Source organism: Melanerpes formicivorus, unplaced genomic scaffold (assembly GCF_026170545.1).
Source record: "Melanerpes formicivorus ecotype bairdi unplaced genomic scaffold, bMelFor1.0.p_v2 SCAF_34, whole genome shotgun sequence".
Classification (NCBI taxonomy): domain Eukaryota; kingdom Metazoa; phylum Chordata; class Aves; order Piciformes; family Picidae; genus Melanerpes; species Melanerpes formicivorus.
Window position 1 is genome coordinate 3,696,058 of NW_027142386.1, and position 60,948 is coordinate 3,757,005.

General features: G+C 59.3%; 4 protein-coding genes across 4 annotated transcripts in view; 2 read left to right on the forward strand and 2 right to left on the reverse strand.

Moving 5' to 3' along the window:
* ARHGAP25 (Rho GTPase activating protein 25) overlaps positions 1-2,166 on the reverse strand; it is a 34,351-nt gene extending 32,185 nt beyond the window's left edge. Inside the window, exon 1 of the mRNA XM_068156487.1 lies at positions 1,746-2,166. Within this exon, the coding sequence (XP_068012588.1) occupies positions 1,746-1,806 (61 nt within the window). The 5' untranslated portion in view covers positions 1,807-2,166. The remainder of the gene's footprint in view (positions 1-1,745) is intronic.
* Positions 2,167-9,525: 7,359 nt separating this feature from the next.
* Positions 9,526-41,896, reverse strand: CDS2 (CDP-diacylglycerol synthase 2). Its single transcript, XM_068156499.1, has 13 exons — positions 41,784-41,896; positions 22,366-22,508; positions 21,404-21,500; positions 20,901-20,998; positions 19,465-19,604; positions 18,538-18,596; positions 17,046-17,128; positions 16,520-16,607; positions 16,067-16,135; positions 15,008-15,160; positions 13,977-14,096; positions 12,971-13,074; positions 9,526-11,121 (listed from the first exon to the last, which is right to left on the reverse strand). The coding sequence occupies exons 1-13, from the start codon at positions 41,844-41,846 to the stop codon at positions 10,992-10,994; spliced, it is 1,347 nt and encodes a 448-aa protein (XP_068012600.1). The 5' UTR covers positions 41,847-41,896; the 3' UTR covers positions 9,526-10,991.
* A 1,772-nt stretch (positions 41,897-43,668) lies between these two features.
* Positions 43,669-48,277, forward strand: PCNA (proliferating cell nuclear antigen). The gene is made up of 6 exons (XM_068156458.1): positions 43,669-43,951; positions 44,477-44,574; positions 45,436-45,503; positions 46,328-46,522; positions 47,483-47,606; positions 47,721-48,277. The coding sequence occupies exons 1-6, from the start codon at positions 43,731-43,733 to the stop codon at positions 47,801-47,803; spliced, it is 789 nt and encodes a 262-aa protein (XP_068012559.1). The 5' UTR covers positions 43,669-43,730; the 3' UTR covers positions 47,804-48,277.
* Positions 48,278-50,268: 1,991 nt separating this feature from the next.
* On the forward strand, positions 50,269-58,830 carry TMEM230 (transmembrane protein 230). Its single transcript, XM_068156460.1, has 4 exons — positions 50,269-50,410; positions 53,272-53,399; positions 54,903-55,025; positions 57,648-58,830. Exons 2-4 carry the CDS (start codon positions 53,301-53,303, stop codon positions 57,786-57,788), a joined length of 363 nt encoding a protein of 120 aa, XP_068012561.1. The 5' UTR covers positions 50,269-50,410; positions 53,272-53,300; the 3' UTR covers positions 57,789-58,830.
* The last annotated feature ends 2,118 nt before the right edge of the window (positions 58,831-60,948 follow it).

Sequence of the window (60,948 nt, forward strand, 5' to 3'; positions counted from 1 at the left end):
CCTGCAAGCTGATGAGAGCAGGGCATGGCACAGTGACCTCTGCCTCCCTGCAAGCTGATGAGAGCAAGGGATGGCACAGTGACCTCTGCCTCCCTGCAAGCTTCTGGACCACCTGAGGTCTCATCCTGCACATGGCTGTGCATTGCAGGGCCCAGCCCCAGCAGTGGCCACCAGAGACCAGCAGTGCTTCATCTGGGGCCCTGTGTGGAGGGAATGGTTTGGCCACCCCCCGGTGCAAGCAGCTTCAGAGGAGAGTCCAAGCTGCCTTTGAGAGGAACTCAGCCAGGACAAGCTTCAGGCTGACGTAAGGTGCAGGGAGGAGGAGCTCAGCACTACAGAGAGCAGCTTGGCCAAACCTCTGCTGCAGGGAGAAATCGAGCTGCCAGTGGTGCCCTGACCCTGTGCTGGCAGCAGTGCCAGGACCAGGGAGGGCTTTCACCCTCAGTGCCTGCACAAGGCCAGGCTCCTGCACCCTTCCTGGACCACAGCATCCTCCCCCCTCAAAGCCCCTCCTGGCTGCTTGAGCCAAAGGCAGGCATGGGCTCTGCCATGGCCTTTTGGCCCCTCTGCAGTGATCCCTGACTCCTTCCCAGGGCTGCTCTCGGGTGGTTTCCCTGCTGGAGATGGATCCCATGGCAGAGGAGAGCTGTGCAGAGCTGGGCAGAGGCAGGAGCTAAGTCAGGAAACCAAACAGCAAAGCTGTTCCCACAGCACAGAGCCCAGCATGGGTGTCAGGAGGCTCTCCAGCAGTGCTGAGAGGAAGGCAGTGACACTGGGGTGGGCAAAGGGGCCTCAGCAAGAGCAAGAGTGCTTCCTGCAGCCTGCACTGCTCTGCTCCAGCCACCTCTTGGCCTGCACTTCACCTCCTGCAAGGCTGGCACCAGCAGAACGAGCTCTTGGCCTTTAAATCCCCCCAGAGCTGGATTCAGGCTGAGCAGCAGCCCCAGGCTGCCAGGTCCCCCCCAGGCTGCCAGGTGCCCCCCAGGCTGTCAGGTCCCCCCCATTCCCCACCCCACTCTGTGGCTGCTCAGCCACAGAGCTGCAGCTCAGCCCCTGCTGCTCCCAGTGTCCCCCCCTGCCCCTGGCAGCCTCACAAACCTCTCTTGCAAACCATTTGCAAACCATCTGACAGCTGCAAGCAGAACCTGGGGTCCCCCCAGGTGCCCCCACCGAGGCCAGGAGCAGGTTTGGGGCTGGGCTGTAGCTGAAAGCAGAGCTGGGCTCAGCAGGGCCGGGCTCAGCAGGGCAGAGCTGGGCTCAGCAGGGCTGGGCTCAGCAGAGCCGGGTTCAGCAGATCCAGGCTCAGCAGGGCAGAGCTGGGCTCAGCAGAGCTGGGCTCAGCAGATCCAGGCTCAGCAGGGCAGAGCTGGGCTCAGCAGAGCTGGGCTCAGCAGATCCAGGCTCAGCAGGGCAGAGCTGGGCTCAGCAGGGCAGAGCTGGGCTCAGCAGAGCTGGGTTCAGCAGATCCAGGCTCAGCAGGGCAGAGCTGGGCTCAGCAGAGCTGGGCTCAGCAGATCCAGGCTCAGCAGGGCAGAGCTGGGCTCAGCAGAGCTGGGTTCAGCGGAGCCAGGCTCAGCAGGGCAGAGCTGGGCTCAGCAGAGCTGGGTTCAGCGGAGCCAGGCTCAGCAGGGCAGAGCTGGGCTCAGCAGGGCAGAGCTGGGCTCAGCAGGGCCAGGTTCAGCAGATCCAGGCTCAGCAGGGCCGGCCCGCAGCTGGCAGGCTGCGGCAGGGGGAGGTCACGGTACCTATTTTTGCAGCATCCATTCTCAGGTTGAAGTCCCAGTTCCGGGGCAGCTTGAGGGACATTGTGGCTGAGGAAGGGCTGTGGTGTCTGTGTTCCAAGCAGGCCGTGCTCAGGAGCTGAGCTGTCACCAAGCTCCGGTGGTCCCGCGGGGCTCCCACGCCCGGGGCGCGATCCCCCCGGCGCAGAGCGGCGGCTCGGGCAGGGCTGATTTGCCAACCTACTTCCTCCTCCTCCTCCTCCTCCTCTGAGAGCAGCTGTGTACAACCCCATAAAAGTACTTTCCTGCCCTGCTTTGCTGCAAAGCTCTCCTCCTGCTTCCCCCGGCACAGCCAGGTGATGCTGCCTGCTTTGCCCCCCTCCGGCTACCCCCTGGGGGGGACGAGCGGCCGCAGCAGCCTGGCCCCAGCCTGCAGCAGGGGCAGGGCTGCTCCCCACGCACTGCTCCTTGCATTTGAGGAAGTGGGAGCCTGCCCTTGGGGCCCTTGGGTGCTAGGAAATCACTCGCTGAGGGCCACAGCCCAGCACTCAGTTCCGGGAAACGTTCTGCTGAGCAGCAGAGCTCTGCTGGCTGTGGGCAGGGGCTGCAGGGGGCTGCCCCCTGCATGGGCCAGGGGGGGCAGCAGGGTCACCTGCACTCTGCTATTGCAGCTCCTGAACGGTGCCCACAGCTGATGGGAGGTTTCTACACCCGCCTTGGAACAGCAAGAAAATGGGGATGGAGTGAAGCTGCTCTTGGAGGAAAGGGAGACAGAGAAGTGCTGGAGAGAGCCCAGGGCAGGCTGGGAAGCTGCTGAGGGGCCTGGAGCAGCTCTGGCAGCAGCAAAGGCTGAGAGCCCTGGGGCTGAGAGCCTGCAGAAGAGCAGCCCCAGAGGGCAGCTGAGCAATGCTCAGCAAGAGCTAAAGGAGCTGTGGGGGGCAAGAGGCTGGGGCCAGGCTCTGCCGAGTGGTGCCCAGGGACAGGACAAGGGGCAAGGGGCACAAAGTGGCACCCAGGAGGTTCCACCTGAACAGGAGAAAGTTGATTGTTGTGAGGGTGCTGGAGGCCTGGAGCAGGCTGCCCAGAGAGGCTGTGGAGTCTCCTGGTGTGGAGAGCTTCCAACCCCCCCTGGGCATTGTGCTGCTGGGCAAGCTGCTGTGGGTGCCCTGCTGGAGCAGGAGGCTTGGACTGGATGATCCCCAGAGGTCCCTTCCCACCCACTCCATGCTGGGATCCTGGGACTCTGATTCAGGCAGTGTGGGTCTGGAGCAGGGCACTGGGGTTGCTCTCGTTCATTCCTGGGTAGGTGCTGGGCTGCCCTGTGGCCACAGCTCTGCTTTCCACCCTGTCACATTCTCTGGGCTCAGGATGGTGGAATTTGTGAGCTGGGGGCCTCTGAGCTGGCTCCAGTCACTGCTTGAAGTGACAAATTAATTTCTCAGCTGTCATTAACCCCAATGAGCCACCAGTGTCCACAGGAAGCAAGCAGAGGGCTGCTGAAGGGCTGCTTTAGCTGGGCTGATAAGTCCAAACCAGCCAAAATCAGACAAGAGCTAAAAATAGTTTGTTTTGCCGAGTGAACAGATGGGTCCTGCTGCCCTAACCCCTGCAGGCAAGTCAGGAGGAGCAGCTGAAAAGAAGCAACCATTGCTGCCATGTGGAATTCCAACAGTTTCTCACATTTCCAAGGAACTCTGTACCCTGCAGTGGAGCCACCACTGCCCTCAGCTCTGGGCCAGGTGGGAGGCTACGACCTGGCCGCAGCGGCTGCCTGTGTCCCTCGGGCACAGCCTCCTCCTCTGGACAGCTTCCAGCCAAGGACAAGGAGCACAAACTGGCACCCAGGAGGTGCCACCTAAAGAGGAGAGGAAAGTTGTTTGTTGTGAGGGTGCTGGAGGCCTGGGGCAGGCTGCCCAGAGAGGTTGTGGAGTCTCCTGGTGCGGAGAGCTTCCAACCCCCCCTGGGCATTGTGCTGCTGGACAAGCTGCTGTGGGAGCCCTGCTGGAGCAGGGGGCTTGGAGTGGGTGAGCTCCAGAGCTCCCTTCCCCACCCCAACCATGCTGGGTTTCAGGGAGTCTGTGAACTGAAGCCTCCATGAACCTCTTTGCCACCACCAGCTCTGCTTTGAGGAAGATCCCCAAGGAAAGTGAACTGTGGGGTGAGGAATGCCCTGGTGAGGCCACGTCTGCAGTACTGTGTCCAGTTCAACAGAGACAGGGAACTGCTGGAGAGAGCCCAGCAGGGGCTATGAGGATGCTGAAGGGCCTGGAACATCTGTGTGAGCAGGAAAGGCTGAGAGCCTGGAGAAGAGCAGCCCCAGAGGGGAGCTGAGCAATGGTTACAAATGTCTGAAGAGTGGGAGGCCAGAAGCAGAGGCCAGGCTCCTGCCCGTGGTGTCCTGGGACAGGACAGGGGAAATGGACACAAACTGCAACCCAGGAGGTTCCACCTCAACATGAGGAGCAGCTTGTTTGGTGTGAGGGTGCTGGAGGCCTGGAGCAGGCTGCCCAGAGAGGTTGTGGACTCTCCTTCTCTGGAGACTTTCCAACCCCACCAGGATGTGTTCCTGTGTGAGCTGCCCTGGGGGATCCTGCTGGGGCAGAGGAGTGGGGGGCAGGGTTGGCCTGGATGATCTCCAGAGGTCCCTTCCCACCCCTACCATCCTGATCAGGCTTTAAACCAACCTGATGTGCTCCACAGAGCAGGGGAAGGAGGCTCCCAGCACCTCCCCCTCTTGCCAGCAGCGCTGAATGAAACCCCAGCAGGGCTAATGGAACTTATCTTTATTTAACAGTAACATGTAGTATATAAATAGGGTAGATACTTTAAAATATACAATATATCACAGTCAGACATTCAGTCAAAGGAAGGCAGCTCTACCTGTGTGCAGCTAAAACATTAATCAACAGAAGAATGCACAGAGAAAGAAGCAGATGGTAGGAACACATCGGGGCTGGAGAAGAGGAGCAGCTGAAACGGCAGCCCCAGGGTGCTACAGAAGGCAGGAACCACAGGAGCTCTCCCCTGAAGCTTTTTGTGACACACACCTGCCCCCAGCAGGCTCTGGATGGGCTGTGGGGAGGCTTTCCACACAGCTTCACCCTCCTCCTGCCATGCAGAGGTGGTCAGAGGAGGCAGGGGAAGGGAGAGACGCCAGGACCTCTCTGCAGCCCTGCTTGGGGGAACCTGCTGCACACCTCAGAAACAGGAGACCCTTGGAATGGAAGCTACCAGCACCTCACAGCCTGCTGCCAAGCATCAGCTGATGCTGCAGGATGTCCAGCTTCAGGAGCCACAGGGTGAATGGCTGCCCCATTCCCTGAGGAGCATCTCCATGGCAGGAGCTGATCAGCACAGGACATCTTCCCTCTGCACAGCCCAGGCTGTGATGTCTCACTGAGCACTGCAGCGATCTGCAACCTGATCTGGGCTACAACCAGACCTGGAGATGCAAATCCCTCTCAGCTCATGCCCACACAGCCCCAGCCCAGCCATGCCTGCCCAGACTGTGACCCAAAGCACCATCCCCCAGCACACAGAGGCCATCAAGCTTTAGTGTCAGCTCAGCAGGGCAGCCTCCCCGAGGCAGAAGCAGCTTTCCAGCCACATGCCACCCTCTTGCTCATGACACACACACCTCCCTCCCTGCCTGCTGCCCCTGGAAGAGCAGAGACCACTCCTGAAGAGCTGGAGCCCACAGCAGCCTGGCCCCTGCAGCCTGGCAGGCTTCGTGCTGGCCAAACGCTGCTCCTCCCTTCCTCCCAGGCCAAGCACACAGCAGCTGCCAGCTCCTCACCCCTGCTGCTCTCATCAGGCTCAGTCATTTCCCTCTTGCTGGGCAAAAGCTGGAGGAACCTCTCCAGTCATGGAGCCACCTCTCCAGTCATGGAGCCCACTGCAAGCACTGTGCAATGCTGAGCTCCAGCCCTGCAGCTGCAAGCATCTCCTCATGGCCTTACCTTGGCATCCCTGGGGGCAGCTCAGCCTCCCTGGCTCTGCCAGCCCCCCACCAAACCTCAGTTCTTGCTGACTGTGAGAGCTGCAGCACGACCAAGGTCCTGCAAGGCTTCAAGCAGCGTAAGGAGGTGCAGTGTGTCCTGCTCTGTGCCCCTGGGCATCACAGAGGGCTCCTTTAAGGAAAGCCACAGCCACTGACATCAGCTTTTCAGTTCCTCTTAACTTTCCAAGTCTCACTTGAAATATCTACAGCAAAGAGAAGCCACTCAGAGGCTGGGCTGATGGAGCCAAGCCATCAAATGCTCCCAGACAGCAGACACTGTCCCTCAGAGCTGAGCAGGGCCAGCCCAGCACAGCAGAGGTGGGGTTGCCACCCACAGCCCAGCAGAGGAAACGCCACAGTGCTCAGCAGCCTTCCTCACCAGCTTCAGCTCTCCAGCTCACAACCAACCTTCCCCTCCCTCCCTCCCTCCCTTCCTCCCCCCTCTCTCAGCTGGAAGCTCTGCTCCCCTTCAGTTTGCAGGATGCTAAACCCTCTCCACATAGCTTTAGCCTTCAGGATCAGAAGTGGCTTAGAAGTCTACCCTCTGACTGCACTGCTGGGAGGGAAGGAAGCCTACAGCTGCGAGCTGCTCAGGAAAGCCTCCACCCACAGGCGGTGCTGCTGCCACTGCGGCTGCTGCTGCCGCTGCTGCTGCTGCTGCTGCTGCCGCTGCTGCTGCCACTGCTGCTGCTCTCCCAGCCCCAGGCAGCCACAAAACAATGCTGCTGCTGCCACTGCTGCTGCTGCTACTGCTGCTCTCCCAGCCCCAGGCAGCCACAAAACGCTGCTGCTGCCACTGCTGCTGCTCTCGAGCTCCAGGCAGCCACTAAATGCTGCTGCTTCTGCCACTGCTGCTGCCACTGCTGCTGCTCTCCCAGCCCCAGGCAGCCACTAAATGCTGCTGCTTCTGCCACTGCTGCTGCCACTGCTGCTGCTCTCCCAGCCCCAGGCAGCCACAAAATGCTGCTGCTGCTGCCACTGCTGCTGCTCTGCCAGCCCCAGGCAGCCACAAAACACTGCTGCTGCTGCCACTGCTGCTGCTGCTGTACTGCTGCTGCTTTCCCAGCCCCAGGGAGCAAGGAGACACTGCTGCTGTTACTGCTCCTGCTGCTCTTACTGCTGCTGCTGCTCTTACTGCTGCTGCTCTCCCAGCCCCAGGGAGCGAGGAGACTCTGCTGCTGTTACTGCTCCTGCTGCTGCTGCTGCCCTCCCAGCCCCAGGCAGCCACAAAACGCTGCTGCTGCCACTGCTGCTGCCACTACTGCTGCCACTGCTGCTGCTCTCCCAGCCCCAGGCAGCCACAAAACACTGCTGCTGCTGCCACTGCTGCTGCTCTCCCAGCCCCAGGCAGCCACAAAACGCTGCTGCTGCTGCCACTGCTGCTGCTCTCCCAGCCCCAGGCAGCCACAAAATGCTGCTGCTGCCACTGCTGCTGCTCTCCCAGCCCCAGGCAGCCACAAAACACTGCTGCTGCCCTTCTGCTTCTGCTGCTGCCACTGCTGCTGCCCTCCCAGCCCCAGGCAGCCACAAAACGCTGCTGCTGCCCTTCTGCTTCTGCTGCTGTACTGCTGCTGCTCTTCCAGCCCCTGGGAGCGAGGAGACACTGCTGCTGTTACTGCTCCTGCTGCTCTTACTGCTGCTGCTGCTGTTGCTGCTGCTGCTGCTGCTCTCCCAGCCCCAGGGAGCGAGGAGACACTGCTGCTGTTACTGCTCCTGCTGCTCTTATTGCTGCTGCTGCTGCTGCTGCTCTCCCAGCCCCTGGGAGCAAGGAGACACTGCTGCTCTTACTGCTGCTGCTGCTGCTTCTCTCCCAGCCCCAGGGAGCGAGGAGACACTGCTGCTGTTACTGCTCCTGCTGCTCTTACTGCTCCTGCTGCTGCTGCTGCTTCTCTCCCAGCCCCAGGGAGCGAGGAGACACTGCTGCTGTTACTGCTCCTGCTGCTCTTACTGCTGCTGCTGCTGCTGCTCTCCCAGCCCCAGGGAGCAAGGAGACACTGCTGTTGGTACTGCTCCTGCTGCTCTTACTGCTGCTGCTGCTGCTGCTGCCCTCCCAGCCCCAGGCAGCCACAAAACACTGCTGCTGCTGCCGCTGCTGCTGCTCTCCCAGCCCCAGGCAGCCACAAAATGCTGCTGCTGCCCTTCTGCTTCTGCTGCTGTACTGCTGCTGCTTTCCCAGCCCCAGGGAGCAAGGAGACACTGCTGCTGTTACTGCTCCTGCTGCTCTTTCTGCTGCCACTGCTGCTGCTCTCCCAGCCCCAGGCAGCCACAAAACGCTGCTGCTGCCCTTCTGCTTCTGCTGCTGCTGCTGCTGTACTGCTGCTGCTCTCCCAGCCCCAGGGAGTGAGGAGACACTGCTGCTGTTACTGCTCCTGCTGCTCTTACTGCTGCTGCTCTCCCAGCCCCAGGGAGCGAGGAGACTCTGCTGCTGTTACTGCTCCTGCTGCTGCTGCTGCCCTCCCAGCCCCAGGAAACCACAAAACACTGCTTCTGCTGCCACTGCTGCTGCTCTCCCAGCCCCAGGCAGCCACAAAACACTGCTTCTGCTGCCACTGCTGCTGCTCTCCCAGCCCCAGGCAGCCACAAAACACTGCTGCTGCCCTTCTGCTTCTGCTGCTGCCACTGCTGCTGCCCTCCCAGCCCCAGGCAGCCACAAAACACTGCTGCTGCCCTTCTGCTTCTGCTGCTGCCACTGCTGCTGCCCTCCCAGCCCCAGGCAGCCACAGAACGCTGCTGCCGCTGCCGCCCTCTAGCGTCCACATCCAGCACTACACCTTCCGAACGGCCCCAGGGCACCTCCCACAGCTTGCAGCAAAGCTTCGAGCTGGGTTCTGTGCCATGCTAACTACAGCTCGAGAGGTGCAAAAGGCTTAAACCAAGAGGAGCAGGAGGCTAAAGACCCCCAGATGAGAAATGCCTCACTACCCAGAGCAGGACACTTGACTGGAGCTCATCAGGGCTGCAGCTGCTCCTGCTGACTGCCTCGGGACAGCGATGCACTGCGAGGGACTTGGGCAGATGTTGGCAATGGGCAGAGAGAATCCAGCAGAGCACCAAGCTGGTCTGACCCCCCCAGGGCAAACTACTCTTGAGGAACTACCCAAACCCCTGGCACTTCCACACCTATCCCCAGTCTGGCTGTGCCTTGCCAGGAGCCCTGACTTTGCCCACCTGAAGGTGAAACGCAGACTGAAAACTCTCCAGGCAAGACAGAAGCAGCTTAACTTTCCCCTTCAGCTTCCAAATGAGGGGGCTGGGACCAATACCTTCTGAGTCATCAGTAAATAAATCCCTGCTCAATGCAAACTGGAGGGCAGCAGTCTCCACAGCTAGCCCAGGAAAGCCTCTGCCTACACCAGGGGCATGAAGCCAACTGCAATCCTCACCTGGCCCTGTTGTGGCCTCCCAGCTCCTGCCAGCTGCCAGCCACTTCCCCAGCTGCAAACACAGGGTGCAAAGGGAGCCTTCCTCTCCACAACCTCTGCTTCTGTGGGTCCTGTTTGGTGGGGGAGGGGGGAAATGATGCAGAGCTCCCTGCAGGGAGTGCTGCAGCTGTGGAGGAGTGAGGCTGGGGTCTGCCAAGGGGTTTACAGAGGTGCACTCCAGCTGGCTGGGGGTGAAGGAAGCAGTGGCAGGGGCAGAGCCTGGAGCATGGCTTTTAGGTGCTTTATTCTCCATCAGTGCTTAGCTTGCAGCATAGCTGTGTGCAAGGTTAGTGCCAGCAAGTGGTTGAAAACAGCAAAGCACTTCTGTCATTCTGTGTTGCCTTTCCCTGTCACTTGTTCCCCAGGTTAAAACAAGATGAAGTTTCTCTCTCTCTCTCTCTCTCTCAATCTCTCATGCACAAACTATGGAAGGAAGCAAAATCAGAGTCACCTTTGTGCTTGGGAAGCTTCTGCACTATCTGATCACCAGAAAGGAAAAGGGAAAAGCTTTTACAATCTTGAGGGCTCTCCTTCTTAAATAATACAAAAGTAGGACAAAGGAAAGGACTCAGGGGGAGGGGGAAGGTGCAGCTCTCTAAGTACAAACTAATCATGACCAAGATTCAGTTAAGCAGAGCAGGACAGGAGGCCTGCAGGTGCCAGAACCCAGAGTGAAATGCAACACAGCCCATGACAAACTCAGCAGCACTGACATCTACAACTCAAGTAACAAACAAGATGACAAACGTGATCCCTGAAAGAAAACAAAACCCCCACAAAATACCCAGCTGGGGGGAGGGGAGGGGGGGGGAGGGGCTGGAGCCCCCACCCAGCAACCTTCAGCCAAAGAAACCAAGGGTGGAAACTGCTCCCTGCTCCCTCCCCCCCTCAATCCATTCCAATATCCCAGCGTGGGGTTTCCAGCCCTGGAGAAATGAACAAGTGTGGTTCAGTGTCTCTCAAAGGTTATTTGGTGGCTTCTTAATGGTTATTTGGGGGTGGGGGTGGGGGGGGGGAGGAAGAAAGTGAACCCAATTATTTCAAGGGTGGTTTCTTGCTTGGCAGGAACTACCCAAGGAAACTTCCACCCTCTTTAAAACCTCTCCCCTTGAGCCGGTTTGGAGCCTCCCACATTCTCACCAGCTCCTTCACTCCTTGTCCCCAGCCTATTTCTGGTTTAGTTATTTCATTATCCAGCTCTTCTCTGCCAAAAGATCAGCTGGGAGGGGGTGGGAGGGGTGGGGGGGGGAATGGGAGAGGCGCTGCAGGAGCCAGCGAGGGCCCAGAGATGCAGGTGCCTGGCTGGGCCGGGACGAGATCCTCCTCCACCCCCCAGAGCCTCTGCAAGGAGGCTGCACACAGGCATCAGGGTGGCTGCCTGGGGGAATGAGCATCACAGTCAGAGCTACCAGGGGAGGAAATGATGGTCCCCAGAGCTGCCATGGTGCACAGAGCCTGGCACCAGGGCCAGGGCAGCCGTGCAGCTCCCCACGCAGGGCAGAGGTGGTGCCCTGTGCACCCAGACACCGAGAGGGAACCTCCAGCTCTGCCCACCCCCTGCCCCCCCAAAAGGTTCAGAACAGACCAGGAGGACACTTGCAACCTCCTCCTTCAGCCAACAGCCCTTCCAAACCTCACCTCCTTGCCAGCCACCCGGCCCAGATTCGCTCATTTGAACCAAAGCTCTATAAACAACTGGAAAAATCCCAACACAAATGCAAACATTTACCAAGAGAGGAAGAAAAGTTACAGTGAAATGAGGCCTTGTTATTGTCTTAAATCAGGCAAGCCAGGAGGTTCCTCCAGGAGGCTTGCCTGCTTTCAGTCCTGATCCCTCAAGCCAGCTGCCTATGCGTCCTCCAGGCTGCCCAGCACCCCCTTGTCCACCAGGTGTGCTTTGAGCGTGTTGAAGATGTGCAGCTGCTGGTCTGGCCTCAAGGTTAAGAACTGCTGGATCAGTTTGCTTGGGTTAGGACCCCTGGAAGACAGAAATCGTCACAATTAGAGCTGCTGGGGAAGTCTGGCTACAGGGAAGGGCTGGGGGAGATGGGGCTGCTCAGCCTGGGGAAGAGGAGGCTCCAGGGGGAGCTCAGAGCAGCCTCCCAGTGCCTGCAGGGGCTCCAGGAGAGCTGGGGAGGGACTCTGGATAAGAGCTGGGAGTGCCAGGACAAGGGACAGTGGCTTTGAGCTGGGAGAGGGGAGATGGAGCCTGCAGATGAGGAAGACATTCATCAGAGTAAGAGAGGGGAGGCAGTGGAACAGGCTGCCCAGGGAGGCTGTGGCTGTCCCCTCTCTGGAAGCTAGGAAAAGAAATGGAGGCACAGAAAAATGCCTATGAGGAACAGATGGAAAGGTAACAGCACTGCAGGGTGCTGCTTGCTGCAGGGAAGGGAAGTGCTGCTGGGAAGGGATTTCTGACAAGGGATTGTAGTGACAGGATGAGGGACAAGGGGTTGAAGCTCAAGGAGGGCAGATTTAGACTGCAGATGAGGAAGGAATTCTTTGCAGTGAGGGTGGGGAGAGTCTGGCACAGGTTGCCCAGGGAGGCTGTGGATGTCCCCTCCCTGGAGGAGTTCAAGGCCAGGCTGGATGAGGCCTTGAGCAAGCTGGGCTGGGGGGAGGTGTCCCTGCCCATGGCAGGGGGCTGGCACTGGCTGAGCTTTGAGGTCCCTTCCAGCCCAACCCATTCTAGGGCTCTATGATTCTCCATGAGTCAGGCTGCTAAACCTCCATCACTGGGAACCCAACTTCATCCAAGCAGCAGCCAGTTCCCCAGCTCTGCCCAGGGAGCTTAACTCCATTTGAGCTGAGGAAATGGATTCAAAGGCACAGGATGCTCAACTGGCAACAACAACCAAAGCAACCCTCAAGCCCCCTCTGTGTCCAGAGGGTTGTGCATCTTCCTTCAGCAGCAGATGCTCTGCCTAGAAAGTCCAAGCAGCCACACCAAGGCAGCTCCTCAGCTCCTGCAGTACATCCCCCAGGCACCTCCAGGCTTCCCTCCCCATGCCTGGCTGCAGGACCCTTGGCCATGCCACAAAGAAAGATTTTTCTGTGGGTTGGACACTGAGGACCCTGCTCAGGACTCACAGGGATGCAGAAGGGACATGAGGGAGTTCCAGAGGGACTGGAATAATTGAGGACTGGGAAAGGAGGGAGGCTGTGCTTCCAGCTCTGCATGACCCTGCTCAAAGATCCTACCCCAGGCACTGCTGAGGGCACACCTGGAATCCTGGGGTCAGGGTTGGGCTCCTGACTCCAAGAAGGACATTGAGGGCTGGAGCAGGACCAGGGAAGGGAAACAAAGGGTCTGGGGAACAGGGCTGGGGAGGAGCAGCTGAGGGAGCTGGGGGTGTTGAGCATGGATGAGAGAAGGCTGTGGGGAGGCCTTGTGGCTCTCTACAACTCCCTGACAGGAGGCTGGAGCCAGGTGGGGGTTGGGCTCTGCTCCCTCATTTCAGGTGACAGAAGGAGAGGAAAAGGCCTGGAATTGTGCCAGGGGAGGGTCAGGCTGGAGAAGAGGAAACATTGCTTTGCTGCAAGAGTAGTCAGGGATTGGCAGAGGCTGCCCAGGGAGGTGGTGGAGTCCCCAGCCCCGGAGGTGTTCCAGAACCCTGTGGCCATGGCCCCTGGGGCCAGGGTGTGGTGGCCACGGTGGGGCTGGGTGAGCTCAGCTGACCTTAGGAAGCTTTGGCAACCCAAGCAAGCCTCTGATGCTTCCAGCCTCCAGCTGCTCTCTGGTGTGTATTTCCAGATGCCCCTCTGAGGGGCTGACCCAGCTGCCCCTGGGCCCAGCCTGGGCCCCCTGGAGGCCGGCAGAGCAGTACCTGATGAAGCTGGCGATGTAGACGTTGACGAAGGTGGCCATCAGGTACTGGCAGTCGAAGCGGTCCATGATGCCCCCGTGCCCCGGGATGGTGTTGGCAAAGTCCTGTGCACAGCAGCAGGGGCTGCAGTCAGCGGCTCCAGCCCCCTCTGCTGCTTCTGCACCTCACAGCCCTGCTCTAATCCTTCCCAGGAGGCAAAAGTCAAGGCTAAGAAGACTCTGACTCTCTACCTGGCTTCTCCTCCAGGCAGGCTACCAGGGCCTGAGGGCCATCGAGGCTTAGCTCAGATCTGTCACTCAAGGGTTAGGGCAGGCTAATGTTGGTCTCCTGCAGCCATCAAGGCTTAGCTCAGATCTGTCACTCAAGGGTTAGGGCAGGCTAATGTTGGTCTCCTGCAGCCATCAAGGCTTAGCTCAGATCTGTCACTCAAGGGTTAGGGCAGGCTAATGTTTGTCTCCTGCAGCCATCGAGGCTTAGCTCAGATCTGTCACTCAAGGGTTAGGGCAGGCTAATGTTGGTCTCCTGCAGCCATCAAGGCTTAGCTCAGATCTGTCACTCAAGGCTTAGGGCAGGCTAATGTTTGTCTCCTGCAGCCCTGCCTTACCTTCCAAGGCATCTCAACTGAAGTCTTTGCATCAGGCCAGCCTGCAAGACCCCAAGGGAAGCCCCAGATTGCAAAACTTCCTGCCTGGGCTTCCTCTGCCTCAAGTTCTGCCCCAAAGCAGGGTTTAGAAAGTCACAGCTGACACTTCAAGGTCTCTCCTCCCATTCAATCAAAGCCACCAGGACCTGCTCCAGCACTTGATCTGTGAGCAAACACAGCTCCCCTGCCTTCCCTGCCACTCCTTGGAGCACAGGGAGTGCTGAGGGTGTGCCACCAACCACTCCCCCTCTGCTTTCTTGTGGTGGGTTGAGATCACCCCCACCCCCCCAGAATAACATTTTCTAGGCATCAGCCTAGAACTGCCACATTTCCAAAGAGTGAAATGTCCTGCCCCATCCTCACCTTGATTTTGAAGGCCCTTTTAAAGCCACTGGCAAAGAAGCCTCCAAAGGGCCCAATGAGGGAGGCAAACGTGGAGAGGGCGATGCTGTGGATCTGGAAGGGATACATCCGGACGGTCTTCTGCAGGGGGGAGCACAGGGCAGGGAAGGAGTTGCAAGGGGAACAGCAATGTCCACTGCCTGCCCCTCTTTCTCTGCTCTCCAGGCTTCAGCTCAGGAGGTTTTTACAGATCCATTCATTCACAGAAAGCAGCAGGTTGGAAGGGACCCTCCAAGGGCATCTCGTCCAACCCCCTGCACTCAGCAGGGACAGCTCCAGCTGCAGCAGGCTGCCCAGGGACACAGCAAGGCTGACTTTGGATGTCTCCAAGGATGGGGCCTCAACCACCTCCCTGGGCAGCCTGTCCCAGTGTCTCACCACCCTCATGGTGCAGAACTTCCTCCTGATGTCCAACCTAACTCTGCCCTGCTTCAGTTTCAAACCATTGCCTCTCAGCCTACCCCCACAGCCCCTTCTGAGCAGTCCCTCCCCAGCCTGCCTGTAGCTCCCCTGCAGCTACTGAAATGCAGCTCCAAGGTCTCCCTGGAGCCTTCTCTTTGTCCCAGTTCCCCCAGGCTGTCCCCATAGCCCTCCAGCCCTCTGATCATCCTTGTGACCTCCTCCGGGCCCTCTCCATCAGCTCAGGGTCTCCCTGGTGTTGGGGGTCCCATAGCTGGACACAGCCCTGCAGGTGAAGTCTCCCCAGAGCAGAGCAGAGGGGCAGGATGCCCTCTCTCCACCTGCTGGCCATGCTGCTTTGGATGGAGCCCAGGTTGCCACTGACCTTCAAGTCAGTTAATATCCCACCAGTCTTGGGGACAACTCCTTTGGGCCTTCAACCACCACAGAGCACCACCAGATTCCTCCTCTCTACGGCTGCACCATCACCCCTCAGCATGTTCCTTCAAAAGCCATCAAACTAAAGCCCTGAGCTCTGTCCTTAGCATTCCCATCCCAACAAATAAGGTCCACTAGAGAGGGAGGAGTCCTACCCAGCCCACCACGGACTGCAGCACCAGGGGGATGTTGTACTCCTGCAGCTGGAAGAGCTCAGAGGGCTCACAGTCCACGGTGAAGCTGTTGGTGTCGTTGTTGAACTCCACCGGGCAGGTGAAGCAGCGGTACCCAGACATGACATAGGACAGCTGCAAGGAGAGAGCAGAGGAGAGGCAGCAGGGGGAAGCAGAGTCAGCCTATCCTGAGCAGTGCAGCAGAGCCAGCCTGGAGGGAAAAGGCCACTCAAGGAGAGAGGAGCCACCCTCCCAAGCCTCATTAAGAAGATTACTCTCCTGAGAAGCAGTAATGGGCTAAAGGCAGAGGAAGCCTTTTGCTTCAGTCAGTGGCTCTGCTCTGCAGGCAGGCAGCAGAGCCCCACAGGGACAGGCTGCACCACTGGGCTGGGAGGATGGAAACAACCAGCCACAGAGATCACCCCAGAAACATGAGAGTGTTCCAAGAGGGAACTAGAATCACAGAATCATCTGGGGGGAAAGAACCTTTAAGGTCATTGAGTCCAACCTTTCTCTAACTAGATGATCCTTATGGTCCCTTCCAACCCTGAATGATACTATGATACTATGATACTATGATAACTCTGCCAAGGCTGGGGCTAAACCCTGTGCCTCAGCACCACATCTCTGTGGCTTTGAAACCCCTCCAGGGATGGGGATTCAACCACCTCCCTGGGCAGCCTGGACCAGTCTTCAAGAACCCTTCCAGTGAAGAAGTTTCTGCTAATGTCCAATCTAAACCTCCCCTGGTGCAGCTTGAGGCCATTTCTGCACACAGCCCTTGTGGTGGAGCACAGCATTCACCCAGCAGCAGGGAGAGCATTTCAAGGGTGATTGTTGTAAGGCACAGTGGCTGAGAAGGACACAAAACCTCCTCCAGAACTCTGCTCCACCTGCACAGCTGTACACAGGACACAGCCATGGAAAGTCTCTGACAAGGGCTGGTGAAGCTGAAAGCTTGACTGCCCTTTGTAGACCCAAAGCTGTTACCCTAGGAAGGGCAAAGCCCAAGGAAAGCAGCAGCACTCTGCTGTCACTCACCAGCAATCCAAACAAAACAGTGGCAAAGAATCCTCCAATGAAGCCCTCCCAGGTCTTCTTTGGGGAGAGCTGCCAGAGGAGAGAGAAGGTCATCACAAACCAGGCCCCTCCACACACCCACATGGCCCTCCCCCACCTGGGAGCTGCTGAGGCACACACAGACTGGTGCCAAGGACCAACACAGGAGAGCAGGGTCAGAAGCTGACACAGGATCAGAGGATGTTAGGGGTGGGAAGGGACCTCTGGAGATCATGGAGGCCAACCCCCTGACACCGACGGCTGTGTGAAATGCTTTGCTGGGCTTCACAGCCTCCAAGACTGGAGGCACCAAGCTGAGTGTAGAGGTTTGCTTCAGCCCCACCACAACCCACAGAAGTGGAGATGAGGGAACACAGGGCTGAGACCCAAAGGAGCCAAACTGGGGGGTGCTTGATCCACCCAAGTGCCACCAACCTTGATGAGCGGCGTGCGGCCGAAGAAGAACCCGAACATGTAGGCCATGATGTCATTGCAGATGACACAGGAGATGGGCACAATGAACCTAGATGGGAGAAGAACCAAGCCTTTGCAGAGTGCCAGGATCAGACAACAGAAGATTCCCAGCATGCTGGGGATGGGAAGGGAGCTCTGGAGCTCACCCAGGCCAAGCCCCCTGCTCCAGCAGGGCACCCACAGCAGCTTGCCCAGCAGCACAATGCCATGGGGGGTTGGAAGCTCTCCACACCAGGAGACTCCACAACCTCTCTGGGCAGCCTGCTCCAGGCCTCCAGCACCCTCACAACAAACAACTTTCTCCTCCTCTTCACAGGGAACCTCCTGGCTGCCACTTTGTGCCCCTTGCCCCTTGTGCTGTCCCTGGGCACCACTCAGCAGAGCCTGGCCCCAGCCTCTTGCCCCCCCACAGCTCCTTTAGCTCTTGCTGAGCATTGCTCAGCTCCCCTCTGGGGCTGCTCTTCTTTAACCCACCACAGCAACTCACCAGATCATCCCTTCAAAGAGGTTGTGAATGATGAGGTGTGACTGGGTGACCACGATCAGCAGCGTCACGTGGGTCCAGCCGAACTGCAAGAGAAGACAGCATGAAGCCCACCCTGCCCACAGGCAGCAGGCAGCCCACCCTGCCCACAGGCAGCCCACCCTGCCCACAGGCAGCAGGCAGCCCACCCAGCCCACAGGCAGCCCACCCTGCCCACAGGCAGCAGGCAGCCCACCCTAAGCACAGGCAGCCCACCCAGCCCACAGGCAGCCCACCCTGCCCACAGGCAGCAGGCAGCCCACCCAGCCCACAGGCAGCCCACCCTGCCCACAGGCAGCAGGCAGCCCACCCAGCCCACAGGCAGCCCACCCAGCCCACAGGCAGCAGGCAGCCCACCCAGCCCACAGGCAGCAGGCAGCTCTGGCAGCAAGCAGAAGCTGCCCCCCAGCCCCTGGAAGGCTCCTGCAGAAGAGCACTCCCTCATTACAAAGAGGGAGACAGGAAGGGCAGGGAACAGGCAGCAGCAGTCATTCTGGGGCTTGCTCTGCTCAAGCCCAGAGCTGACCTCCACTGGGGAGACTTAGAAATCACTGAATGGAAGTGGTTGGAAGGGACCTCTGGGGAGCTTTGAGTCCAACCCCCCTGCCAAAGCAGGGTCACCTGGGGCAGCTCACACAGGAACTCATCCAGGAGGGGCTGGAAGCTCTCCACAGGAGACTCCACCACTGCTCTGGGCAGCCTGCTCCAGGCCTCCAGCACAAGTTTCTCCTCATGTCAAGGTAGAACCTCCTGGGTTCCATTGTTAGTGTGGCTCCAACTGTTTTCAGCCCACCCCTATCCCACACATCTGCAACAGTCACTGTCTGGGTTGGGTTGGAAGGGACCTCAAAGCTCAGCCAGTTCCAACCCCCTGCCATGGGCAGGGACCCCTCCCACCAGCTCAGCTTGCTCAAGGCCTCATCCAGCCTGGCCTTGAACACCCCCAGGCAGGAGGCACCAACAACCTCCCTGGGCAGCCTGTGCCAGTGTCTCCCCACCCTCAATGAAAAGATTTTCATCCATCCCACTCAGCCTTCTGACTGTGGCAGAGGAGGAGAAGACTGAGAGCTACCCAGGCTCTGTGTGCTGCCTGCTGGAAAGCTCAGACACAAGCAGGGTCTCACTGACACCTGGGAAGAGGGGACAGAGCCAATTAACCCTGGTGGTGATCTACCCTCAGAACCAGGGTTGAGGAGCTTTGTGCTCTCCTCTCAGCTTGCAGAAGGCTTCTGAAGAGCTTCCACAGTGCAGAGAGAAGATGATCCCTGTGTGCAGGGAGGTTCAGGCTTGCTAAGAGCCCACTCTGCCCACAGGAACCTTGCTGCCAGGCAGCACGAGCACAAAGCCAGCAGAGAAGCTGCTCCTGACACTTTGTCCTCTACACAACATTTCCAAGCAGCCTTCATTATTCCTTCTGCCCCCAGCTGGGAGCAGCCAGGCCTTGCATTGCACTTACCATGTAGAACTGGAGGCGATAGTGCTTCTTCACCAGGCTCAGGACAAACATGCAGAAACCTGGAGAGAGAGAGAGAGGAGAAGGAAATGCTGGAAATGGATCTGCAGCAGTGGGAAATGCTGCAGGGCTCCCCAGGACTTCACAAATCAGATTGAGAAAACACTGCCTGTGGAGCCACAAAACACCACTGCCTCAGGGAACACCTGGAGAGGGGAATCCCAGCATGGCTCAGGCTGGAAGGGACCTCAGAGATCATCCACTCCAACCCCCCTGCCATGGGCAGGGAACAGCTCTCAGCCACACTCAGCTGCTCAAGGCCTCATCCAGCCTGGCCTGGAACACCCCCAAGCAGGAGGCAGCCACAGCCTCCCTGGGCAGCCTGGGCCAGGCTCTCACCACCCTCACACTGAAGAGCTTCTTCCTCAGCTCCACTCTAACCCTGCTCTGCCTCACCTTCAAACCATTCCCCCTTGGCCTGGCTCCAGACCCCCTCAGCAAAAGTCTCTCTGCAGCCTTCCTGCAGGATCCCTTCAGCTCCTGGCAGCAGCTCTGAGGTCCCCCTGGAGCCTTCTCCTCTGCAGGCTGCACAGCCCCAGCTCCCTCAGCCTGTGCTCCCAGCAGAGCTGCTCCAGCCCTTGGAGCATCTTTGTGGCCTCCTCTGGCCTCACTCCACAGCTCTGTGTCCTCCTCCTGCTGGGGACCCCAGAGCTGGAGGCAGGATTGGAGGTGAACCACCAACCCTGGCTGCCCCACACAGATTACGGAGGGCCTCACCTAAGAGATTTACCAGCACTGCCCAGACCATGCAGCCAGGCTACAGAGGGAATCTTCTGTGGATAGTGCTTTGGCCACAAGACTCAGGAGAAGAGCAGCTGAAGGAGATCCCTTCCCACCAGCCCAGCCAAGAGTGCCCAGGGTGGTCTCTACCTGTCAAGTAGAGGGCGAAGGAAATGAAGCGGTGATATTTGCTGAGGATCCTCAGGGGCTCCTCCCTCTGCACCAGGGTGAAGAAATAATCTGTCACAGTCTCTCCATAGAAGAAGTAGTTGGCACAGAGCAGGAAGTACCTGTGGAGAAGGCAGATGCTCATTAGCAGGAACCCTGAAAAGGCCTCTGGTGAATCACAGCAAGTGACTGAGCCCTGAGGAGCCAGCACTGCTCTGCCACACAGCAGGAGGCTCTCTGCAAGTGACAGAACTTCACTGCCCCCAGCTGAGAAATGACAGCTTCATGGAGACCAAGAAGGTCACCAGCAGCCTGGCCTGGAGCAGCAATGGAGTGGGCAGCAGGAGCAGGGCAGGGATTGTGCCCCTGGGCTGGGCACTGGGGAGGCCACAGCTTGAGGGCTGGGCTCAGGGTTGGGCTCCTGACTGCCAGGAGGACTTTGAGGGCTGGAGCAGGGCCAGAGAAGGGCAAGGAAGCTGGGGAAGGGTCTGGAGAGCAGGGCTGGGGAGGAGCAGCTGAGGGAGCTGGGGGTGTTCAGCCTGGAGAAAAGGAGGCTGAGGAGAGACCTCCTGGCTCTCTACAGCCCCCTGAGAGGAGGCTGGAGCTGGGGCAGGGTTGGGCTCTGCTCCCTAGTCTCAGGTGACAGAAGGAGAGGAAATGGTCTGAAATTGTGCCAGGGGAGGGTTAGGTTGGAGAGGAGGAAACATTTCTTTGCTGCAAGAGTGCTCAGGGATTGTCCCAGGCTGCCCAGGGAGGTGGTGGAGTCCCCAGCCCTGGAGGTGTTCCAGAACCCTGTGGCCATGGCACTGGGGCCATGGTTTGGTGGCCATGGTGGTGACCTTGGAGGACTCTTCTAACCAGAACAATTCTGTGATTCCAAGATACTGACCTCTCAAGAGCTGGGAGGCTTTTCATCTACACATAGTCACAGAATGATAGAATGGCTTCAGCTGGAGTTCATCCAGTGCCAACCCCCTGCCATGGGCAGGGACACCTCCCCCCAGCCCAGGCTGCTCAAGGCCTCATCCAGCCTGGCCTTCAACACCTCCAGGCAGGAGGCAGCCACAGCCTCCCCTGGGCAACCTGTGCCAAGCTCTCCCCTGCCACTACTCTCAAGCATTTCTTCCTCATCTCCAGTCTCCACCTCCCCTCTCACAGCTCAAAGCCATTGTTCCTCATCCTGGCACTCCCAGCCCTTGTCAAAAGTCCTCCTCAGCATCCCTGGAGCTCCTTCAGCTACTGGAAGGCTGCTCTGAGGTCTCCCTGGAGCCTTCTCTTCTCCAGGCTGAACAGCACAGAGCAATCCCAGGCTGTGTGGTCTGGAGGCAGCCAGATGATCCCCTTGGCCCCTGTGTGCAGTGAGAAGCAGCATGCCTGGGGCACACAGGCCTGGGCAGAGGCAGCAGCTCCTTACTCACCAGCTGAGTGTCCTGAACCAGGGCAGGTCGTAGGAGTGGTACACATTATAGCCAATGGTGATGATCTCGTGGAAGCATTTGATCTGGACACACATGACCTGCACAGACAGACACCCAGCAGCTCTAGCACAGCCTGCTGGATCCTCTCTCTCCCCAAGGAGACACACAACAGGCATGTGCAGAGCAAAAGAGACTTCAGCAGTCACCCTCAGCCTGGCAGGAGGCTCCTGACCCAACATGACCAGCTCACCATGCTGGTTTTCCTTCCCCTTTCCCTGCAGGAGGTTTCCAACAACCTCTTGTCTCAGTTCCAATTACAGCCAGAGGCTGAGCAGCAGGGCTGGGGGTCACAGACTCCTTCCAGGGTTCCTCCATGGACACAGAGACCCAGCAAGCTGAGGAAGAACCTCTGAACCATGAGGCTGTGAGCTGCCCACTCCAGCAACCCTCCCAGGAACCTTCCTCCCCTTCTCCCACTCTGAACACTGGGGCTCCTCACTTACTATTGTCATTAAGACCATGGGTCCCAAGTAGATGATGATGAAGAAGAAGGTGATCATGGCCAGTGTGAGGATGCCTCTCACCCACCAGTTCTTCCATCTAGGAGGGAAAAAGATGCAGAGAAGGTCCAAACAAAGCAAGGCAGCAGGAGAGCACTTCTGCTGCCTCAGCATCACTGGAAGGAAGCTGAGCTCTGCAAGCCCCAAGGTTCCTTCCAGAGCTGCAGAGAGACCTTGCTCCACTGATGAAGGTCTGCTTGCAAGAGCTGCCAAGCTCTGGCTCAGCTCAGCCTCTCCTGTGCTGTGAACCTCACTAGTGCCAGGGCACTGAAATGGGACAGCAGAGTGTCTGCTCCTGCTCTGCCACAGGCTGCCCACCTGGTGGACAAGCTGCATGGCAACTCCACACAGAATGGGGACCACTACCCCTCCTCTGCCTCTTTGCCAGAGGAGACAAGGGCCCTGCTGTGCTGTACAGAGCCTGCCCTGAGCCTCCCCCACCCTCACAGCAGCCAGCACTGCTCCTTCCTCCCCTGGGCTGGAGAGAACATCCTAAATCCTGGCCACAGCCCCATGCTTTTCCCCCTGCACTTCTGCAGAAGTCAAAGCAGGGCTTCAGAGCCACAGCTGAGGGCTGCTGCCAGAGGGGCTGCTGCCAGAGGGGCTGCGCCCAGAGCTAAACCCAAGTGGCTGCAGCCCTACCCAAGGCCTCTCTTCAGCTGCCAAGGCCAGGCTGTGAGGCAGCCCTCCTGCAGTGCTCCTCTGCCACACACAGCAGCCCTGAGCACTGCACTGCTCTCCTCACCACCTCCACCCTCAGAGCCACCTTCCTGCTTGCACCCCAGCGAGGGACAGCTTCCAAGAGCTGCTCCCTCAGCTCCCAGCACCCAGTGCAGGGACAGGAGAAGCACAGGGGGGATGCAGGGGCCTGGCAGCAGAGGGAAACGATGCCCAGTGGGTGCTACCTTGAGGACAGGTTGGAGAGAGCTCTGTTGAGGACCTCTGGAGTGTCATCTGATGTGGGCACTGGGGCTGAGCCTCCAAACTCAGACTTGCTTTCACTGTCTGATGCTGTCTCTCCATCCAGCTTGTTCTCAGACTCTGACTCCTGCAAGTTGAGGACAAAGACCTTTAGTAGGCACAGCACTGAAGGAACTCAGACCAGTCCCCTCCTGCCACCATCCTGCTTCTGCAGGAGAGGAAGAGGAAAAGAAAGCATTCACAGAATCAAGGGAATCATCAAATGGTTTGGGGTGGAAGGGACTTTAGAGATCAGCCAGTTCCAACCCCCTGCCATGGGCAGGGACACCTCCCACCAGCCCAGGCTGCTCCAGGCCCCATCCAACCTGGACTTCAACACCTCCAGGCTTGGAGCCCCCACAACTCCTCTGAGCAGCCTGCTCCAGTGCCTCACTGCCCTCATGGGGAAGAATTTCTTCTTAATGTCCAAGCTCAGTGCAACTTCTTCCAGTCTGAAGCCATCACCCCTGGTCCTCTCACTCCATGTCTTGGTAACAAGTCCCTCCCCAGCTCTCCTGGAGCCCCCTTCAGGTACTGGAATGCTGCTCTAAGGTCTCCCTGGAGCCTTCTCCTCTCCAGGCTGACCAACCCCAACTCCCTCAGCCTGTCCCCACAGGGGAGGTTCTGCAGCCCTCTGATCATCTTCAGGGCCTTCTCTGAATCCATTCCAACAGGTCCATTCTTGTCCATTCTGGGAGGTACAGAGGCTTATTCCTATGACAAACAACCTGAAGTGGCTGAGGTGACCCACAGGAAGGGTTTTACTCTGGAGCCACAGCGAAGAGTCTGCTAGGGAGGCCTCACAGTTGATTAATGAGTGTCTCCAAGTGCACCAAGTGAGTGCTGCAGGGCCACAGCCTCGTTAGCAGGAATTTTCACAAGCTCTCCAGTCCCCAGGCAGGGCTCCAAGAATGCAGCACTGCCCAAATTAGACAGGAAGAAAGGCCTCCAAGTGGACAAGCTCAAGGCTTCCAGACAGGCTTCTCAAGTGCTGACCTCACTGTTGGGCACCACAACCACCTCCTCAGACAAGCTGGAGCGGAAGAGCAGGGCTTATCACTCAGGCCCAGCCATCCTCCCTGGCCACAGGACAAGGCTGATGTTCTGGGAAGAAATACCCTCCCCACCCCTGGGACTGCTCCAGCACTGGGCTCAGAGCAGAGTCCACCCCTTGGGCTGCTCCAGCACTGAGCAGAGTCCTGTGCTCAGGGGTAAACAAATACAGGCAAGGCAGGAGGGGGCTGAAGGCCAGAAAAAGGACTACAGATGAGCTCCTGGCACTCCCACACCTTCTCCCTAGTTCAGTTTTCCTCTGGGCCAGCTCCTGAACAGAGGAAAAATTCCCACTTACAGAATCCCAGCATGGTTGGACTGGAGCTCTGGAGCTCACCCAGTCCAAGCCCCTGCTCCAGCAGGCCTCCCCCAGCAGCTTGCCCAGCAGCACAGTGCCCAGGGGGGGTTGGAAGCTCTCCACACCAGGAGACTCCACAACCTCTCTGGGCAGCCTGCTCCAGGCCTCCAGCACCCTCACAACAAACAACTTTCTCCTCCTCTTCAGGTGGAACCTCCTGGGTGCCAGTTTGTGCCCATTGCCCCTTGGCCTGGCCCTGGGCACCACTCAGCAGAGTCTGGCCCCAGCCCCTTGCCCCCCACAGCTCCTTTAGCTCTTGCTGAGCATTGCTCAGCTCCCCTCTGGGGCTGCTCTTCTGCAGGCTCTCAGCCCCAGGGCTCTCAGCCTTTGCTGCTGTCAGAGCTGCTCCAGGCCCCTCAGCAGCTTCCCAGCCTGCCCTGGACTCTCTCCAGCACTTCCCTGGCCCTCTGCAACTGGGGAGCCCAGAACTGGGTGCTGTATTCCAGCTGCAGCCTCAGCAGGGCAGAGCAGAGGAGGTGTTAACACCTCCAGGGATGAGGAGTTTCTCCTCATCTTCAGGTGGAACCTCCTGGGTTGCAGTTTGTATCCCCCTGCCCTCCCTCACGTCAGCAGCAGAGCTGCATCCTGCTCCTCAGTCCTTGCAGCAAGGCAGCAGAAGGCTGCTCCCTGGGGAGCACTCCTGCAGCAGGCATGGCAGAGCCCCTGCCCTCACTTTCTGCCCTCTGGGCTTCTTTCAAACTCCTGGGAAAGAGATTGTGTGTGCAGGAAAAGCAAGGAGGGAGCCAAGAGGGCTGGGAGCTCTGCAAACAAAGTGGCTTCATCCCCTTGGCCTCCCAGGAAGTGCTCAGAGAGGAGGACCCCCACCAAGACAAGCATCTGCTGGGGCTGGTTTGCTGCCATCAGATGGAGAGGGGTTTGGAGTTCACTGGAGCAGTAAGACTTGAGCAGCTCTTTAGTTAAGGCAGGAAGAGATAATTGCTGCCCTGGCTGTGATCTATCAGTGGCTGCAGGCCAGGTTCTTAAAACAAACCAGGACAGCCAGGCACCATCAGGTGGAGGCAGCTAAAATTAGCCTGGAGCTGGCAGAGAGGACTTCCTGGGACGAGGGAAGCAGCAGCCTCACACCCTGCAGCACCTCCTCCTCCTCCTCCTCACCTTGCTCACTTCTTTCCATTCCCAGCAGCTGGGAAGGAAGAGGAAAGGAAAACTCAACACCCACAGAGGGGCTGGGGAGCTGACAGAGAAACACAACTTCCAGTACCCAAAGGGGCTCCAGGAGAGCTGGGGAGGGACTTTGGATAAGAGCTTGGAGTGGCAGGATGAGAAACAGTGGCTTTGAGCTGGGAGAGGGGAGACTGAGACTGGAGATGAGGAAGAAATTGTTGAGAGTGAGGGTGAGGAGAGCCTGGCACAGGCTGCCCAGGGAGGCTGTGGATGTCCCCTGCCTGGAGGTGTTGAAGGCCAGGCTGGATGAGGCCTTGAGCAGCCTGGGCTGGTGGGAGGTGTCCCTGCCCGTGGCAGGGGGTTGGAACTGGATGCTCCTGCAGGCACTGCCCACGGCTCCTGCAGGCTCTGCCCGCGGCTCCTGCAGGCAGGCACTGCCCGCGGCTCCTGCAGGCAGGCACTGCCCGCGGCTCCTGCAGGCAGGCTCTGCCCGCGGCTCCTGCAGGCAGGCACTGCCCGCGGCTCCTGCAGGCACTGCCCGCGGCTCCTGCAGACACTGCCCGCGGCTCCTGCAGACACTGCCCGCGGCTCCTGCAGGCAGGCACTGCCCGCGGCTCCTGCAGACACTGTCCACAGCTACTGCAGGCAGACACTGCCCGCGGCTCCTGCAGGCAGGCACTGCCCGCGGCTCCTGCAGGCACTGCCCGCGGCTCCTGCAGGCAGGCACTGCCCGCGGCTCCTGCAGGCTCTGCCCGCGGCTCCTGCAGGCAGACACTGTCCACAGCTACTGCAGGCAGACACTGCCCGCGGCTCCTGCAGGCACTGCCCGCGGCTCCTGCAGGCAAGCACTGCCCGCGGCTCCTGCAGGCAGGCACTGCCCGCGGCTCCTGCAGGCACTGCCCGCGGCTCCTGCAGGCAGACACTGCCCGCGGCTCCTGTAGGCAGACACTGCCCGCGACTCCTGCAGGCACTGCCCGCGGCTCCTGCAGGCAGGCACTGCCCGCGGCTCCTGCAGGCTCTGCCCGCGGCTCCTGCAGGCAGGCTCTGCCCGCGGCTCCTGCAGGCAGACACTGCCCACGGCTACTGCAGGCAGACACTGCCCGCGGCTCCTGCAGGCAGGCACTGCCCGCGGCTCCTGCAGGCAGACACTGCCCGCGGCTCCTGCAGGCACTGCCCGCGGCTCCTGCAGGCACTGCCCGCGGCTCCTGCAGGCGCTGCCCGCGGCTCCTGCAGGCAGACACTGCCCGCGGCTCCTGCAGGCACTGCCCGCGGCTCCTGCAGGCAGGCACTGCCCGCGGCTCCTGCAGGCAGACACTGCCCGCGGCTCCTGCAGGCAGACACTGCCCGCGGCTCCTGCAGGCAGGCACTGCCCGCGGCTCCTGCAGGCACTGCCCGCGGCTCCTGCAGGCAGGCACTGCCCGCGGCTCCTGCAGGCACTGCCCACGGCTCCTGCAGGCAGGCACTGCCCGCGGCTCCTGCAGGCACTGCCCGCGGCTCCTGCAGGCAGACACTGCCCGCGGCTCCTGCAGGCAGACACTGCCCGCGGCTCCTGCAGGCAGGCTCTGCCCGCGGCTCCTGCAGGCACTGCCCGCGGCTCCTGCAGGCAGGCACTGCCCGCGGCTCCTGCAGGCAGGCTCTGCCCGCGGCTCCTGCAGACACTGCCCGCGGCTCCTGCAGGCAGACACTGCCCGCGGCTCCTGCAGGCAGGCTCTGCCCGCGGCTCCTGCAGACACTGCCCGCGGCTCCTGCAGGCAGACACTGCCCGCGGCTCCTGCAGGCAGGCTCTGCCCGCGGCTCCTGCAGGCAGGCTCTGCCCGCGGCTCCTGCAGGCAGGCTCTGCCCGCGGCTCCTGCAGACACTGCCCACGGCTCCTGCAGGCAGACACTGCCCGCGACTCCTGCAGGCACTGCCCACGGCTCCTGCAGACACTGCCCACGGCTCCTGCAGACACTGCCCGCGGCTCCTGCAGACACTGCCCGCGGCTCCTGCAGACACTGCCCGCGGCTCCTGCAGACACTGCCCGCGGCTCCTGCAGGCTCTGCCCGCGGCTCCTGCAGACACTGCCCGCGGCTCCTGCAGGCTCTGCCCGCGGCTCCTGCAGGCAGGCACTGCCCGCGGCTCCTGCAGGCTCTGCCCGCGGCTCCTGCAGGCAGGCACTGCCCGCGGCTCCTGCAGGCTCTGCCCGCGGCTCCTGCAGGCAGGCACTGCCCGCGGCTCCTGCAGGCAGACACTGCCCGCGGCTCCTGCAGGCTCGCACTGCCCGCGGCTCCTGCAGGCTCGCACTCCCCGCGGCTCCTGCAGGCTCTGCCCGCGGCTCCTGCAGGCAGGCTCTGCCCGCGGTTCCTGCAGACACTGCCCGCGGCTCCTGCAGGCAGACACTGCCCGCGGCTCCTGCAGGCGCTGCCCGCGGCTCCTGCAGACACTGCCCGCGGCTCCTGCAGGCGCTGCCCGCGGCTCCTGCAGACACTGCCCGCGGCTCCTGCAGGCAGACACTGCCCGCGGCTCCTGCAGGCACTGCCCACGGCTCCTGCAGGCAGACACTGCCCGCGGCTCCTGCAGACACTGCCCGCGGCTCCTGCAGGCAGACACTGCCCGCGGCTCCTGCAGGCAGACACTGCCCGCGGCTCCTGCAGGCAGGCGCTGCCCGCGGCTCCTGCAGGCTCTGTCATGGTGCTTCCAGAGAGCACCACAGAGGCAAGCAAGGTCTGTCAGGATAAAGGCACACTGTCAGGGGAAGAGACCTCCAGAGCCCATCCAGCCCAATGCCCTGCAGTCAGCAGGGACATCCTCCACTGCATCAGGTTGCCCAGAGCCTTGTTGAGCCTTACCTTGAGTATCTCCAGGGCTGGGGCTGCAACCTGTTGCAGTGTTCCAGCAGCCTCCTGGTGCAGAACCTGTCTGCAGTTTGAAGCCATTGCCCCTAGGCCTGTCCCTGCAGGCCCTTGTGTGGTGGGTTGAAGTTTCCCCCCCCAGCATTAACTTTGCCAGAGCAACTCAGAAGTTAAAGGCACAGCCTAAAACCACCACACCTTGTAAACAGTCTCCCTCCACCCTGACAGGGTCCCACATCAACCCCAGGGCTGGTTCCTGCCACCTTTCCTGCTTGCTCAGTGGAAGCCTGATGGGAGGCAGAAGAAAACATTTTCCCTGTTGGAAGAAATTCCTACTTACAAGCCAGGGATGGGGAACATCTTAACCTCCTGCCTCTGGATACAGCTGAGCAGCACCAGGAGCCAGCTCTTGGAGAGCAGCGGCAGTGGTGGCCTCTGGGGTCTGTCCTGGGACCTGTGCTGTGCAACACTTATCAATGCTACAGGCAGAGGGACCCAGGCACCAGCAGCAGTGTGCAGATGGCACCAGAGGGACAGGAGGGCATCCAGAGGCACCTGGGCAGGCTGGAGAGGTGACCCAAGGGGAACCTCATGAGGCTCAACAAGATCAAGTGCAGGTCCTGCACCTGGGCTGAACAATCCTCACTCTCAATGCAGGCTGGGGGAGGAGGAGGGGAGAGAAATCAGCCCTGGGGTAAAGGACTTGGGGGTTCTGAGGGGGGAGAAGCTGGCCAGGAGCAGGCAGTGTGAGACTGCAGCACAGAAGGCAAACCACAGCCTGGGCTGCATCCAAAGCAGCATTGCCAGCAGAGCCAGAGAGGTGATTCTGCCACTCTGCTCAGGCCTCACCTGGAGTAACTGTGTGCAGCTCTGGAGCCCTCAACACAGGAAGGACATGGAGCTGATGGAGAGGGCCCAGAGGAGGGCCACAAAAATGATCATGGGGCTGGAGCAGCTCTGCTACAGGACAGGCTGAGGGAGTGTTCAGCCTGGAGAAAAGAAGGCTCTGGGAAGACCATAGAGCAGCCTTCCAGCACCTGAAGTAGGCAACAAGAAGGGTGGAGAGAGACTGCCTGCAAGGGCCTGCAGGGACAGGCCCAGGGGCAATGGCTTCAAACTGCAGACAGGTTCTGCACCAGGAGGCTGCTGGAACACTGCCACAGGCTGCCCAGAGAAGTAGTTGAGGCCCCAGCCCCGGAGATATTCAAGGTGAGGCTCAACAGGGCTCTGAGCAACCTGATCCAGTGATGTCCCTGTTGACTGCAGGGGGTTGGACTGGATGACCTTTGGAGGTCCCTTCCAACCCAAACCCTTCTGAGGTTCTATGATCCTCCTCTCCCTGATGTTAGCAGCAGTGTGGGGATGACACAGGCCATTATGCCAGATATAGGCTGTGGAGAGGACTCAGTAGCTGACACTATTTTTATACCTTGCATGCAAACTGCACCAGCAGCCTACAAATCACCAGTTTAGGCAGCTGAGTGGGGTGCTAAAGAACTTGGTTAAGCCTGAGCGTGATGCACCCTGAGCTGGGCTACTTAATCCAGCTGTGCCATTGCCTTGGGAACAGCCTCCTGGCACCTCCCCACTGCACAGCAGAGCCAGGCAGGCCCCAGCCCCGCAGGGCCGGCAGACAGCAGGTCCCAGCCCCGCAGGGCCATCACGCAGCGGGTCCCAGCCCCGCAGGGCCATCTCACAGCGGGTCCCAGCCCCGCAGGGCCATCTCACAGCGGGTCCCAGCCCCGCAGGGCCATCGCACAGCGGGTCCCAGCCCCGCAGGGCCATCACACAGCGGGTCCCAGCCCCGCAGGGCCATCACACAGCGGGTCCCAGCCCCGCAGGGCCATCACGCAGCGGGTCCCAGCCCCGCAGGGCCATCACACAGCGGGTCCCAGCCCCGCAGGGCCATCACGCAGCGGGTCCCAGCCCCGCAGGGCCATCACGCAGCGGGTCCCAGCCCCGCAGGGCCATCGCGCAGCGGGTCCCAGCCCCGCAGGGCCATCACACAGCGGGTCCCAGCCCCGCAGGGCCATCACGCAGGAGGTCCCAGCCCCGCAGGGCCATCGCGCAGCGGGTCCCAGCCCCGCAGGGCCGGCAGGCAGCGGGTCCCAGCCCCGCAGGGCCATCACACAGCGGGTCCCAGCCCCGCAGGGCCATCACACAGCGGGTCCCAGCCCCGCAGGGCCGGCAGGCAGCGGGTCCCAGCCCCGCAGGGCCATCGCGCAGCGGGTCCCAGCCCCGCAGGGCCATCGCACAGCGGGTCCCAGCCCCGCAGGGCCATCACACAGCGGGTCCCAGCCCCGCAGGGCCATCACACAGCGGGTCCCAGCCCCGCAGGGCCGGCAGGCAGCGGGTCCCAGCCCCGCAGGGCCATCACACAGCGGGTCCCAGCCCCGCAGGGCCATCACACAGCGGGTCCCAGCCCCGCAGGGCCGGCAGGCAGCGGGTCCCAGCCCCGCAGGGCCATCGCGCAGCGGGTCCCAGCCCCGCAGGGCCATCGCACAGCGGGTCCCAGCCCCGCAGGGCCATCACGCAGGAGGTCCCAGCCCCGCAGGGCCATCGCACAGCGGGTCCCAGCCCCGCAGGGCCATCGCGCAGCGGGTCCCAGCCCCGCAGGGCCATCACGCAGCGGGTCCCAGCCCCGCAGGGCCAGCACGCAGCGGGTCCCAGCCCCGCAGGGCCGGCAGGCAGCGGGTCCCAGCCCCGCAGGGCCATCGCGCAGCGGGTCCCAGCCCCGCAGGGCCGGCAGGCAGCGGGTCCCAGCCCCGCAGGGCCATCACGCAGCGGGTCCCAGCCCCGCGGGATGAACACCAGAGAGCAACACTTCCCACTGCAGCAGCGAGGCAGGGAGCAGGCAGCAGGGCAGCACTGGGGGCAGAGGCGGCACTGGGAGCACTGGGGGCAGGGCGGCACTGGGGCACAGGCAGCACTGGGAGCACTGGGAGCACTGGGGGCAAGGGAGTGATGCTCACTGAGGGCTATCGGTGCAAACTGAAGCTCATTACTGAGTCGCTGCCTCTGCAGAGAGCTCCTGGCTGCCAGGGGCTGGGCTCTGCTGAGCCTGCCAGACTGCAGGGCTGGGCTGTGCAAGCAGCCCCCCCCAGTGCCAGCACAAACAGTGCTGCAGGGGCTCTGGGGCTCATGGATGGCCTCTATCACCAGCTCTGCACTCCCTCAAGAAGCAGCAGTTGCCCATGAGGAGAGTTGCACACTGGAATCACCTCCAAGGGAGGCAGTGCAGTCCCTCCATGGGGCAGTTTCAGCCTCAGCTTGGCAGGCTGCTGGCTCAGCTCCTTCCAACTCCACCAGCACCTAGAGAGGTTGGAGCAGCTGGTCCCTGGGGTCCCTGGCAGGGGGTTGGAGCTGGCTGAGTTCTAAGGTCCCTTCCAGCCCAGCCCATCTGATGGATCTGTCAACACTGACCTCACCACAACCTCCTCTGAGGTTTCCAGACCATCAAGTCCCACCAGGGTCCCCCTGAACAAGATGCTCCCCAAATGAAACCACAGCCCCATGCTGGGGAGTAGAATGGAACAGGAATAGAATGGAATAGGAATAGAATGGAACAGGAATAGAAATAACCAGGTTGGAAAAGACCTTCGAGATCATCCAGTCCAACCTATCCCCCAGCACCACCTGATCAACTCAACCATGGCACCAAGGGCCTCATCCAGGCTCTTCTTAAACACTTCCACTGATGGTGACTCCACCACCCCCCTGGGCAGCACATCCCAATGGCCAATCACTCTCTCTGTGAATAATTTCTTCCTAACATCCAGCCTAAAGCTCCCCTGGCACAGCTTGAGACTGTGTCCTCTTGTTCTGGTGCTGATTCTGGTGCCCTTCATCCCCCCACTCCCCCCAGGTGCTGCTGGGCAGAGCTGTCTCCAGCTGCACTGCTTCCATGGCCTCTCAGCACACCTCTCCCTCACCAGTTGTTTTTTTTCCCCCCCCTGTGCCTCTCTCTCCTCCCAGGCAGAGCAAAGCTGTGCCAGGATGTTAGAAATCTGTGTGGATGATGCAGAGCTGGGAAACAATTAAAAGCCTTAATTAGAGCACAGCAAACTGCCCCTCCAGCTCCCTTTGTTTTCCTGCTGCTTTCACAGGGACAGCATTAAGGCTACTAAAGCACCATCAGGGGCTGGAGGTTTTCCAGCCTGGCTACCAGCACTGAAATACCAAACTGCAGGACTCAGATCTGCCTGGGCAGCACCATGGCAAGGCCAGCTTCACACCATCCTCCCCACACTGAAGGCTTCTAAAAGGATCAAGGGGATGAGGAGTGCAGGATGAAATCAAGACAGCCATGAGCACTTTAGCCCAAACTGTTCACTTCCACACAACTCTGCTACAGAGACAGCCTGGGAGAGCTGGGGCTGCTCAGCCTGGAGGAGGGAAGGCCCCAGGGAGACCTTAGAGCTGGCTGGAAGGCACCTCAAAGCTCATCCAGTTCCAAACCCTCTGCCATGGGCAGGGACACCTCCCACCAGCACAGGCTGCTCAAGGCAGCCCAACCTGGCCTTGAACATCTCCAGGGAGGAGACAACCACAGCCCCCCTGGGCAGCCTGTGCCAGAGTCTCCCCACCCCCACTCTCAACAATTTCTTCCTCATCTCCAGTCTCAATCTCCCCTCTCCCAGCTCAAAGCCATTGTCCCTCTGCCCTGGCACCCCCAGCCCTTGTCAAAATCCCTCCCCAGCTCTTCTGCATCCTCCTTCAGGCACTGGAAGGTTGCCCCTAAGGTCTCCCTGGAGCCTTCTCCTCTCCAGGCTGAACAGCCCCAACTCTCCCAGCCTGGCCCCACAGGGGAGGTTCTGCAGCCCTCTGATCATCTTGGTGGCCTCCTCTGGACCTGCTCCAGCAGTTGCAGGTCCTTGTGCTGGGGGCAAGACACCTCCTTGCTGTAGCAGTGACATCAGCAGCTCTAAAGATCATTTGTGACCAAGTCTGTTGCCACTTCAAAGCAAGGCAGAGGGAGAAAGGATGTGCCTCAGCTTCCTTCAGCCCCCTTCACCCCTGCAGCCATGTGGTGAGAGCTGGCTGCTCACAGCTCCATCTCACAGAGGAAGCTGTGAGCACTCAGGCTTGGGGTGTTATTTTTTTGCCCCAGTATCAGTGACATGATCTCAGTTGTCATGGAAACAAGGCAGCTCCCTCCCTGGCAGAAAGGTTCTGCCCAATAGAGAGGCTGGGAGATGAAATTAGTGGAAGGAATTGCCGTGATCTGTGCACCTCTCCTGAGGCAAGGTGCTGGTTTGTTCAGCCTTGCTGCTGGATCTCAGCAAAGAGCTCTGCCAGGTAAAGCCAACACAGTGCTGGAGAGAAAAGCAGAGCTGCTGCTTCAGGCAACAAACCTGAGAGCCACTGGAGAGCAGGGACCCGTCCAGAGGGACCCAGGCTGGCTGCAGAGCTATGCCCAAGCCAGCTCCAGGAAGGTCAACAAGGCCAAGGGCAAGGTTCCTGCAGCTGGGTCAGGACAACCCCAAGGGTGAGGATTAGCTCCAGAGCAGCCTTGAGGAGAAGGCCCTGGGGGTGTCAGGTAGTGACAAACTCCCCAGGAGCCAGCACTGGGCCCTGGCAGCCCAGAGCCAGCTGAGTGCTGAGCTGCAGCCAGAGCAGGGAGAGCAGCAGCACAGGGAGGGGATTCTGCCCCTCTGCTCTGCTCTGCTCAGCCCCCACCTGCAGCACTGCCTCCAGCCCTGGGGCCCCCAGCACAAGAAGGACCTGGAGCTGCTGGAGAGGTCCAGAAGAGGTCATGATGATGACCAGAGGCTGGAGAACCTCCCCTGTGGGGAGCAGCTGAGAGAGTTGGGGCTGTTCAACATGGAGAAGAGGAAGGCTCCAGGGAGACCTCAGAGCAACCTTCCAGTAGCTGAAGTGAGTATAGGATTGCTGGGGAGGGACTTTTGACAAGGGCTGGGAGTGCTAGGACAAGAGGTAATGGAGTGAAGCTTGAGGAAGGCAGACTGAGAGTGGAGATGAGGAAGAAATTGTTGGCAGTGAGGGTGGGGAGAGACTGGGAGAGGCTGCCCAGGGAGGTGCTTGAGGCTCCATCCCTGCAGACATTCAAAGTCAAACTTGATGTGGCCCTGAGCAACCTGCTGTAGTTGGAGGAGTCCCTGCTGACCACAGTGGGGCTGGACAAGGTGACCTTTGAGGGCCCCCTCCAAGCTGATGCTGCCTGTGATTCTTCACTGCTTTACCTGCACAGCTCCCCCAGCTGCTGTGCCATGGCCAAAGCCACCTTGGCAGACTCCACAAGGTGACACCAAGGCAAGAAACCCTCTTGGTACCCCTTAGTTATAGGATCTTATGTTAGAGGTTTACAAGCTCAGAAGGGTGGACGAAGAGAGAGAAGTTTGGAGACCATGACCACCAGAAAGGAGCAGCAAACAAGTGTCCAGGCTTGAGCTCACAGAATCATTTGCCTGGAAAAGGCCTCTGAGATCATCCACTCCAACCTCTCCCTACCTCTCCCAAGGCTGGGGCCAAACCACAGCCCTCAGCACCACATCTCTCCATCTTTTAAACCCCCTCCAGGGATGGGGATCCAACCACCTCCCTGGGCAGACAGTTCCAGCCCTTGAGAACCATTTCAGTGGAGAACTTTCTCCTAATGTCCAACCTAAACCTTCCCCTGGTGCAAGCCAAGGCCAGCTCCTCTCCTCCTGTCACTTGTTACCAGGGAGCACAGACCAACCCCCACCTGGCTCCAACCTCCTTGCAAGGAGCTGTACAAAGCCAGAAGGTCTCTCCTCAGCCTCCTCTTCTCCAGGCTGAAGGACCCCAACTCCTTCAGCTGCTCCTCATTTGTCCCAGGGTGCCAAAGAAGCACAGAGTAGCTCATGGCCCATGCTGCTGCTCTCAAGGGGAATGCTTCAGCTTCTTGTGCTGTGAGGTTACCTGCAGGATAATTGAGTTCAAGCTCCTCATGCCCCCCTGTCACACTCTCCCATCAAGCTGGTGCCTAGTGGAGACTCAAAAAAACCCCAACTAAGCTCAGGTTTCATTGAGGATGACAGGGGACTCTCTTCCCTAGCCCAAAACCCCACATTTCAGTTGCAGGCAGGCACAGAAATGAGGCCATGGCTAAAAACGGAGCCCATTAGCAGAGGAGCTCACAGAAAGCAGCAATGCCTGCAGAGTGCCTGAAATCAGAGCCTCCCAGCATGGCTCAGGCTGGAAAGGAGCTCAGAGATCATCCCCTCCAACCCCTCTGCCATGGGCAGGGACAGCTCTCAACCAGGCTCAGCTGCTCAAGGTCTCATCCAGGCAGGAGGCAGCCACAGCCTCCCTGGGCAGCCTGGGCCAGGCTCTCACCACCCTCACACTGAAGAGCTTCTGCCTCAGCTCCACTCTAACCCTGCTCTGCCTCACCTTCAAACCATCCCCCCTCGGCCTGGCTCCAGACCCCCTCAGCAAAAGTCTCTCTGCAGCCTTCCTGCAGGATCCCTTCAGCTCCTGGCAGGCAGCTCTGAGGTCCCCCTGGAGCCTTCTCCTCTGCAGGCTGCACAGCCCCAGCTCCCTCAGCCTGTGCTCCCAGCAGAGCTGCTCCAGCCCTTGGAGCATCTTTGTGGCCTCCTCTGGCCTCACTCCACAGCTCTGTGTCCTTCTCCTGCTGGGGACCCCAGAGCTGGAGGCAGGATTGGAGGTGAGGTGTGAGCAGAGCAGAGCCCAGGGGCAGAATCCCCTCTGCTGCCCTGCTGCCCACCCTGCTCTGGCTGCAGCCCAGCACACAGCTGCCTTTGGGCTGCAGGAGGGCACTGCTGGCTCCTGGGGAGCTGCTCAGCACCCCCAAGGCTCTTTCTTCAGGGCTGCTCTCAACCTGTGTCTGGGGTTAGCCTGAGGCAGCTGCAGGACCTTGCACTGTGATTTGTTTAACCTCCTGCAGTTGGCTCTGGCTCTCTTCTCAAACCTGCCAAGACCCTTCTGGATGGATCCCTGCCCTCAAGTGAGTCCTGAGCACCACACAGCTTGGTGTCAGCAGCAGACCTGCTGAGGGTGCCTCAATGCCACTGCCCACAGCACTGACAAAGATGTCAACCAGCAGGCAATGCCAGCAGCCAGCTGGGCTCAGCAGAGCTGAGCAGTTAGCAGCACAACAGTTTGAGATCAGAGCCTGATCTCAGTGTCAGCAAATCTGATTCAGGCCAAGTCCAGCACCCCTGTGACTCACCCAGCACCCACTTAATCCTCTGGCCCCCAGCACAGCTCTCACTCTGGGCTCTGTTTATTCCAGCAAAGCAAGAAGGGAAAGGCATCAGGCTCCAAGCCCTTTCCAGAAGCTATTGTATACAAAAGAGCACAAAAATAGGCTGCTGGCTCTGGCACTCCCCCAGAGCTTCCTACTGCTAATAAAAGGACCTTGCCTCCCACTCTGAGCCATGGGATGGAGATGCTTTGGAGACAGGCTCAGTGCTGGGTCTAACTGGCAGCCTGCTATGGTGGCATTTACCAGGCTGGCAGATTTTGGTGTAGAGTTATAGAATCAGAGACTTGTTTTGTTGGGAAAAGCCCTCTGAGATCTCCCAGCCCAACAACAACCCAGCACCACCATGGTCACAGGGTCCTGGAACACCTCCAGGGCTGGGGACTCCACCACCACCTCCCTGGGCAGCCTGGGACAATCCCTGAGCACTCCTGCAGCAATGAAATTTTCCCTCATCTCCAACCTCAGCCTCCCCTGGCACAATTCCAGGCCATTTCCTCTCCTTCTATCACCTGAGACTAGGGAGCAGAGCCCAGCCCCCACCTGCCTCCAACCTCCTTTCAGGCAGGTGTAGAGAGCCAGGAGGTCTCCCCTCAGCCTCCTCTTCTCCACAATGAACAAACTCACTTCCCCCAGCCCTGCTCTCCAGACCCTTCCCCAGCTTTGTTGCCCTTCTCTGGCCCTGCTCCAGCCCTCCCTGTCCTGCTTGGGGTGAGGAGCACAGCTGAAGTGCACTCTGCTAGCAGACCTCAGGCTGCTGCCATCTCTCCAGCAGGAAGGAGGCTCTGCTGCAGCAGAAGCCAAGCAAAGTGCTGCTTGGTGTCAAGCCCAAGACAACATTAAGAGCTATTACAAACATAAGCCTTTGGGGTGGGTCTGGAAGAGGCCTTGTACCTTCTGCCTGCCTTCACTGCAGATGGAGAGAGGAGCAGTGCAGAGGTGTGTTGGGGTTTGGGCTGACAAGAACCTCATTATTCATTGACTCACAGAATGGTTTGGGTTGGAAGTGATCTCAAAGCTCAGCCAGTTCCAGCCCCCTGCCAGGGGCAGGGACACCTCCCACCAGCCCAGGCTGCTCCAGGCCTCATCCAGCCTGGCCCTGAACACCTCCAGGCAGCAGGCAGCCACAACCTCCCCTGGGCAGCCTGTGCCAGGGTCTCCCCACCCCCACTCTCAACAATTCCTTCCTCCTCTCCAGTCTCACTCTCCCCTCTCCCAGCTCTAAGCCACTGTCCCTTGCCCTGGCACTCCCAGCCCTTGTCCAAAGTCCCTCCCCAGCTCTCCTGCAGCCCTTCAGGTACTGGAAGGCTAATCTAAGGTCTGCCTGGAGCCTTCTCTAGCCTTAACAGCCCCAACTCTCCCAGCCTGTCCCCACAGGAGAGCTTCTCCTGCTCTCTAATCATCTTCATGGCTTCTTCTGGACCCTCCCCAGCAGCTCCAGGTCCTTCTTGTGCTGGGGCCCCAGAGCTGGAGGCAGTGCTGCAGGTGGGGGCTGAGCAGAGCAGAGCAGAGCAGAGGGGCAGAATCCCCTCCCTATGCTGCTGCTCTCCCTGCTCTGGCTGCAGCTCAGCACTCAGCTGGCTCTGGGCTGCCAGGGACCACTGCTGGTTCCTGGGGAGTTTGTCACCACCTGACACCCCCAAGGCCTTCTCCTCAAGGCTGCTCTGGAGCCACTCCTCACCCAGCCTGGATCTGTGCTTGGAATTGTCCTGATCCAGCTGCAGGAACTTTACACTTGGCCTTGCTGAGCTTCCTGAGGCTGACCTGGGCCCAGCTCTTAGTGCTCCACTGACCAGCGCCTAAGCCCTTTGGGCTACCAAAGTGGACACCAAGCAGCACCAGGGCAAGTTTCCCTGTCTCCTCCCTGGGCAGATCAGAGGGAGTTCACTGCTCATGGTCACCAGATGTTGCCTTGTCCCCTTTGAGACCTGGCTGTGTTGCACAAGAGTTTAAACACCAATCAGTTTCCAAACATCCTGGCACTCCAGGCTCAGCTGGGGCAGCCCAGTTGCAGCTCTGAGCTCTGCCCTGTGCCAGCAGGGAGGAGAAGATCAAAGCTGTGATGTTGTGCAAGGGCTGGAGGACCACGAAGTGTAAGCAGCCTCGTGCTGTCCATTACCCAAACAGCCAAGTGGGGACAAAAACTTCCCAGCTCTAATCTCCAAACCAGTCTTGATGTTTACACCTCCCTTCAGCTCTTCCCTTGCAACATGCTGAGAGCTCTCTGCAGAAGAGTGGGAGCTGGGGTGGCTGAGGCTCTAGAAGAGGAGGCTGAGGGGAGACCTTCTGGCTCTCTACAACTGCCTGAAAGGAGGTTGGAGGCAGGTGGGGTTGGGCTCTTCTCTCTAGCCTCAGGTGATGGAAGGAGAGGAAATATCCTGAAGTTGTGCCAGGGGAGGGTTAGGTTGGGGATGAGACAAAATTTCTTTGCTGCAAGAATGGTCAGGCACTAGAAGAAGCAGCCCAGGATGGTGGTGGAGTCCCCAGCCCTGGAGGTGTTCCAGAACCCTGTGGCCATGGCACCTGGGGTCATGGTTTGGTGGCCACGGTGGGGTTGCTGGTTGGACTGGATGATCTCAGAGGGTTCTTCCAACCCTCACAATTCTATGATTCCATGACACCAGGGGTTCTGGAGCCCACAGAAAGCACTGCCAGATCCCTTTTTTGGCCAAGCTCCCTGAATGACAAAGCAGAAATGGGACTCCCCCATCTTGACCCTGATGCCCGCAGCCAACACAGCCAGCAGGCTACCACCGCCGCCAACCAGGCCCTGCAGAAGCAGTCCTGCTGCCCTGGCTTCATCCTGCTGTTATTTCCCAGGCTCTGCCAGGCATTTCCCAAGCACTGAAAACACAATGTCTGGATCTCAAGGGAGGAAAGAATCATCTGCTGCTGAGAAGTGCTGCCAGGGCAGGCAGGACGCTGCTGGGATTCGCTGATGGCAGATTCCTGTTACCAGGTAACCTCCTCCCGGGCTTGAGAGGAGCACTTTGGGGAAACTCTCTGCTCTCTATTTCTCAGAGCCACACAGCACCTCAGAGGAGCTGTTCTCCACTGCTTGGAAACATCTTCTGGGTTGCTTGGTAGGGGCTCTTGCAATTCATTTGAGCAGCTTTAGGCTCTTCCAGCACACCACAAACCTTCCACAAGCCTTCCCTCTCTCTAGTAAAGCCACTTCAAGTCATTGACTCAAAGGGAAGTATTAGAGGAGGCCTTCAGCAGGCTCAATCTGTGCAAAAAGCACCTGGAGGTAACAGGATTGCACTCAAAATAGAGGCCCTTCTGACCTTCTTTAGGAATGCATCACAAGCAGCTAAAGCAAGATCACAGCTTGGCCCAGGGAGTGTGTTTGCTCCCTGGTTAAGCAGCACTGGGTCCTTCCAGGCTGCTGAGGGACATCTTCCAACTCCCACAGAAGTTCTGGAATAGCAAAGTCCCTGAAGGTTTTCCTGCTGCAAAGTAAATTCCAACTGAGACAAAGGTTCTCCAGAGGCTGAGAGCTTTGCCCTTTGCATCCCCAGGAGAGAAGGGGAGCCCTCTTACCACGGGATGGGAAACAGCTCCATGAAGGAGGGCACAACCTTCACACCTGCATCAAGGCAACCCTTGGCAGTTGTGGGGAATTCAACTGGGATGGAAAGGACCTTCCAAGGGCATCTTGTCCAACCCCCCTGCACTCAGCAGGGACACCTCCAACTGGAGCAGGCTGCCCAGGGACACAGCAAGGCTGATCTTGAATGTCTGCAGGGCTGGAGCCTCAAGCACCTCCCTGGGCAGCCTGGCCCAGTGTCTCCCCAGCCTCACGGTGCAGAACTTCCTCCTGATGTGCAACCTCACTCTGCCCTGCTCCAGTTTCAAACCCTTGCCTCTCATCCCACCCCCACAGGCCCTTCTGAGCAGTCCCTCCCCAGCCTGCCTGTAGGTCCTCTGCAGATATTGCAATGCAGCTCTGAGGTCTCCCTGGAGCCTTCTCCAGGCTCAACAGCCCCCACTCGCCCAGCCTGTCCCTGTAGGGGAGGTGCTCCAGTCCTTGGTGGCCTCCTGGATCCTCTCCAGCAGGTCAATGTTCTTCTTGTGTTGGGGGCCCCATAACTTGACACAGTCCTAATATCCCTCCCCAGCTCTTCTGCATTCTCCTTTAGGCACTGGAAGGTTGCTCTAAGGTCTCCCTGGAGCCTTCTCTTCTCCAGGCTCAACAGCCACAACTCTCCCAGCCTGTTCCACAGCAGAGGTTCTCCAGCATCTGATCATCTTTGTGGCCTCCTCTGGACCCTTTCCAGCAGTTCCAGGATCTTTTTTTGCTGGGGGCCCCATAGCTGGACACCACACTGCAGGTGAGGTCTCCCCAGAGCAGAGCAGAGGGTAGGATCCCCTCCCTTGTCCTGCTGCCTGCACTGCTTTTGATGCAGCCCAGGCTGGGATTTGTATTCTCATGGTAATGATTGGAGTGGATGATCTCAGAGGTGTTTTCCAGCCTGAATGACGCTGTCATTCCCAGCACTGTCAGCACTTTCTGTCCCAGATCCCTCTCTAATCACAGCAGAACAATAAGGCTTCCTCCAACCTGGCTGCAGCGCTCTGAGCAGGTGTTACACTGCCATTCAAAGCAGCAGGGGTTGTGCCATTTAAATGGCAAAGGACACTCTGCCTGATGACTTCACCCTTCTCCAAGCCCTTCCTCCTGCACTAACAGAGGAAACATCACAGTGGTCATGCAATTGAAGACTCAGAATCGTTAAGGCTGGAAAACACCTCCAAGATTAAGTCCAACTCTCAGACCATCACCACGGCCACCAAACCATGGCCCCAAGTGCTATGGCCACAGGGTTCTGGAACACCTCCAGGGCTGGGGACTCCACCACCTCCCTGGGCAGCCTGGGACAATCCCTGACCACTCCTGCAGCAAAGAAACTTTTCCTCATCTCCAACCCAAACCTCCCCCGGCACAATTTTAGGCCATTTCCTCTCCTTCTATCACTTGTTACTTGAGAGATGCCCACAATGATGGGTCACTCCCCAGATACGAGCATTAAACACCAACTCGGGGAGGAACCACTTCTCCCTCCAGTTTTTTTCCCCCCCTCCATCTGTAGCCCTGCAAATATTATCCATAAAGTTTTCCTCGGTCTGCTCCTTCCCCTCGGTCCTTCCCTCTTTGGGGAGTGCAGGAATGCAGATGACAAGGGTGACAACACAACTGCCAAGCTCGGGGCATGCAGTCGGGACAGGGTTTGGACATAAGGAGATGTCACAGGAGCACCGAGGCAGGTTTTATCCTCACGGCTCTTGAACGGAACCGTTCAACCTCATTTAACCCCCAGTGACCGCCCCGGGCCCCGCCGCAGGGAGGGGCAGCGACTAAAGGATGGCTTCAGCGACCCCAAACTCTTCTCTACAGGTTCTGTAAGCCCACCTGGGGTACCCCCAGAAGCGCTTTGCTCCCGCATCCCCGCGCTCCCGCACGCCGGCATGCGGGACCGGCCGCGCAGCCCCCGCCAGGAACTGCCCCCCGCGCCGAGACCTGCTCCTCCGCGGCCGGCTGGGGGCTGTCGGGAGGCTGCGGATAGAAACCAAGCGACAACCCCGGCAGCGCTGCGAGAGCGCGGGCAGAGGCGCACGGCTCGGGGCAGCCCGGGGGTCGCAGCCCCGGGGACAGGATGAGGCGGCGGTCCCCCCGCGGTCAGCAGGCCGCGCAGCCAGCCGCCGCCGCAGGCCCCGCACGCCGCCGCCGATCCCCGCCGCCCCGCTCGGCGGCCGGCCCGCTCCGCTCCCCGGCCCGCTCCTCACCTTCTCCTCGGGCTCCCGCGCCCCGCCGGGCTCCCGGCCGAGCCGCTGCCGCAGCTCGCTCATGCCGGCCCCGTGCCCGCCGCCGCTCCGGCCGCGCCGCCGCTTCTGCGCTACACACCGCCGCCGCCGCTAGGGGGAGGCAGAGGGCAAAGGGAGGCCGCTGTCCAATCGGCGGCGCGGAACGGGCGCGGGGGCGGGGTTAGCGCCACGCTGGTCCCGCCCAGGTGTACCCGGATGTGCGCCCGGCCGCGCCATGAGGGGTGGGCGCCGGTGCGCTGCAGTGTGCGGGGGGCGCAACGGCCCGAGCGCGGGGGCAGGTCTGGGGGCGCTGGGAAAGCCGTGATGAGTTTGTTGCGGAGAGGAGATTGTCGGTGGTTTTCACTCAGGCCTGGAGTTCCTCTCGGGAACTGGTGTCTGAGAGACGTCATGAGCTGAGATGTTGTCACCCGTGACGTGCTCGCAGGGAACTCGCTCAGCAAGGGGGCGTGGGATGACTGAGCGGGATGGAGAACTGGCCAGAGGGGACAGCTCAGGCGCTTGTGATCAGACAAAGTCTAACTGGGGGCCTGCTCGTGGTGTTCCTCGGAGGTTAAGACTGAGTTCACTGTTGTTCAAAACCTTCATTAATGACCCGAGTGAGGGGATACAGGGAATCCTCAGGCACTATGCTGATGGGACCAGCCTGGGAGGAGTGGCTGGCACACACCACCCCCTCAGGCTGTGCTGCCGTTACTGAGACTCTGGCCAGGATGCAGAGCTGGGAGAGAGGAACCTCGTGAAGTGCAACCAAGGCAAGGGCAGGGTCCTGGCCCTGGAGAGGAACAACCTCCTGCAGCAGGACAAAAGAATGGGTACTTGCTGGGAAGCAGCTCCGAGGAGGAGCTGGGAGTGTTGGGGCACAAGTTACCCAGGAGCCAGCAGCGTGCCCTGGTTGACAAGAGGTCCCAGTGCTGTCCCTGGGGGGGATGAACAAGAGTGGTCAGCAGGTCAAGGGAGGTTTTCCTCCCCCTCAACTCTGCCCTAGTGAGGCCTCAGCTGCTGTCCTGGGTCCAGTTCTGGGCTCCCCAGTTGCAGAGGGACAGAGAAGTGCTGGAGAGAGTCCAGGGCAGGCTGGGAAGCTGCTGAGGGGCCTGGAGCAGCTCTGGCAGCAGCAAAGGCTGAGAGCCCTGGGGCTGAGAGCCTGCAGAAGAGCAGCCCCAGAGGGGAGCTGAGCAATGCTCAGCAAGAGCTAAAGGAGCTGTGGGGGGCAAGAGGCTGGGGCCAGACTCTGCTGAGTGGTGCCCAGGGCCAGGCCAAGGGGCAATGGGCACAAAGTGGCAGCCAGGAGGAGAAAGTTGTTTGTTGTGAGGGTGCTGGAGGCCTGGAGCAGGCTGCCCAGAGAGGTTGTGGAGTCTCCTGGTGTGGAAAGCTTCCAACCCCTTCTGGCCATTGTGATCCTGCTGTGGTTGCCCTGCTGGAGCAGGGGGGTTGGACTCGATGATCGCCAGAGGCCATTTCCAACCCCCGTCATGCTGGAATCCTGTGACAGACGCGCCGAGCTGAACCTACGAAGGGGCCGTGCGGTGCCGGCGGGGGTAGGACAGCAGAGACCTGCCATGCCCGGGCCCATCGCAGTACCCACTGTCCCCTATCCGGTCTGGAGCCCGCCGGCCATCGCCGTGACACGGAACCGCGCCACAGTGGGGCTGTAAGCTGCATGGTGATTTGCTCCCGCCGAGCGAAGGGGCGGGACTAAGCGCAAGAGCTCCGCTGTGATTGGCAGGAGCATGGGGGGCGTCTGTCATGGATATGTTTCACGGAGGGAGAGGAGGGCCGCTGGCGATTGGCTGTGGCGCGGCGGTGGGCGGGGCAGAGAAGGCTATAAGTAGGGTGGTTTGGCGGGCCCCGGCTGTTGGTGGCTGGTTCTCTTTCTTGCGTTGCTGTGTGTGGGTCGCTGCTGCTGCCAGGATGTTCGAGGCGCGGCTGGTGCAGGGCTCGGTGCTCAAGCGGGTGTTGGAGGCCCTTAAGGACCTCATCACCGAGGCCTGCTGGGACCTGGGCTCGGGTGGCATCAGCCTGCAGAGCATGGACTCCTCGCACGTCTCTCTTGTGCAGCTCACGCTGCGCTCCGAGGGCTTCGACACCTACCGCTGCGATCGCAACATCGCCATGGGCGTCAACCTCTCCAGGTGAGGCCGGTAGCGGCGGGACCCCTCCGAGCGCTGGGACGGGGCTGGATTAGCGGGCCCGGGCCTGAACCGCTGAGGCGAGCGGGCCCCGCCGGGCCCTGGGGATGCGATTTCGCGAGGGGAAGATGTGGGGCGAGGGTCCGCCTTTGCCCTCACCGTGCTCGGGAGGCATCGGGGGCCGTTCGCAGCCTTCCTGGGCCCTCCCCCCATTTTCCTTAGCGCTCTCGCGCCGTTTTTCGCGGCGCGCGCGGGGGACGTCGGCGGCGTGACGTCACCGCCGGCGCCGCGCGCGGGACTGGCCGTGGCGGGAAAGGGAGCGGGGCGGGGGGGGGGCGCCGAGCGCTGCCCGCCATGGCGGGGCCCGGCCCCAGCCCTCCTCCCGCCGCCTCGGGGCGGCGATGTGACGGCGAAACGCGTCCGGCAGCTGCGGCTGAGGACGCTGCTGCCGCCCGCCAGCCCTCTCGGCGCACTGTGGCAGGCATGGGCGCTGGCCGCCCTGAGGCTAACCTGCCCTTTTCCCGCCAGCATGTCCAAAATCCTGAAGTGCGCTGGAAACGAAGACATCATCACTCTGCGAGCCGAAGACAACGCAGATACGTTGGCTCTAGTGTTTGAAGCACCAAGTGAGTGTCAGATTTGGGAACCACTTTCCAGCCCTGATGGTTTTAGGTAGATCTCACAAACCGCTTCTCCCGTTGCTGTGGGAGAAGGGAATGACTCCAAAGGCTTCAGGAAGGGGAAGGGGTGCCTGGTACCTGAACTCCTGAAACAGTCTGGAGCACAAGAGGACATGGACCTGTTGGAGTGAGTCCACAGCAGGCCACAAAAATGATCCAAGGGCTGTAACCCCTCTGCTGTGAGGCCAGGCTGAGGGACTTGGGGCTCTGGGGAGACCTTCTGGTGGCCTTTCACTACTTAAAGGGGACCATCAGAAGGCTAGGGATGGACTTTTGAGCAGGGCCTGTTGTGACAGGATGGGGGGGATGGTTTGAAACTGATAAGAGGGAGGTTCAGGCTGGAGAGAAGGGAGAAATGTTTGACACTGAGGGTGGGGAGAGCCTGGCCCAGGCTGCCCAGAGAGGTGAGAGCTGCCCTACCCCTGGCACCATTGCAGGGCAGGTTGGCTGGGGCTGTGAGCAATTTCCTCTGCTTGGGGATGTCCCTGCTGACTGCAGGGGGGGTGGACTGGAGGAGCTTTGAAGGTCTCTTGAACCCAAACCAGTCTGGGATTCTGTATCACCTTAGCCAACTGCACCAATGCTTTCTTTAGACCACGGATGGATGTTGGTGGTGGTGTTTGATGTGCTCTTACAGCCTACAAAAGCCTGCAGAGGCTTATGACTCTCAACATGGATTTTACTGTCATGGAATCATGGAGTGGATTGGGTTAGAAGGGAGCTCCAAAGGCTTGTGTTCACTGGGGGAGAAGAAACCCTTCAGTTCAGAGTACTGACATCTTTGAAACCCTTGGTTTGTTTCTTCAGATCAGGAAAAGGTTTCTGATTATGAAATGAAGCTGATGGATCTTGATGTGGAGCAGCTTGGAATTCCAGTAAGTAGTGGCTCAGAGGACTGATGATGCTCTCTCTAAGTGGCTGTTTCCCCTTGTTCACAACAGGCTTAGAGTTGGAACATGTAGCATTGGTGAGACCTCCCCTGCAGTGCTGTGATCAGCTCTGGAGCCCTCAATGCAGGAAGGGCAGGGACCTGCTGGAGTGGGTCCAGATGAGTGCCACAGAAATGATCAGGGGGTTGGGACACCTCTGCTACAGAACAGGCTGAGGGAGCTGGGGGTCTTCAGCCTGAAGAGAAGGCTCCAGGGAAACCTAAATATGACCTTGCAGTACCTGGGGGAGGCTGCAAGAGGCATGGAGAGAGGCTGTTTGCAAAGGCCTGCAGGGATAGGGTGAGAGGCAATGGCTTCAAGCTAGAGCAGAGCAGATTCAGGTTGGATGTTAGGGCCATGCTCTGCACCACTGGAGTACTGGAATGGTTGTCCAGGGAGGTGGTTGAGGCCCTGTCCCTGGGGGTGTTTAAGACCAGGCTGGATGAGGCTCTGGGCAGCCTGATGTAGTGTGGGGTGTCCCTGGCCATGGCAGGGGGGTTGGAACTAGATGATCCTTGTGGTCCCTTCCAACCCTGAATGACACTATGATACTATGGAACAGGTTGAGGCCCCAGCCCTGGAGATACTGAAGGTGAGGCTCCACAGGGCCCTGAGCAACCTGATCTAGTGGAGGATGTCCCTGCTGAGGGCAGGGGGTTGGGCTGGAGGAGCTTGGGACCGTTCTGTGGTTGTAAGGAGCAGAGCAAGAGAGGTGCAGTGAGTGCAGGAGGCCTGTGGGCAGAGGCTGAGTGGTGTGCCCTCCCTGGCAGGAGCAGGAGTACAGCTGTGTGGTGAAGATGCCCTCGGCGGAGTTCGCGCGCATCTGCCGCGACCTCAGCCACATCGGGGACGCCGTCGTCATCTCCTGCGCCAAGGATGGGGTCAAGTTCTCGGCCAACGGGGAGCTGGGCAACGGCAACATCAAGCTCTCACAGACCAGCAACGTGGACAAAGAGGAGGAAGCTGTAAGTGAAATGCCCACAGGCTCTGAGGTGTCTGCAGGGGTTTGTTTCTCCGCCCTGCTGGGGACTAGAGCTGGGAGTGTGGACGAGGGGAGGGAGGGAGCCTCAGTCAGCTGGCAGGTGGCACTGAGTTGGGTGGCAGTGTTGGACTGCTGGAGGGTCAGAGGCTCTGCAGAGGGACCTGGGCAGGCTGCATGGAGGGGCCAAGGCCAGTAGGATGAGGTTTGAGAAGGCCAAGTCCTGGGTCCTGCCCTTGGCTCACAACCACCCCAGGAAGGCTTCAGCCTGGGGGCAGAGTGGCTGGAAACTGCCTGGGGGAAAAGAACCTGGAGGTTGGTTGACACCAGCAGTGTGCCCAGGTGGCCCAGAAGGCCTCCAGCATCCTGGCTTGTATCAGCAATGGTGTGGCCAGCAGGACCAGGGCAGGGATTGTCTTCCTGTCCTGGGCACTGGTGAGGCCACACCTCAAATCCTGGGCTGAGTTTTGCGCTTCTCAGTCCAAGGAGGACATTGAGGGCTGGGGCAGGTCCAGAGAAGGGCAGAAAGGATAGGGAAGGGTCTGGGGAACAGTGCTGGGGAGGAGCAGCTGGGGGTGTTGAGCCTGGAGAAGAAGCTGCCTGGGGAGGTGGTTGAATGCCCACTCCTGGAGGTGTTTCAAAGCCAGAGATGTGGTGCTGAGGGCCGTGGGTTACCCCCAGGCTTGGAAGAGTTAGGGAATGGTTGGACTGGATCTGAAAGGTCCTTTCCAGCCAAAACTGTTGTAGGATTGGACTGTGGGTTTCTCTGGTGTGTGGATCAGGATCAACAAATCACTGCCAGCTTTAGGCCTTTGCCCTTGGGGCCTGCAGGCAGTGCTCAGCAGAACAGTGAGGAGTGTCCCTGGCTGCCTGTGCTGGGGATGACTCAGCTGTTGGAAGGAGCTTTCAGCCTTGGCTGCCCCTTAACCTGGCTGCTGGTTTTCAGGTCACAATAGAGATGAATGAGCCAGTCCAGCTGACCTTTGCTCTGAGGTACCTGAACTTCTTCACCAAAGCCACCCCCCTGTCACCCACAGTAACACTCAGCATGTCTGCAGATGTCCCTCTGGGTGAGTAGAAGCAGCTCTGGCAGAACCTGGCACCTTGGAGCTGCCTTGCAAACACCCTTGGCTGAGCACCTCCTCTGCAGACCCCTCCCAATGCTCTGTTCCCTCTCTTTCCAGTGGTGGAGTACAAGATTGCTGACATGGGACACTTGAAGTACTACCTGGCTCCAAAGATTGAAGACCAACAAGAAGGCTCTTAATGAACTGGAGGAGGACTGAGGGGGAGGTCTGGTCAGCTCCTGTTGGAGAAGGAAGTGGTGGTGGCAGCAAGTCCAGTGCCTGGCAGCAGCATCTTCCCAGCACTGCTAGGCCTGCTCTGTAGATAGCTTTGTAAATACTTTGCCACTCACTCTTTCCCTGTACTGCTGCCACTGGAAACAGGAAATTCTCTTGTGGTTTGGGGTGGGTTTGTTGGGGTTGGGTGTTTTTTTTTGGTAGTTATCCTCTCTTAGATGCTGTCTGGAGGTGGAATAGCTTAACTCCTTTCAACCTGCCTTAGAGAAGGGAATGCCACATTCACCTCGAGGTGAGGTTCACCTGTAGCTGTCTAGGGGCTGCTGTTCAGTTCTGCTGCCAGTCTGTATCACCTGGCTCCATCTCTCTGTTCCTGAGGCTGAGAATTCTGACTGAGACTTGGAAAGTGGGAATAAAAAAAGAATGCAGTTTGGGTTTTATTCTGGTGCAGTGTGGCTGGGTGTGGCCTGCTCTGGGGGGGCCTGGAGCTGTTGGAGCTGGTCCAGAGGAGCCCAAGAAGATGATCAGAGGGCTGGAGAACCTCCCCTGTGGGGACAGGCTGGGAGAGGTGGGGCTGTTCAGCCTGGAGAAGAGAAGGCTCCAGGGAGACCTCCAAGCAGCTTTCCAAGGGGCTCCAGGAGAGCTGGGGAAAGACTTTCAACAAGGGCTGGGAGTGCCAGGATGAGGAACAATGGCTTTGAGCTGGGAGAGGGGAGACTCAGACTGGAGATGAAATTCTTGACAGTGAGGGTGGGGAGAGACTGGAACAGGTTGCCCAGGGAGGTGGTGGCTGCCTCCTCCCTGGAGGTGTTCAAGGCCAGGCTGGATGAGGCCTTGAGCAAGCTGGGCTGGTGGGAGGTGTCCCTGCCCCTGGCAGGGGGTAAGAACTAGATGAGCTTTGAGCTCCCTTCCAACCCATCCTATGGGTCTCTGATTTCCTGGTCTGTCATGCCAGGAGTCTTGAACAAACCCCAACCAGTTCAGCTTGGTTGCTCAGTGCTCTCAGGCAAGCAGAACTTGCAGGCTCTCACGAGCTGTGGCCTTTGCTGATCTATTTTAGCAGGCTGTGAACTGCCCGGGGATGCACAAACTGCCCTGAAACGCCTGGGGAGCCCAAGGGGTGCAGCAGAAGAGGTTCAGAAGGTGGCAGTGCTGGTTAGGAAACCAGTTCTGCAGTGTCACAATGAGCTGGCTGCCATGGGACAGGCACTGGTCCCTGCTCAGAGCTGTGCAGAGGCTTCCCTTGCACCCCTGCCCCGGTTCCCTTGCACCCCTGCCCCAGTTCCCTTGCACCCCTGCCCCAGTTCCTTCGTTGCTATCAGTGCTGATTTATTGGAGATCATCTGGACAGCCACTGTGCAGGAGGATCCCTGCATGGTCTTCAGCTCCTGTATTGGGCTTGTCTCCAAAGAAGGGTAACAGATGTGGTGAAGTGTCTGGAGAACAGGGCTGGGGAGCAGCTGAAGGACCCTGGAGGTGTTCAGCCTGGAGAAAAGAAGGCTGAGAGGAGACCACCTGGCTCTGCAACTCCCTGAAAGGAGGCTGGAGTCAGGTGGGGGTTGGTGTCCTCTCCCAAGGAACCAGTGTTGGGACTAGAGGAGCTCTGAGGTCCCCTCCAACCTAGGCCATTCTGTGTTCCTGTGATAAGGAGGAATCAGCCTCAAGGTGCCCCAGAGGAGGTTTAGGTTGGACGTGAGGGACAATTTCTTCCCCAAAAGGGTTCTCAAGGCCTGGCCCAGGCTGCCCAAGGCAGTGGTGAAGTCCCCATTCCTGGAGAGGTTGCAGAGAAACAAAGCCAATACCCACCCACCCACAACCAACCAAACAAAAGCCCCCACACAAAGAGGAAAAAATCCCCCAACTCCAACCAAGCAAAGCCCCCAGACACAAGAAAACCCTTGAAAAAGTCAGAAGGAGCAGCTGGGGAGGCTCAGCAAATGCTCTCTTTCTCCTTCTGGGAGAGAAGCAGCTGTTGGAGTACATCTATTTACATTTCCCTCCCAAGGAGGAAAGAAAGGAGCAAGGGGGCAGGAAGAAGGAAGGCTTCTTTGCAGCTCAAGGAGCTCAAGTCTCTCAATGTCCTTCTTAAACCGGGGAGCCCAGAACTGGAGGTGAGGTTCGCAGGGCAGCGATGTGCAGCTCCATCAAGTGCTAGGCCACCTCCGGTGGGTCTGGCTGAGCAGGACATGGTCTGTGCCAGCCTGCCCAAGGCCACCAACTCCAGCTGCGAGCCTGGGGGCTGGCAGGAACCCCGCAAGGGCCGAGCCCAGACGAACAGAGCCCAGACGAGCCGAGCAGGGCCGAAAAGCCCAGCCGAACAGGGCCGAGCCCAGCCGAGCTGAGCCGGCGCAGGACCGAGCAGAGCCGAGCCGAGCCGAGCCGAGCCGGGCCGAGCAGAGCCGATCCCAGCCCAGCCGAGCCGAGCAGAGCCGAGCCCAGCCGAGCCGGCGCCGAGCCAGCGGCGCTGCCGTAACCTGGAAGGGAAGCGCTGGGAGCCATCAACTTCCTGCGCCGCAGCGCGGAAGGGAAGTGGCGGCCGAGGGATGGCTCTGTCCGGCAGCACCTAGCGGGAGGTAACCCTGCGGGGAGGGGGTTGTGGCTGGCTGGAGGCCGTGCCAGGGGGGTCTGCGGGCAGCAGCGTGCGGGGGGAGGTTTCCCAGGCGCGTCGGGGCGGGAGCGGTGCGGCTGGTGCCGGAGGTCTGAGCTCCGCAGCGCGGGGGAAGGGCCGGCTGCCTTCCTCCCCTGGTGCCGGCTGGGGGGTAGAGAAGGCTACCGCGGTGGTTTCGGGGGTGAGAGCCACGCTGGCCTTTGCTGAGCGCTCCCGCGGTGCCCCTGCCCCGGGCAGGGCAGGTCCTGGCTGCGCTCAGAGCCTCCCCTCAGTGCCTCCCTTTGGAAAACTCGAAATTATCAGAGAGATTCGGCTTGTGTTTGCCTCTCGGAGCTCGGCACGGAGCTCCCGAACTGCTGCAGAGCAGAGGGAGTGAAGCCTGGTGGGCGCCGAGCCTTGAAGCCGAGCCCTGAGTGGTTTGGTTCAGCTTTGTCCTTCCCAGCTGCTCCCTGGTTGCTCCCGGGGAGGGCAGAGCGGTTGGGCTGGGGGCTGGAAGTGATTCCTAGGGAGGCAGCAGGAACGGCCTGGGACAGTCGGTGTGAGCCTGGGGTAGGTGAGAGGGGAATGAGGCAGTCATAAACCAGGCAGCTGTCAGATCTGCTTTTTGGCTTCTTCCCCTCCTGCACATCCACCCCCCCAGGGTGTGCTGGAGGCTTGGAGAGGGCTCTTGGAGGATTTTGAGCCAAGAAAGGTGAGGATCATAGAATGGCTCAGGCTGGAAGGGACCTCAGAGATCATCCACTCCAACTCCTTACAATAGGCAGGGACAGCTCCCAGCCAGACTCAGCTGCTCAAGGTCTCATCCAGCCTGCCCTTGAACACCCCCAGGTAGGAGGCAGCCACAGCCTCCCTGGGCAGCCTGGGACAGGCTCTCACCACCTCACACTGAAGAGCTTCTTCCTCAGCTCCACTCTAACCCTGCTCTGCCTCACCTTCAAACCATTGCCCCTTGGCCTGGCTCCAGACCCCCTCAGCAAAAGTCTCTCTGCAGCCTTCCTGCAGGATCCCTTCAGCTCCTGGCAGGCAGCTCTGAGGTCCCCCTGGAGCCTTCTCCTCTGCAGGCTGCACAGCCCCAGCTCCCTCAGCCTGTGCTCACAGCAGAGCTGCTCCAGCCCTTGGAGCATCTTTGTGGCCTCCTCTGGCCTCACTCCACAGCTCTGTGTCCTTCTCCTGCTGGGGACCCCAGAGCTGGAGGCAGGATTGGAGGTGAGGTCTGAGCAGAGGCAGGGGGAGGTGTGACCCCCTGTAGCTAGGTGGCATTTCCAGCCACAGAAGTGTTTTGTCTGTACTTGGTTTTTGCTACAGAAACAGAATGTTCAGGGCATAGGTTCAGCTAAGGGGGTTGAAATCAGAGGGAGTTTGGAGCTTTTATTAAAGAAGTTAAATTTCCTGTGGGAGGAACAACTCTGATGGCAGGAGAGTGTGCCAGCAACTGGCAGGAGACAGCACAGGAGTTCAGTTCTGGTGGAGACTGAGTGCCAGGTGCTTCTCCATCACCTCCCTGGGCAGCCTGGGACAGTGCCTGAGAACCCCTTCAGGGAAGAAATTGTTCCTCATGTCCAATCTGAACCTCCCCTGGGGCAACTTGAGGCTATTCCCTCTTGCCCTGTCCCTTGTAAGAGACCAACCCCCACCTGGCTCCAACCTCCTGTTGCAGAAGGTGATGAGATCTTCCCTTAGCAGCCTCCTCTGAAGACTAAACCACTCCACTTCCCTAAAGAGCTGGGCTCCAAGGTGCAGCTCCGAGCAGGCTCTGTCCCTGTGCCCAGGACTGTCACTGCTGGCAGCCAAACCTCTGGGTTGGGCTTCCTGTCTTGGTGGCAGCTGCAGGGCAAGGTTCTGCTGTAACTAAATAAAGCTGTGGCCTGGAGCTGCCTCCCTCACAACCAGACAGCCGTGCCCCATGTGCTGCTCTTTGGGTTACCTCATCCCTCCAGCCCCTGCTGAGTCATGGCTGGAGCTGGCTGGCTCTGAGGGCTCCCTCCCAGCCCACTGCCCCAGGAGGGGTTTTTGTCAGATGGATCTCTTGCAAAACCCCCTGAGGGCTGAACAGCCTCTTTGTTCCTTCCTGCTCTGGGGTTGTTTGTCAGAGGCCATCTTCAGACATAGCTGCAGCTCAGGCATCTCCCAGAGGAGCTGTGGAGGCTCCAAGCCTGGAAGTGTTGAAATCCAGGTTAGAGGAGGCCTGGAGCAGCCTGGGCTAGTGGGAGGTGTCCCTGCCCATGGCAGGGGGGTGGAAGTGGATGATCTTTAGAGTCCCTTCCAACCCAAACCCTTCTTAGATTCATAGAATGGTTTAGTTTGGAAGGGACCTCAGAGATTATCTCATTCCACAGCCCCTGCCATGGGCAGGGACACCTCCCACCAGCCCAGGTTGGTGAAATACTGGAGGGGTGGTGAGACACTGGGACAGGCTGCCCAGGGGGGTGGTTGAGGCTCCATCCCTGCAGACACTCCAGATCAGTCTGGATGTGTCCCTGGGCAGGCTGAGACAGCTGGAGGTGTCCCTGCTGAGTGCAGAGGGTTGGAGAAGATGCCCTTGGAGGGTCCCTTCCAAGCTGCTGCAGTCTGTGACTCTGTGACCCCCAGCAGCCTCTGTGGCAGCCATGTCCACGCTGCAGTTGTTTCTGGGCCCAAACTCCTCAGCCCTGCAGTGCTTGAGGCTAAAATACAAAGCTTTGGGTGAAAAGATCTCACTGATGAAGAAACAAAGCTGTACAGGCTGGGGTGGGGGGAGGAGGGAAAGCTTTGGTTTCTTTCCAGCTTGCTCCATGTCCCTCTGACCCAGTGTGCTGTGGGGTTCTTGCTGCTCTCTCTGCCTCCCAGGTCTGAGCTGCTGCCCAGGCGTCCCTGGCATGATGCCGTCCCGTACCAACCTCTCTGCTGGGATCCCCAGCAGCAAAGTCAAGTACTCCAAGCTCTCCAGCACTGATGATGGCTACATTGACCTGCAGGTAAAGCACAGAATGGGCTGGTCCAAAGCTCACCCAGTCCAGCCCCCCTGCAGTCAGCAGGGACATCCTCCACTAGATCAGGTTGCCCAGAGCCCTGTTGAGCCTCACCTTGAATCTCTTCAGGGACAGAGCCTCAACCACCTCCCTGGGCAGCCTGTTCCAGTAGCCTCATGGGGCAGAACTTGTTCCTAGCAATAGAAGTTGTGGGGAGGGAAACCTTTGTGCTGCTGCTCTGACTGGGCCCTGTCATTAAAAGCTGCTACAGCTTCCCTGCTTTGTTGTTCCTCTCCAGCAGGGCAGCCCCAGCTCAGAGGTGCAGGCCTAGCTGCCAGCCACCACTTCAGCCTCTCTCCTCCAGAGAGCCCCAGAGAGCTGAACTGGAAGCAGGTTGCTCCTTTCCTGTGGTCAGGTGCACGCCTTTGGAGGGAGGTGAAACTCAGAGCAGACCTGGAGGTGCTGGCTGTGAGCCTTGGCTCAGTGAGGCCTCCATGGGCAGCATCCCTCACAGAATAGGTTGGGAGGGACCCTAAAGCTCATCCAGTTCCAACCCCTTGCCGTGGGCAGTGACACCTCCCACCAGCCCAGCTTGCTCAAAGCCTCATCCAGCCTGACCTTGAACACCTCCAGGGAGGAGACAGCCACAGCCTCCCTGGGCAACCTGTTCCAGGCTCTCCCCACTCTCAGTGTAAAGAATTTCTTCCTCATCTCCACTCTCAATCTGCCCTCTCCCAGCTCAAAGCATTGCCCCTTGTCCTGACACTCTCAGCCCTTGTCAAAAGTCCTGCCCTAGCTCTCCTGGAGCCCCTTCAGGCAGTGGAGGGCTGCTCTAAGCTCTCCCTGGAGGCCCTTCAGGTCGTGGAGGGCTGCTCTGAGCTCTCCCTGGAGCCCCTTCAGATAGTGGAGGGCTGCTCTGAGCTCTCCCTGGAGCCCCTTCAGGTAGTGGAAGGCTGCTCTGAGCTCTCCCTGGAGCCCCTTCAGGTAGTGGAAGGCTGCTCTGAGCTCTCCCTGGAGCCCCTTCAGGCAGTGGAGGGCTGCTCTGGGCTCTCCCTGGAGCCCCTTCAGGCAGTGGAAGGCTGCTCTGAGCTCTCCCTGGAGCCCCTTCAGGCAGTGGAAGGCTGCTCTGAGCTCTCTCTGGAGCCCCTTCAGGCAGTGGAAGGCTGCTCTGAGCTCTCCCTGGAGCCCCTTCAGGCAGTGGAGGGCTGCTCTGAGCTCTCCCTGGAGCCCCTTCAGGCAGTGGAGGGCTGCTCTGGGCTCTCCCTGGAGCCCCTTCAGGCAGTGGAGGGCTGCTCTGAGCTCTCCCTGGAGCCCCTTCAGGCAGTGGAGGGCTGCTCTGGGCTCTCCCTGGAGCCTTCCCTTCAGAAGGGCCCTTGCAGAGCCCTGTAGGCCTGCCTGACTTTGTGCCTTTTCCTCTCTGCTAGCCGTGGGAATGTGCCTGTGCCATGGTGGGAAGAGAGCTGCCCTGAGCTTAGCTGTCTAACATGTGGGGTTGTTTTTCCCATGCAGTTCAAGAAGAGCCCTCCAAAGATCCCCTACAAGGCCATTGCCCTGGCTGTTGTGCTCTTCATGATCGGGACCTTCCTCATCATCATCGGTGCCCTGCTGCTGGCAGGATACATTAGCAAAGGTGTAAGTGCTCTGACTCCACTTCTGCTAAGGGCTCTGCATTCCTCACCCATTCCTCAAAGCCTGCTGACAGCTGCCAGGTTCAGGGGACAAACTCAGAGCCAAAGGCCTGTGGGAAAATTGTGACCCCCCCCTCCTGCTCACTGCTGCTGCTGGCAGCTCTTCCTCTGCCAGCAGAGCTCTCTGATGTCTGCAATGAGAGAGTCTGGGGCAGGTTCATGGCTGGCTTGGAGACCTGCCAGGGAGGGCTGAGTGTCTCTGTCCTCCCTGGGGTATGGTTTCATTTGATGCAGTGTCCCTGCAGAGGTCAGCTTGCTGTCCTGGAAAAAGTTCATGCTGGGATCATCACTCTTCTGGTGGTGATCAGAGCCTGGCTCAGGTTGGAAGGGACCTCAGAGATCATCTCCAACCTCCCTGCTGTGGGCAGGGACATCTCTCAACTCAGTTTGGCTGCTCAAGGCCTCATCCAACCTGGCCTTGAACACCCCCAGGCAGGAGGCAGCCACAGCCTCCCTGGGCAGCCTGGGCCAGAGTCTCACAACCCTCACATGGAAGAACTTCTTCCTTAGCTCCAGTCTGACCCTGCTCTGCCTCAGCTTCAAACCATTCCCCTTTGGCCTGGCTCTAGACCCCCTCAGGGACAGTCTCTCAGTCCTGGAGGATGCCTTCAGGTCCTGGCAGGCAGCTCTGAGGTCCCCCTGGAGCCCTCTCTGCTGCAGGTATCACCTGGTACTTGTGCAGGAGATGCCAGAGTGCTGCCTAGGACACAGCAGCACTTACCTCTCTCTTTCTGCTCCACTGGCAGCAGGTCTGATGTTTGTGGTTGACTTGCTGCTCCTCCATGGCACACTTCCCCTTTTCCCTTGTGCCATGTGGAGCTGGTTTCTGGTTGGCTGCTGCTGCTCACCGTGGTGGAAACAGCAGCAGGTTGGCTCTGTGGGAGCAGCCTGGGCACAGGCAGAGGAGCTCCCCCAGCCAAGCAGGCAGTGCCCAGCCTGGGGCTGCCAGGGTTATTCTGTGCTGAGTGTAAGGAGCAGCCACCCCCCTCCTGTCCAAAGGAGAAGTTCTGCTGAGGGTTTCCTGTAGCCAGGAGGAGGTGCTGGGGAGAGGACTTAAAGCTCAGCCTGGAGACATTTCTGATCCCAGATCAATTCCTGTGTGTTGTCAGCTGGCTCTTAGGGATTCAGAATGGGTTGAGAGGAGGCCTCCCTGGGCAGTCTGTTCACAGAGTCACAGAATGCTGAAGGTTGGGAAGCAGCTTTTAAGATCATTGACTCCAGCTGTAACCCACATCCCATGACCACTGAACCATACCCTGGAGCACCACAGTACAGCTTGTCAAACACCTCCAGGGATGGGGACTCCACCACCTCCCTGGGCAGCCTGTTCCAACTCCTCACCACTTGCTCAGTGAAGAAATTTTCCCTCATGCCCAACCTAAAGCTCCCCTGGCACAGCTCAGCTCATTTCCTCTTGCCCTGTCACTGACCCCTCCTCACTCCAACCTTCTTCCATGTAGCTGTAGAGAGCAGTGAGGTCTTCCTTCAGCCTCCTCTTCTCTAGACTAAACAGCCCCAGCACCCTCAGCTGCTCCTTGTTTGACACCCTCCAAACCTTTCCCCAGCCTCTTTGCTCTTCTTTGGACACCCTCCAGCCCCTCCATGTCTTTCCTACCCTGTGGTGCCCAGAACTGGATCCAGCACTCAAACTGTGGCCTCACCAGTGCTGAGTCCAGGAGTGCCATCACTGCCCTGCTCCTGCTGCTCACAGTGTTCTTGAGCCAGGCCAGGCTACTATTGGCCTTCATGGCCACCTGAGCACACTGCAGGCTCATCACAACATCACAGAACATTAGAGGTTGGAAGGGACCTCCAGAGATCATCCAGTCCAACCCCCCTGCCAGAGCAGGGTCACCCAGGGGAGTCTGCACAGGAATGCATCCAGGTGGGTCTTGAAAGTCTTTAGAGAAGGAGACTCCACAACCTCTCTGGGCAGCCTGCTCCAGGCCTCTGTCACCCTCACACCAAAGAAGTTTCTCCTTATGTTGAGCTGCAGCCTTCTCTGTTCAAGTTTGTGTCCATTGGTCCTTGGCTTATTCCTGTGCACCATCCAAAAGAGATTGCCCCCCTCCACTTGACACCCACCTCTCAGATACTGGTAGACTTTGATCAGAGCCCTCTCAGCCTTCTCTTCTCCAGACCAAACAGCCCCAGGGCTCTCAGTCTCTCTCCATAGGGGAGATGCTCAAGTCCCCTAAGCACCCTCGTGGCTCTCTGTTGGACTCTCTCCCTCAGGTCTCTGTCTCTCTTGACCTGGGGAGCCCAGAACTGGAGCCCAAAGCTGCTGTCAACCAGCACTCCCAGATGCTTTCCCCTAGTTCCAGTGTCTCACCATAGAATCACAGAATGGGTTGGAAGGGACCTCCAAAGCTCATCCAGACACCTCCACCAGATCAGGCTGCCCGGAGCCTGCTGAGCCTCACCTTGAATCTCTCCAGGGCCGGAGCCTCGGCCAGCTCCCTGGGCAACCTGTTCCAAGTGATGCTGAAGAGCTGAGGCTGGACTTCAAGGAAAGAGCTCCCCAGAGCCATGTCTCTCACTGCAGCCTCCTGTCTCTCCTCCACAGGGCTCAGACCGTGCCATCCCCGTGCTCATCATCGGCATCCTGGTGTTCCTGCCGGGCTTCTACCACCTGCGCATTGCCTACTACGCCTCCAAGGGCTACCGCGGCTACTCCTACGACGACATCCCCGACTTTGATGACTGAACCCTGGCATTAGTGATGTAATTGGCTGGGTGGTAAGAGCTGTTAGTCACCCTGCCTAGGCCAGAGGGGACCTGTACCATTGTAGGTGAAGTTTCTCAGTCACAGGACCAGGTTTGAGGTGTTGCAGGCTTTTCGCTCGGGGGCTTGAATCTGGAACCCAGCAAAGGGCAGCGTGGAGGGGGAAGGAGTTGGGGGTTGGTTGTGGTTTTCCTCTTCTGGTTCCATAATGCTTGTGTGAAGTTCTTCTTGGGCAAGACAATTGTAAGCAGTTAGCCCCAAATAAGCTGAAGCAAAGCAGCACAGAGACCTCTTCCCTACCTGTTGGTGGAGCTGAGGTTCGGTCTGGGTGAGGTTGTTGTTATTGTTGGCGTCACCTTTGCAGACCACAGCTCAGCTCTCCTTCTGCTCCATGTCACAAATGCTTCTGAGCTCCTTGTCCTCTGCTTCTCTGGACCAACACAAGTCAGCTGCCTGCAAGAGGAAGGGGAAAACTGCACTTGCATGAGACTTCCACCTCGTGCATTGGCACAGCTCCTCAGGCCAGGCTGACCAAGACATTCCCTCAGCAAACCAGCCCCTGGAGGCCTCCTCCCATGCCACTGACTGTGGGCAACATCTACTGATGCTTCAAAAGGGCTGGTGTTGGATTTTGCTTCTTGATGTAAAGGACCCAAGTGGAAATAGGGAGAAAAATTGGAATCTGGACCAGGACTTGAGTGTCCAAATACCAAATCTCTTGGCTTTGGCCAGTGTGGAGGCCCTTGAATTCCAGCTGCCCTTTTGGCCCTGCCTGTGCAGAGCTCCCCAGCCCAGCAGAGAGGAGCTCTCTGTGTGGTTGGTACTGAACAAATCCTGTTGTTGTTGTTGTTGTTTAGCTGACTTCAGGCAGGAAAGACAGATTGGTGCCTCTGCCTCATGTGAAGTAAGATCTGTCCCTCTCCTGAAGCAGGAATGAACTCAGTGTCCTGGAGCACAAGGATGTGATAAGCAGTGATGCAAGCAGCTGTATTTAATACAAATAAACTTCACTCTATTCTATGTACAGAGCTGAGCTTTGTCCTTCACACACTTCCAGATCTTGGTGTGCACTGGAAAAGTCCTCAGGGCACACAGATGAAGGCTTTAGCTGAACCTGCTGCTTCCAGTCACTGATGTAGACCCCAATCAGCATCAAGCTTTGCCGAGCCAGCAGCTTTGCACAGCTCCATCTGCTCTCCAGGACCCCTGGCTGGCTTTGGGGCAGGGCTGGGGAGCTGGGATTACCCTCCCCAGTGCCCTGGGTGCCCCTGAGGCAGGTCAGGATTTGCTTTTAGAACCTCAGACAAGGTCTTTATTAAATGTACAGAGACCTCAGCCTGCTGATGGCTCTGGTTCAGGCTCCAGAGGTCCTTCTGTTGTGTGATGGTGACAGGAGCAGTGTCTGTCTGATTATGGCTCTCAGGCTGCTGCTGTGCTACTGATCCTTCAGACTCATGGAATGGTTTGGGTTGGAAGGGATCTTAAAGCTCATCCAGTTCCAACCCCCTGCTATGGGCAGGGACACCTCCCACCAGCCCAGCTTGCTCAAGGCCTCATCCAGCCTGGCCTTGAACACCTCCAGGGAGGAGGCAGCCACAGCCTCCCTGGGCAACCTGCTCCAGTGTTTGCCCACCCTCACTGCAAAGAATTTCTTCCTCATATCCATTCTCAGTCTCCCCTCTCCCACCTCAAAGCCACTGTCCCTCATCCTGGCACTCCTGGGTCTCCTGGAGCCCCTGCAGGTACTGGAAGGCTGCTCTAAGGTGTCCCTGGAGTCTTCTCCAGCCTGAACAGCCCCAACTCTCCCAGCCTGTCCCCACAGGGGAGGTTCTCCAGCCTCTGATCATCTTCATGGCCTCCTCTGGACCCTCTCCAGCAGCTCCAGGTCCTTCTTGTGCTGGGGGCCCCAGAGCTGGAGGCAGTGCTGCAGGTGGGGTCCTGGGCTGCTCTTGCTGCTTGGATGCAGCCCTGCAGCTGTTGCAGTCACTGCTGTGAGTGCAGGGCAGGTCTGTGGAGCTGCTGAGGTGAGCACAGTGCTGGATGCAGGCCTTGCTCTGCCAGTACTCCTAAAACTGCCTTTCTTCCTCTTCCAGTGTTCTTGCTCAAACCCAAAGCCTGAGCCAAGATCTTTTTTCAACCTCCTTCTCTTCCCTCATTTGACTGAATTGCTTTGTGAGTGCCCTGGTGCTGCACTCTGAGCAGCAGCTGAGTGAATGCAGGATCTCCCTTCCCATCTCTGAAGGTGAGCATGATGCACATTGTCTCCTGCTCTGCTGTGTCACCCCAGCCCTCACGTCCCTGCCGGCCCCACGGCAGCTCTGCTCCCCAGATGCTGTCAGGTTCTGCCCTTGGCAGCAGCTGGGATGTGTCAATTAGAGCTGGGCCTGGCCAGGAGCGAGGCTGCTGACGCAGAACCATGAATCAGCCTCTATCAGGGGATAAGAACAGGCATTTGTTTGGTTTGAGGGAAAGGGGAGGGAAGTTTAGATGGAGAAGGGAAAGAGGGAGGCAGAAGATGCTTTCAAGTGGGGCTGGTGAGATGCAGAAGGGAAAGAGGGAGGCAGAAGATGCTTTCAAGTGGGGCTGGTGAGATGGAGAAGGAAAAGAGGGAGGCAGAAGATGCTTTCAAGTGGGGCTGGTGAGATGCAGAAGGGAAAGAGGGAGGCAGAAGATGCTTTCAAGTGGGGCTGGTGAGATGCAGAAGGGAAAGAGGGAGGCAGAAGATGCTTTCAAGTGGGGCTGGTGAGATGGAGAAGGGAAAGAGGGAGGCAGAAGATGCTTTCAAGTGGGGCTGGTGAGATGGAGAAGGGAAAGAGGGAGGCAGAAGATGCTTTCAAGTGGGGCTGGTGAGATGGAGAAGGGAAAGAGGGAGGCAGAAGATGCTTTCAAGTGGGGCTGGTGAGATGCAGAAGGGAAAGAGGGAGGCAGAAGATGCTTTCAAGTGGGGCTGGTGAGATGGAGAAGGGAAAGAGGGAGGCAGAAGATGCTTTCAAGTGGGGCTGGTGAGATGGAGAAGGGAAAGAGGGAGGCAGAAGATGCTTTCAAGTGGGGCTGGTGAGATGCAGAAGGGAAAGAGGGAGGCAGAAGATGCTTTCAAGTGGGGCTGGTGAGATGGAGAAGGGAAAGAGGGAGGCAGAAGATG

Coding starts and splice junctions, on each gene's coding strand:
- CDS2 (XM_068156499.1), bottom strand. CDS start 41,846: ATGAGCGAGCTGCGGCAGCGGCTCGGCCGGGAGCCCGGCGGGGCGCGG. Junction 20,999..21,403: donor CCATGGTCTTAATGACAATA/GTAAGTGAGGAG, acceptor CTGTCTGTGCAG/GTCATGTGTGTCCAGATCAA. Junction 11,122..12,970: donor TACATCGCCAGCTTCATCAG/GTACTGCTCTGC, acceptor TCTGTCTTCCAG/GGGTCCTAACCCAAGCAAAC.
- PCNA (XM_068156458.1), top strand. CDS start 43,731: ATGTTCGAGGCGCGGCTGGTGCAGGGCTCGGTGCTCAAGCGGGTGTTG. Junction 44,575..45,435: donor TCTAGTGTTTGAAGCACCAA/GTGAGTGTCAGA, acceptor TTGTTTCTTCAG/ATCAGGAAAAGGTTTCTGAT. Junction 45,504..46,327: donor TGGAGCAGCTTGGAATTCCA/GTAAGTAGTGGC, acceptor CCTCCCTGGCAG/GAGCAGGAGTACAGCTGTGT.
- TMEM230 (XM_068156460.1), top strand. CDS start 53,301: ATGATGCCGTCCCGTACCAACCTCTCTGCTGGGATCCCCAGCAGCAAA. Junction 53,400..54,902: donor ATGGCTACATTGACCTGCAG/GTAAAGCACAGA, acceptor TTTCCCATGCAG/TTCAAGAAGAGCCCTCCAAA. Junction 55,026..57,647: donor CAGGATACATTAGCAAAGGT/GTAAGTGCTCTG, acceptor TCTCCTCCACAG/GGCTCAGACCGTGCCATCCC.